The 69,325-nt window shown below is 54.8% G+C and overlaps 2 protein-coding genes across 2 annotated transcripts; both read left to right on the plus strand.

Annotated features, from left to right (window-relative positions):
• Positions 1 to 1,273: 1,273 nt before the first annotated feature.
• ACAP1 (ArfGAP with coiled-coil, ankyrin repeat and PH domains 1) lies at positions 1,274 to 27,537 on the plus strand. The gene is made up of 21 exons (XM_069882630.1): positions 1,274 to 1,328; positions 2,212 to 2,331; positions 2,757 to 2,810; positions 3,098 to 3,156; positions 4,731 to 4,914; positions 6,224 to 6,268; positions 8,162 to 8,257; positions 9,197 to 9,271; positions 9,952 to 10,070; positions 11,645 to 11,696; positions 13,124 to 13,224; positions 17,580 to 17,694; positions 18,637 to 18,818; positions 19,637 to 19,706; positions 19,789 to 19,883; positions 20,644 to 20,747; positions 21,872 to 22,056; positions 22,157 to 22,266; positions 25,598 to 25,708; positions 25,806 to 25,855; positions 27,340 to 27,537. Exons 2-21 carry the CDS (start codon positions 2,233 to 2,235, stop codon positions 27,438 to 27,440), a joined length of 2,007 nt encoding a protein of 668 aa, XP_069738731.1. The 5' UTR covers positions 1,274 to 1,328; positions 2,212 to 2,232; the 3' UTR covers positions 27,441 to 27,537.
• A 6,044-nt stretch (positions 27,538 to 33,581) lies between these two features.
• On the plus strand, positions 33,582 to 38,797 carry LOC138734813 (olfactory receptor 14J1-like). Its single transcript, XM_069882629.1, has 3 exons — positions 33,582 to 33,731; positions 36,188 to 36,344; positions 37,857 to 38,797. Exons 1-3 carry the CDS (start codon positions 33,582 to 33,584, stop codon positions 38,795 to 38,797), a joined length of 1,248 nt encoding a protein of 415 aa, XP_069738730.1.
• Positions 38,798 to 69,325: the final 30,528 nt, after the last annotated feature.

Below are 69,325 nucleotides of genomic sequence, written 5' to 3' on the forward strand. Positions count from 1 at the left end.
CTCTCAACCCCAAAACCCCCCTTAACCCCCCCCAAATCCTCTCTCTGAACCCCCAAAAAACACTTTAACCCCTTCAAATCCCCCCAGGACCCCCCCAAATCCCCCCTCGGAACCCCCAAACCCCCCTGTGAACCCCCGAGTCCCACCAGGACCCCCCCAAATCCCCCCATGAACCCCAAAACCCCCTCTTGACCCCCCCAAATCCCCCCCATAAACCCCCAAACGCCCCCAGGAACCCCAAAAACCCCCTTAACTCCCTCAAAATTCCACCAGGACCCCCCCAAATCCCCCCTCTGAACCCCAAAACCCCCCAGGAGCTCCCAAATCCCCCCTCTGAACCCCCAAATCCACCAGGACCCCCCAAAATCCCCCCTCCGAACCCCAAACCTCCCCTTGACCCCCCCAAATCCCCCCCTGTGAACCCCAAAATCCCCCTTAACACCCCCAAATCCCCCCAGGACCCCCCAAATCCCCCCCATGAACCCCAAATCCCCCCAGGACCCCCCAAATCCCCCCTTTGAACCCTCAAATCACCCCTTAACCCCCCCAAATCCCCTCCACGAACCCCAAACCCCTCCCTTGACCCCCCGAAACCCCCTCTTGACCCCCCAATCCCCCCCATGAACCCCAAAACCCTCCCTTGACCCCTTCAAATCCCTCCATGAACCCCCAAACCCCCCTCTGAACCCCAAAACCCCCTTAACCCCCTCAAATCCCCCCAGGACCCCCCCAAATCCCCCCTCTGAACCCCAAAATCCCCCTTAACCCCCCCCAATTCCCCCAGGACCCCCCCAAATCCCCCCTCTGAACCCCAAAATCCCCCTTAACCCCCCCAAATTCCCCCAGGACCCCCCCAAATCCCCGCTCTGAACCCCAAAACCCCCCTTAACCCCCCAAATCCCCCTCAATGAACCCCAACCCCCCCCGAGCCCCGCCAAATCCCCCTTTTGAACCCTCAAATCACCCCTTAACCCCCCCAAATCCCCTCAATGAACCCCAAAACCCTCCCTTGACCCCCTCAAATCCCTCCATGAACCCCCAAACCCCCCTTAACCGCCCCCCAGGACCCCCCCAGATCCCCTCAATGAACCCCAACCCCCCCCGAACCCCTCCAAATCAATGATTCAATGATTCAAATCCCCCCCCATGAACCCCAAAACCCCCCTGTGAACCCCCAAAACCCCCTTAACTCCCTCCAGGACCCCCTCAAATCCTTCCTGACCCCCCCAAATCCCCCTCTGAACCCCAAAACCCCACTTGACCCCCCCAGAGCGGCCGTGGAGGAGGCAGATGCCGACGTGGCTGAACTCGAGACCCACCTGGAAAAGGTTTTTTGGGGGGGTCCCCAACATCTGGGGAGGGTCCCCAACAGCTGGAGGGGGGGAACAAAGGGGCCTCAAGGGGGGTTGCAGGGATTTGGGGGGATCCTTGGGTTTTGGGGGGGGTTAAGGGGGGGTTTGGGGTTCATGGAGGGGATTTAGGGGGGTCAGGAAGGATTTTGGGGTGTTCTGGGGGGGATTTGGGGGAGGTTAAGGGGGGGTTTGGGGTTCAGAGGAGGGATTTGGGGGGTCCTGGGGGGATTTGGGGGGGGGTTAAGGTGGGTTTTGGGGTTCAGAGGGGGGATGATGGGAGGTTAAGGGGGGTTTTGGGGTTCAGAGGAGGGATTTGGGGGGTTAAGAGGGGGATTGGGGGGGTTCAGGGGTGTTTTGGGGTTCAGAGGGAGGATTTGAGGGGGTTCTGGGGGGGTTAAGGGGGGGTTTGGGGGTTCAGAGGGGGATTTTTGGGGGTTGGCAAGGGGATTTGGGGGGGTTAAGGGGGGTATTGGGGTTCAGGGGGGGATTTAGGGGGGTCAGGAAGGATTTTGGGGTGCCCTGGGGGGGATTTGGGGGAGGTTAAGGGGGGTTTTGGGGTTCAGAGGAGGGATTTGGGGGGTCCTGGGGGGATTTGGGGGGGGGTTAAGGCGGGTTTTGGGGTTCATGGGGGGATTTAGGGGGGTCAGGAAGGATTTTGGGGTATCCTGGGGGGGTCGAGGGGGGGATTTTGGGGTTCAGAGGGGGGATTCGGGAGGGATCCTTGGGTTTTTTTGGGGTTCAAGGGTGGATTTGAGGGGATTAAGGGGGGTTTGGGGGTTCATAGGGTGTCTCAGGGTTTTGGGGGGCCCTGGGGGGGGGTCAGGGGAGGTTTTGGGGTGCCCCTAAGAGCCCCCCCCAGGTGCTGAAGCTCTGCTCGGCGATGCTGGACGCGGGGAGGCAGCTGGAGGGGAGCAGCCGAGCCTTCGCCGAGGGGCTGCGGGAGCTCGCGGGGACCCCCAGGGGGGACCCCCTCGTTCGAGTGAGCCCCCCAAAACCCCGGGGGGGACACACACCTCAAAAAGGGGGGGTTTGGGGGGTCAGCACCCCGAAATTGGGGAGTTTGGGGGGTTCTGAGGGGGTAAAACTCCAGAATTGGGGAGTTTGGGGGGTTCTGAGGGGGTAAAACTCCAGAATTGGGGAGTTTGGGGGGTTCTGAAGGGGTTAAACCCCCAAATTGGGGAGTTTGGGGGGGTCTGAGGGGGTAAAACCCCCAAATTGGGGAGTTTGGGGGGTTCTGAGGGGGTAAAACCCCCAAATTGGGGAGTTTGGGGGGTTCTGAGAGGGTAAAACCCCCAAATTGGGGAGTTTGGGGGGGTAAAACCCCAAACTGAGGGAGGTTGGGGGGGTCCTGGGGGGGGGGAGGACCCCAAAATCCCCCCCTGACCCCCCCCCAATCCCGTGTAGGAGGCGCTGGAGAAGCTCAGCGACTCCTTGGAGGAGATGGTGGATGGCTACGAGGTGGGTTAGCCACGCCCCCTTGCCTATTAGCCACGCCCCCTCCCATAGCCACGCCCCCTCCCCTAGGCCACGCCCCCTCCCCTAGGCCACGCCCCCCGCTCCCATAGCCACGCCCCCTCCCCTCTTAGCCACGCCCCCTCCCACAACCCAGCCCTATTCCCCATACTGGCCCCCATTCCCCTAGCCACGCCCCCTCTGTCACGTGACCACGCCCCTCTGTCACGTGACCACGCCCCCTCCCAGTAGCCACGCCCCCCTCTGACCACGCCCCCTTTCGGTGTCCCCAGGAGCTGCAGGAGAGCACGGAGCTCGCCCTGCGCCGCCACCTCCAGACGCTGCTCAGAGAGTGAGTGGGGGGCACCCGAGGGGGCTGGGGGGGCCCCTGAACCCCCATGGGGTCCCCTGAGGCGATTTTTGGGGTCCCTCAGCCCCCACGGGTGCCCCTCAGGGCTATTTTTGGGGTCCCTCAGCACCCACGGGTACCCCTAAGGGCTATTTTTGGGGTCCCCCAGCACCCACGGGTGCCCCAAGGGCTACTTTTGGGGTCCCTCAGCACCCACGGGTGCCCCTCAGGGCTATTTTTGGGGTCCCCCAGCACCCACGTGTGCTCCTAAGTCTATTTTTGGGGTCCCTCAGCACCCACGGGTGCCCCTAAGGGCTCTTTTTGGGGTCCCCCAGCACCCACGGGTGCCCCTAAGTCTATTTTTGGGGTCCCTCAGCACCCACGGGTGCCCCTAAGGGCTATTTTTGGGGTCCCTCAGCACCCACGGGTGCCCCTAAGTCTATTTTGTGGGGTCCCCCAGCACCCACGTGTGCTCCTAAGTCTATTTTTGGGGTCCCCCAGCACCCCCGGGTGCCCCCAAGGGCTATTTTTGGGGTCCCCCAGCACCCACGGGTGCCCCTAAGTCTATTTTTGGGGTCCCCCAGCACCCACGGGTGCCCCTAAGGGCTATTTTTGGGGTCCCTCAGCACCCACGCGTGCCCCAAGGTCTATTTTTGGGGTCCCTCAGCCCCCACGGGTGCCCCTAAGGGCTATTTTTGAGGTCCCCCAGCACCCCCGGGTGCCCCCAAGGTCTATTTTTGGGGTCCCTCAGCACCCATGGGTACCCCTAAGGGCTATTTTTGGGGTCCCTCAGCCCCCACGGGTGCCCCTAAGGGCTACTTTTGGGGTCCCCCAGCACCCACGGGTGCCCCTAAGTGCTACTTTTGGGGTCCCTCAGCATCCACGGGTGCCCCAAGGGCTATTTTTGGGGTCCCTCAGCACCCACGGGTGCCCCTAAGGGCTCTTTTTGGGGTCCCCCAGCACCCACGGGTGCCCCTAAGTCTATTTTTGGGGTCCCTCAGCACCCACGGGTGCCCCTAAGGGCTCTTTTTGGGGTCCCCCAGCACCCACGGGTGCCCCTAAGTCTATTTTTGGGGTCCCCCAGCACCCACGGGTGCCCCTAAGTCTATTTTTGGGGTCCCCCAGCACCCACGGGTGCCCCTAAGTCTATTTTGTGGGGTCCCCCAGCACCCACGTGTGCTCCTAAGTCTACTTTTGGGGTCCCCCAGCACCCCCGGGTGCCCCCAAGGGCTATTTTTGGGGTCCCCCAGCACCCACGGGTGCCCCTAAGTCTATTTTTGGGGTCCCCCAGCACCCACGGGTGCCCCTAAGGGCTCTTTTTGGGGTCCCCCAGCACCCCCGGGTGCCCCTCAGGGCTATTTTTGGGGTCCCTCAGCACCCCCGGGTGCCCCTCAGGGCTATTTTTGGGGTCCCCCAGCACCCCCGGGTGCCCCTCAGGGCTATTTTTGGGGTCCCCCAGCACCCATGGGTGCCCCTAGAGCTATTTTCGTGGGGTTTTCCCCCCCATGGGTGCCCCCTCAGGCTGTTTTGGGGTCCCTGGGGCACCCACGGGTGCTGTGTCCCCGTCCCCCCCCCAGGGACGCGCGGGGCCTGCGCGAGGCCCGCCGGGAGCGGGTTCGTTCGGCCGAGACGCTAACGAGCGCCCAGCAGCGTCAGGCCGAGGTTTCCCGTCGCCGTCCGGCCGAGGCTCGAGAGGCCGACGCCGCCCTCCGAGGGGCCCGCGGGGCGGCCAGGGCCCGGGCGCTGCTCTACGTGCTGCGGGTGGGAAGGGGTTAACGGAGGGGGGAGGGGCTTGGAGGGGTGGGAGGGGCTTGGAGGGGTGGGAGGGGCTTGGAGGGGTGGGGCTGAGGTGGAGGGGAAGGGGTTAAACGGAGGGGAAGGGGTTAAAAGGGTGGGAGGGGCTTAGAGGGATGGGGCTTAGAGGGGTGGGAGGGGCTTAAAGGGGGTGGGAGGGGCTTAAAGGGGTGGGAGGGGCTTAGAGAGGTTGGGCTTAGAGGAGTGGGAGGGGTTAAATGGATAGGAAGGGGTTAAGTTGGTGGGAGGGGCTTATAATGAATGAGTTGAAAGGGGTGGGAGGGGCTAAAAGGGGAGGGAGGGGCTTAAATGGCTGGGAAGGGGTTAAATGGGAGGGAGGGGCTTAAAATGATGGAGCTTAAGGGGGTGGGAGGGGTTTAATGGGTGGGAAGGGGTTAAATGGGTGGGAGGGGCTTATAGTGATGGAGCTTAAAGGGGTGGGAGGGGTTTAAATGGCTGGGAAAGGGTTAAATGGCTGGGAAGGGGTTAAATGGGAGGGGCTTAGGGGGGTGGGAGGGGCTTAAATGGGTGGGGGGGCTTAAAATCGCGGGGCTCCAATGGATAGGAAGGGGTTAAATGGGTGGGAGGGGCTTAAATGGCTGGGAAGGGGTTAAATGGGAGGGGCTATGGGGGGTGGGAGGGATGGGAGGGGCTTAAATAGGTAGGAGGGGCTTAAAATCGTGGGGCTCCGATGGATAGGAAGGGGTTAAAGGGGTGGGAGGGGCTTAAAATGATGGAACTTAAGGGGGTGGGAGGGGCTTAAATGGCTGGGAAGGGGTTAAATGGGAGGGGCTTGTGGTGGGAGGGGCTTAAAGGGTGGGAGGGGCTTAAAATCATGGGGTCCAATGGATAGGAAGGGGTTAAATGGGTGGGAGGGGCTTAAATGGCTGGGAAGGGGTTAAATGGGAGGGGCTTGAAGGGGTGGGAGGGGCTGGGAGGGATGGGAGGGGCTTAAAATCATGGGGTCCAATGGATAGGAAGGGGTTAAATGGGTGGGAGGAGCTTAAAAGAGGGGGAGGGGCTTAAATTACTATGGGGTTAGATAGGTGGGAAGGGGTTAAATGGGTTAGAGGGGTGGGAGGGGCTCGAGGGGGCGTGGCCGAAGGGGCGGTGGGCGTGGCCTAAGGGGCGGTGGGCGGGGCCTAAGGGGCGATGGGCGTGGCCTAAGGGGCGGTGGGCGTGGCCTAAGGGGCGGTGGGCGTGGCCTAAGGGGCGGTGGGCGGGGCTAAAGGGGCTTTTGGGGGTGCCCTGACCCCCCCCTCCCCTCCCCCCCCAGATGAACGTCCTGCAGGACAAGAAGAAAACCGAGATCCTGCACTTTGTGAGTTTGGGGGGGCCCCAAATTATTGGGGGGGGGGTCCCTAAATTATTTGGGGGGTCCCAGTGGGTTTTGGGGGGGTCCCTAAATTATTTGAGGGGGTCCCAGTGGGTTTTGGGGGGTCCCTGAATTATTGGGGGGGTCCCTAAATTATTTGGGGGGGTCCTAGTGGGATTTTGGGGGGTCTCAGTGGATTTTGGGGTGTCAGGGGGGGTTTTGGGGGGGTCTCAGTGGATTTTGGGGTGTCAGGGGGGGTTTTGGGGGGGTCTCAGTGGATTTTGGGGTGTCAGGGGGGTTTTGGGGGGGTCTCAGTGGATTTGGGGTGTCAGGGGGAGGTTTTGGGGGGGTCTCAGTGGATTTTGGGGTGTCAGGGGGGGTTTTGGGGGGGTCTCAGTGGAATTTTGGGGTGTCAGGGGGGGTTTTGGGGGGTCTCAGTGGATTTTGGGGTGTCAGGGGGGGTTTTGGGGGGGTCTCTGTGGATTTTGGGGTGTCAGGGGGGGTTTTGGGGGGGTCTCAGTGGATTTTGGGGTGTCAGGGGGGGTTTTGGGGGGGTCTCAGTGGATTTTGGGGTGTTGGGGGGTTTTGGGGGGTCTCAGTGGATTTTGGGGTGTCGGGGGGGTTTTGGGGGGTCTCAGTGGATTTTGGGGTGTCAGGGGGGGTTTTGGGGGGGTCTCAGTGGATTTTGGGGTGTCAGGGGGGGTTTTGGGGGGGTCTCAGTGGATTTTGGGGTGTTGGGGGGTTTTGGGGGGTCTGAGTGGATTTTGGGGTGTCGGGGGGGTTTTGGGGGGTCTCAGTGGATTTTGGGGTGTCAGGGGGGGTTTTGGGGGGGTCTCAGTGGATTTTGGGGTGTCCGGGGGGGTTTTGGGGGGGTCTCAGTGGATTTTGGGGTGTCCGGGGGTGTTTTGGGGAGGTCTCAGTGGATTTTGGGGTGTCAGGGGGGGTCTCAGTGGATTTTTGGGGTGTCAGGGGGGGTTTTGGGGGGGTCTCAGTGGATTTTGGGGTGTCAGGGGGGTTCTCAGTGGATTTTGGGGTGTCAGGGGGGGTTTTGGGGGGGTCTGAGTGGATTTTGAGGTGTCGGGGGGGTTTGGGGGTTCTCAGTGGATTTTGGGGTGTCAGGGGGGGTCTCAGTGGATTTTTGGGGTGTCAGGGGGGGTTTTGGGGGGGTCTCAGTGGATTTGGGGTGTCAGGGGGAGGTTTTGGGGGGTCTCAGTGGATTTTGGGGTGTCGGGGGAGGTTTTGGGGGGTCTCAGTGGATTTTGGGGTGTTGGGGGGTTTTGGGGGGGTCTCAGTGGAATTTTGGGGTGTCAGGGGGGGTTTTGGGGGGTTCTCAGTGGATTTTGGGGTGTCAGGGGGGGTCTCAGTGGATTTTTGGGGTGTCAGGGGGGATTTTGGGGGGGTCTCAGTGGATTTTGGGGTGTCAGGGGGGTTCTCAGTGGATTTTGGGGTGTCAGGGGGGGTCTCAGTGGATTTTGGGGTGTCAGGGGGAGGTTTTGGGGGGGTCTCAGTGGATTTTGGGGTGTCAGGGGGGTTCTCAGTGGATTTTGGGGTGTCAGGGGGGGTTTTGGGGGGGTCTGAGTGGATTTTGAGGTGTCGGGGGGGTTTGGGGGTTCTCAGTGGATTTTGGGGTGTTGGGGGGTTTTGGGGGGGTCTCAGTGGAATTTTGGGGTGTCAGGGGGGGTTTTGGGGAGGTCTCAGTGGAATTTTGGGGTGTCAGGGGGGGTTTTGGGGGGTTCTCAGTGGATTTTGGGGTGTCAGGGGGGGTCTCAGTGGATTTTTGGGGTGTCAGGGGGGGTTTTGGGGGGGTCTCAGTGGATTTTGGGGTGTCAGGGGGGTTCTCAGTGGATTTTGGGGTGTCAGGGGGGGTCTCAGTGGATTTTGGGGTGTCCCCCCCCCCAGGTTCAGACCCTCCTGGAGGCTCAAGCCTCCTTCTTCGGCCGCGGCTCCCGAGGCGCCTCCAGTTCCCAGCAGTTTCGGGGGGCCCTGGGGGCAAAGGTGGGGACCCCCCCCAAAAAATTATGGGACCCCAAAATCGTAGGGGCGTCCCCCCAAAAAGAGGGCACCCCAAAAATATAGGGGGACCCCCCCCAGCCTCACACAGGGACCCAGAGATGCGGGGGGGGGGGGTCCTAGGGTTTAGGGGGGGCTCCTAGAGGTTTGGGGGGGACCCCGGGGTTTGGGGGGGACCCCAAGATATAGGGGGGGACCCAGAGGTTTGGGGGGACCCTGAGAAATGGGGGGGGACCCAAGAATTTGGGGGGACACAAGGATTTTGGGGGGGGGGTCCCAGAGATTCAGGGGTTTGGGGGGGACCCTGAGATCTAGGGGTGAACGAGGGGTTTGGGGGGACCCCAAGATATGAGGGGGGACCCCAAGATCTGGGGCGGGGGGGACCCCCAGGGGTTTGGGGTGGGACCCAGAGATCCAGCGGGGACCCCAAGATCCAAGGGGGGGGGATCCAGGAGTTTTGGGGGACCCCGAAATCTGGGGAGGCTCCTAAGATTTGGGGGGGCTCCTAAGATTTGGGGGGGCTCCTAGGGTTTGGGGGGGCTCCTAATATTTGGGGGGGGCTCCAGGGTTTGGGGGGGCTCTTAGGATTTGGGGGGACTCCTAAGATTTGGGGGGGCTCTTAGGATTTGGGGGGGCTCCTAAGATTTGGGGGGGGCTCCAGGGTTTGGGGGGGCTCCTAAGATTGGGGGGGGCTCCTAGAATTTGGGGGGGCTCCCAGGGTTTGGGGGGGGCTCCTAAGATTTGGGGGGGCTTTTAGGACTGGGGGGGTTCTTAGGATTTGGGGGGGCTCCTAGGGGTTTCGGGGGGCTCCTAGGGGTTTCGGGGGTCCCTTAGGGGTTTCGGGGTTCCCAGGGGGTTTTGGGGCCCCCCCCCCATGATTTTGGGGCCCCCCCCCCCATGATTTTGGGGTCCCCCCTCCCCCAGCTGGACCAGCTGGTGCTGGAGGCGGCGCGGAGGCAGCGGGAGCTCGAGCAGCGGCACGAGGGGCTCCTGCGGCAGGTGGGCGGGGCTAAAGGGAGGGGGCGGGGCTAAAGGGAGGGGGCGGGGCTAAAGGGAGGGGGCGTGGCCATAGAGCCAATGGGAGCAGCCAAGGGGCTGGGAGCTGTGGTTAAGGGGCAGGGGGCGTGGCCGAGGGGGCGTGGCTAAGGGGAGGGGGCGTGGCTAAGGGGCAGGGGGCGTGGCCATAGAGCCAATGGAAGCTACCAGGGGGCTGGGATGTGCGGTCAACAGGAAGGGGCGTGGCTAATGGAGGGGGGCGTGGCCATAGAACCGGGGGCGGGGCCAATTGGGCGGTGGGCGTGGCCATAGGGCGGTGGGCGTGGCCAAGGGGCTGGGGGCGTGGTCATTGGGCTGTGGGCGTGGCTATTGGGCTGGGGGCGTGGCTATTGGGCTGTGGGCGTGGCTATTGGGCTGGGGGCGTGGCTATTGGGTTGGGGGCGTGGCCAAGGGGCTGGGGGCGTGGTCATTGGGCTGGGGGCGTGGTCATTGGGCTGGGGGCGTGGCCATTGGGCTGGGGGCGTGGCCAAGGGGCTGGGGGCGTGGCCTGAGGGGCTCTGAGGGGGCGTGGCTAACCGAGGGGGCGTGGCTAATAGAGAACAAGTCTATGGAGGGGGGCGTGGCCAATAGGAAGGGGGCGTGGCCTGAGGGGCGTGGCTAACGGAGGGGGCGTGGCCTCCTAGGACCTATCGGAGGAGGCGGTGGGCGGGGCCTCCGCGGGGGCGGGGCCGGGCGCCCCTCCCCCCCCCATGGCCGGTTACCTGTACAAGAGGGGCAGCAACGCCTTCCGCACCTGGAGCAGGTAACGCGCCCCCCCCCCCCGAACCCCGAATCCTGAGCCCCGCGCCCCAAAACCCCCCTGGACACCCCGAAATCCTCCTCTGCCCCCCGAATCCTGAGCCCTGCGCCCCAAAACCCCCCCAGACACCCCGAAATCCTCCTCTGCCCCCCGAATCCTGACCCCTGCACCCCAAAACCACCCTGACACCCCAAAACACCAGCCCCCTGCACCCCAAAAGCCCCCAGACCCTGACCCCCTGCACCCCAAAACCTCCCTGAACCCCCAAACCCTCAACCCCCTGCACCACTAAACACCCCAAACCCCAACCCTCTGCACCCCAAAACCTCCCTGCACCCCCAAACCCTGAGCCCTGCACCCCAAAACCCCCCCGGACACCCCCACACCCCCCTTTGCCCCCCAAATCCTGAGCCCTGTACCCCAAAATCCCGACACCTGCACCCCAAAACCTCCCTGCACCTCCAAACCCTCAACCGCCTGCACCCCCAAACACCCCAAACCCCAACTCTCTGCACCCCAAAACCTCCCTGCAACCCTAAACACCCCCAAACCCTGAGCCCTGCACCCCAAAATCCCAACCCCCTGCACCCCCAAACCTCCCTGTACCCCAAAATCCTGCCCCCTGTACCCCAAAACCTGCCTGAACCCCCAAATCCTCAACCCCCTGCACCCCCAAACACCCCCACACCCCAACCCTCTGCACCCCAAAACCTCCCTGTACCCCAAAATCCCAACCCCCTGCACCCCAAACAGCCCTGCACCCCAACCCTCTGCACCCCAAGACCTCCCTGCACCCCAAAATCCCAACCCTCTGCACCCCAAAACCTCCCTGCAGCCCCAAACTCCAACCCCCTACACCCCAAACACCCCCAAACCCTGAGCCCTGCACCCCAAAACCCCCAGACCCCAACCTACTGCACCCCCAAACCTCCCTGTACCCCAAAATCTCGACCCCCTGCACCCCAAAACCTCCCTGCGCCCCCAAATCCCGACCCCTGCACCCCAAAACCATCCAGACACCCCAAAACACCAGCCCCTTGCACCCCAAAAACACCCAAACCCTGACCCCCTGCACCCCAAAACCTCCCTGCACCCCCAAACACCCCAAACCCTGAGCCCTGCACCCCAAAACCCCCAGACCCCAACCCACTGCACCCCCAAACCCCTCTGTACCCCAAAATCCCGACCCCCTGCACCCCAAAACCTCCCTGCACCCCCAAACTCCAACCCCCTGCACCCCAAACACCCCCAAACCCTGAGCCCTGCACCCCCAAAACCCCCAGACCCCTGCACCCCCAAAACCTCCATGCACCCCAAACCCCCCCTCTGCCCCCCAACCCCTCCCAGGCCCCCCCAAACCCCCCTGCACCCCAAAACTTCTCCCTGTACCCCCAAACCTCCTTCATCCCCCAAATCCTCCATCCTCACCCCCCCCATCCCAACTCTGAGGGGTTTTCGGGGTCCCCCCTTTGTCCTGGGAGGGTTTTGGGGTCCCCCCTTTCTCCTGGGAGGGTTTTGGGGTCCCCCCCTTTGCCCTGGAGGGTTTTGGGGTCCCCCCTGACCCCCCTTTTCTCCAGGCGCTGGTTTTCCATCCAGAGCAACCAACTGGTTTACGTGAAGCGAGCGAGGGTGAGTTTTGGGGTGCGGGGGGGGGGGCAGATTTGGGGGGACCCCTTGGGGGGGGTATTTGGGGGGCAGGTTTTGGGGTTCAGATTTTGAGGGTCAGGTTTGGGGTTCAGGTTTTGGGGTTCAAGTTTGAGGGGGTCACATTTGGGGGTCAAATTTTGGGGTTCAGGTTTAGGGGTTTCAAGTTTTGGGGGGTCAGATTTGAGGGGTCAGGTTTGGGGTTCAGGTTTTGGGGGGTCAGATTTGGGGTTCAAGTTTTGGGGGCTCAGATTTTGGGGTTCAGGTTTTGGGGTTCAAGTTTTGGGGGGTCAGATTTGGGGGCTCAAATTTGGGGCTCAAATTTTGGGGGTCACTTTTGGGGTTCAAATTTTGGGGTTCAGATTTTGGGGGCTCAGATTTTGGGGGGTCAGGTTTTGGGGGGTCAGGTTTTGGGGTTCAAGTTTGAGGGGGTCACATTTGGGGGTCAAATTTTGGGGTTCAGGTTTAGGGGTTTCAATTTTTGGGGGGTCAGATTTGAGGGGTCAGGTTTGGGGTTCAGGTTTTGGGGGGTCAGATTTTGGGGTTCAGTTTTTGGGGGTCAGATTTGGGGGTTCAAGTTTTGGGGGGTCAAGTTTGAGGGTCAAATTTTGGGGTTCAGGTTTTGGGGGTCAGATTTGGGGGCTCAGGTTTTGGGGTTCGAATTTTGGGGTTCAAGTTTGGGGGGCTCAGGTTTGGGGGGTCAGATTTGGGGGGTCAGGTTTGGGGTTCAGATTTTGGGGTTCAGGTTTTGGGGGGTGAGATTTTGGGGTTCACTTTGGGGGGCTCAGAATTTGGGGGGTCAAATTTTGGGGGTCACTTTTGGGGTTCAGGTTTTGGGGTTCAGGTTTTGGGGTTCAGATTTTGGGGTGTTAGAATTTGGGGGTCAGATTTGGGGAGTCAAATTTTGGGGGGTCAAGTTTGAGGGTCAAATTTTGGGGTTCAGGTTTTGGGGGGTCAGATTTGGGGGCTCAGGTTTTGGGGTTCGAATTTTGGGGTTCAAGTTTGAGGGTCAAATTTTGGGGTTCAAGTTTTGGGGGGTGAGATTTGGGGGTTCACTTTGGGGGGGTCACTTTTGGGGGTCAAATTTTGGGGGTCACTTTTGGGGTTCAGGTTTTGGGGGTCAAGTTTGAGGGGGTCACATTTTGGGGTTCAAATTTTGGGGTTCAGGTTTAGGGGTTTCAAGTTTTGGGGGGTCAGAGTTGGGGGGTCAGGTTTGGGCTTCGAATTTTGGGGTTCAAGTTTGGGGGGTCAGATTTGGGGGTTCAGGTTTTGGGGTTCAGGATTTGGGGTTCAGGTTTTGGGGGCTCAGATTTCGGGGTTCACTTTGTGGGGTTCAGATTTCGAGGCTCAGATTTCGGGGTTCACCTTGGGGGGCTCCGATTGGGGGGCTCAGATTTTGGGGTCCCCCCCAGGACCCCCCAAAAATCGTGATGGAGGATTTGAGACTTTGCACCGTGAGGCTCCTCCCCGAGCTCGAGCGTCGCTTCTGCTTCCAGGTCGTCTCCCCCTCCAAGTGAGTGAACCCCAACATTTTTTGGGGTGGGGGGACCCCAAAATCGAAAAGGGGGACCCCAAAAATTTGAGGGGGCCCTAAAATCTAAGGGGGGGACCCCAAAAAAGTCGCATTTTGAAGTGGGGGGGGTTCAAAATCCTCCTTGAAATGTGGAATCTGAAGAGATTCGATGAATGCGGGGGGGACCCTAAAAATTTGGGGGGACCCTAAAAATTGGGGGGACCCCAAGAAGTCGGGGGGACCCCGAGATCTTACAGGGGACCCCAAAACCCCTTGGGAGCCCCAAAAAATAGGGGGGGACCCCAAAATCTCCTGATTTTTTACGCCCCAATTTTTTTTACCCCCAAATTTTTTAACTTTCCCAATTTTTTACCCCCCAAATTTTTTAACCCCAAATTTTTTCACTCCAAATTTTTCACCCCCAATTTTTAACCCCCCAAAATTTTTCACCCCCAATTTTTTTTACCCCCATTTTTTCCCCCCCAATTTTTAATCCCCCAATTTTTTTCGCCCCCCAATTTTTTTACCCCCCAAAATTTTTACCCCAGAATTTTCTAATCCCCTAATTTTTCCCAAATTTTACACCCCAAATTTTTTACCCCTGAATTTTTTCACTCCAATTTTTTCCCCCCAATTTTTTTACCCCTCAATTTTTTACCCCCCAAATTTTTCCCCCCAATTTTTTTACCCCCCAAATTTTTTACCCCCCAATTTTTTTACCCCCAATTTTTTTAACTTCCCCAATTTTTTACCCCCCAAATTTTTTAACCCCCTAATTTTTCCCCCGATTTTTTTTACCCCAAATTTTTTAACCCCCAGATTTTTTACCCCTAAATATTTTCACTCCATTTTTTTCCCCCCAATTTTTTAACCCCCCAATTTTTTACCCCCCAAATTTTTTACCCCCTAATTTTTCCCAATTTCTTTTACCCCCAAATTTTTTACTTCCCAAATTTTTCAAACCCCTAATTTTTCCCCCCCAATTTTTCCCCCCCCAATTTTTTCCCCCCAATTTTCCCCCCAAATTTTTTACCCTCATTTTTTTATCCCCCAAATTTTTTAATCCCCTAATTTTTCCCCCATTTTTTTACCCCCCGAATTTTTTACCCCCATTTTTTACCCCCAATTTTTTTCACTCCAATATTTTTCCCCCAACTTTTTACCCCCCAATTTTTTTACCTCCCAATTTTTTAACTTCTCCAATTTTTTTACTCCTCAAGTTTTTTACACCTCAAATTTTTTAACCTCCTAATTTTTCACCCTAATTTTTTACCCCCCAAATTTTTTATCCCTGAATTTTTCCCCCAAATTTTTTAACTTCCCCCAATTTTTTACCCCCCCAATTTTTTACCCATCAATTTTTTATCCTCCTAATTTTTCACCCCAATTTTTTACCCTCCCCAATTTTTTTGCTCCCCAAATTTTTCCCCCCAAATTTTTTCACTCCAATTTTTTAACCCCCCAAATTTTTTAACTTCCCCAAGTTTTTTAACTTCCCCAAATTTTTTTACCCCCCAAATTTTTTACCCCCCAATTTTTTCACTCCAGTTTTTTCCCCCCAATTTTTTTACTCCCCAAATTTTTTAACTTCCCCAATTTTTTCACCCCCCAAATTTTTTACCCCCAAATTTTTTTACCCCCAAACTTTTTACCCCCCAAATTTTTTAACCCCCTAATTTTTCCCCCAATTTTTTACCCCCCAAATTTTTTACCCCCGAATTTTTTTACCACCCAATTTTTTCACCTCCAATTTTTTTACCCCCAATTTTTTTACCCCCAAAATTTTCTACCCCCAAATTTTTTTGCCCCCAGATTTTTTAACTTCCTCAAGTTTTTTAACCCCCCAAATTTTTTCACTCCAATTTTTCCCCCCAATTTTTTAACCACCAAATTTTTTTCCCCCAAATTTTTTAACGTCCCCAAATTTTTTATCCCCCAAATTTTTTACCCTCGAATTTTTCCCCCAATTTTTTGACCCCCAATTTTTTTACCCCCCAAATTTTTTAACCCCCAAATTTTTTAATCCCCTAATTTTTCCCCCCAGTTTTTTCCCCCCAATTTTTTCACCCTCAATTTTTTTACCCCCTAATTTTTTGACCCCCAATTTTTAACTTCCCCAATTTTTTTACTCCCCAATTTTTTTACCCCCCAATTTTTTACCCCAGAATTTTTTAACCCCCTAATTTTTCCCCCAATTTTTTACCCCCATATTTTTTCCCCAAATTTTTTCCCCCCAAATTTTTTCCCCCCAATTTTTTCCCCCCAATTTTTTTAACCCCCTATTTTTCCCCCAATTTTTTTCACCCCCAATTTTTTACCCCCCAAATTTTTTACCCCCCAAATTTTTCCCCCCAATTTTTTTAATCCCCAAATTTTTCACCCCCAAATCTTTTAACCCCCTAATTTTTCCCCCAATTTTTTACCCACAAATTTTTTCACTCCAATTTTTTTCCCCCCAATTTTTTACCCCCCAGTTTTTTTACCCTCAAATTTTTTAACTTCCCCAAATTTTTTACCCCCCCAAAATTTTTACCCCCAAATTTTTTCACTCCAATTTTTTCCCCCAATTTTTTAACCCCACAATTTTTTTACCCCCCAATTTTTTTACCCCCCAATTTTTTACCCTTCATATTTTTTAACCTCCTAATTTTTCACCCCAATTTTTTACCCCCAATTTTTTTACCCTCCCCAATTTTTTTGCTCCCCAAATTTTTTACCCCCAAATTTTTTCACTCCAATTTTTTCCAATTTTTTAACCCCCCAAATTTTTACCCCCAATTTTTTCACCCCATTTTTTTACCTCCAAATTTTTTACCCCCAATTTTTTAACCCCCCAATTTTTTTGCCCCCAATTTTTTTACCCCCCAAATTTTTTACCCCCCAATTTTTTTACCCCCCCATTTTTTTCACCCCAATATTTTTACCCCCCAATTTTACCCCCTAATATTTACCCCCCAATTTTTTTACTCCCCAAATTTTTTAACCCCCAAATTTTTTAACCCCCTAATTTTTCCCCCGATTTTTTACCCTCCAAATGTTTTTTCACTCCAATTTTTTTCCCCCAATTTTTTTCACCCCCAAATTTTTTAACTTCCCCAATTTTTTTACCCCCCAAATTTTTTACCCCCGATTTTTTTCACTCTGATCTTTTCCCCCCAATTTTTTTACCCCCAATTTTTTCACCCCAATATTTTTACCCCCAATTTTACCCCCTAATTTTTTACCCCCAATTTCTTACTCTTCAATTTTTTTAACCTCCTAATTTTTCACCCCAATATTTTACCCCCAATTTTTTTACCCCCCAATTTTTTACCCCCAAATTTTTTAACTTCCCCAATTTTTTTACTCCCCAAATTTTTTACCCCCAAATTTTTTAACCCCCTAATTTTTCCAATTTTTACCCCCAATTTTTTACCCCCAAATTTTTTAACTTCCTCAATTTTTTTACCCCCAAATTTTTTAATTTCCTCAATTTTTTTACCCCCCAAATTTTTTAACCCCCCAATTTTTTACCCCCAATTTTTTTACCCCAATTTTTTTAACTTTCTCAATTTTTTTACTCCCCAAATTTTTTAACCCCCAAATTTTTTACTCCCAATTTTTTAACCCCCGAATTTTTCCCAATTTTTTACCCCCCAATTTCTTTTACCCCCAAATTTTTTACTTCCCAAATTTTTCAAACCCCTAATTTTTCCCCCAATTTTTCCCCCCCAATATTTTTACCCCGCAAGTTTTTACCCCCAATTTTACCCCCAAATTTTTTAACCCCCTAATTTTCCCCCCATTTTTTTACCCCCCGAATTTTTTACCCCCATTTTTTACCCCCAAATTTTTTCACTCCAATATTTTTCCCCCAATTTTTTTACCCCCAAATTTTTACCCCAAATTTTTTAACTTCCTCAATTTTTTTACTCCCCAGATTTTTTAACCCCCAATATTTTTCCCCCAATTTTTTAACCCCCAATTTTTTTACCCCAAATTTTTTTAACTTCCCCAATTTTTTTACTCCCCAAATTTTTTAACCCCCTAATTTTTCCCCTAATTTTTTACCCCCAAATTTTTTCACTGCAAATTTTTTACCCCAATTTTTTAACCCCCCATTTTTTTCACCCCCAATATTTTTACCCCCCAATTTTTTCACCCCCCAAATTTTTTACCCCAAATTTTTTACCCCTATTTTTTTGACCCCCCAATTTTTTAACCCTTCGATATTTCCCCCCCAAATTTTTTCCCCCCCAATTTTTTCACCCCCCGGTTTTTTTACCCCCAAATTTTTTGACCCCAAATATTTTTGACCCCCCTCATTTTTTGACCCCCCCCTCACCCCAAATTTTTTGAAACCCCCCCCCCCCCAGATCCTGCGTCCTCCAGGCGGATTCCTCGGGGCAGCAACGCGCCTGGCTCCTCGCCGTCCAGAGCAGCATCACCTGCGCCTTCACCCAGACCCCCCCCCAGCGCTCACCTGGGCAGGTGAGCACCCCAAAAATCCCTCTGGGACCCCCCCCGAACACACCTGGGCAGGTGAAGACCCCAAAAAAACCCCACCTGGAGACCCCAAAATCCCCCCAACCCCCCCCCAGGACACACCTGGGCAGGTGAGAACCCCAAAAACCCCCTCTGGGACCCCCCCAAAACACACCTGGGCAGGTGACAACCCCAAAAACCCCACCTGGAAGCCCCAAAAATCCACCAGGACACCCCAAAACCCCCCCAGGACACACCTGGACAGGTGAGAACCCCAAAAAACCCCCCAAGGGACCCCCCAAAACACACCTGAGCAGGTGAGAACCCCAAAAACTCCACCTGGAGACCCCAAAACCCCCCTAGGACACCCCCAAAACACACCTGGACAGGTGAGAACCCCAAAAAACCACACCCAGACACCCCCAAAACACACCTGGGCAGGTGAGAACCCCCAAACCCCCACCTGGAGACCCCAAAACCCACCCAGGACACCCCAAAAACCACCCCAGGACACACCTGGGCAGGTGAGAACCCCCAAACCCCCACCTGGAGACCCCAAAACCCACTCAGGACACCCCAAAATCGTCATAGTAGGAACTGGGGACCCCAAAACTTTCATGGATGGAACTGGGGACCCCAAAATCTTTATGAGAGGAAGTGGGGACCCCAAAATCTTCTTGGATGGAACTGGGGACCCCAAAACCTTCTAGATGGAACTGGGGACCCCAAAATCTTTATGAGGGGAAGTGGGGACCCCAAAATCCTTATGGTGGGAACTGGGGACCCCAAAATCCTCATGGAGGGAACTGGGAACCCCAAGATCTTTATGGGGGAGAAGCGGGGACCCCAAAACCATCTTCTAGAAGGAACTGGGAGCCCCAAAACTCTGCTGGGAGGATGAAGGGGACCCCAATTTCTCCCTGACCCCCTTCTCTGTCCCTCCCTCAGGTCCCCGATGGCCCCCCTGGGGTTTTGGGGTGCAGGGGGGGTCCCCCCGAGGCCTCGGTGCTGGCGACGGTGCTGGGGGTGGAGGGGAACGGGAGCTGCTGCGACTGCCGGGACCCCGAACCCTCCTGGGCCAGCGTCAACCTGGGCATCACCCTCTGCATCGAGTGCTCGGGGATCCACAGGTGGGGACACCCCAAAAAACCCTCCTCGGGGCACCCCAAAATCCATAGGAGCTCCCCAAATCCCACCCCGAGCTCCCCTGCTTCCAAGGGACCTCGAGGTTCCTCAATGTTCCTCAAGGTTCCTCAAGATCCAGCATCGTCCTCGACTCCGAGGGCTTCAGGATCCCCCAGGACACCCCAAAATTAGATAAGGGGACCCCAAAACCCCCTCAGAGAACCCCAAAACCCTTCAGAGAACCCCCAAAACCCACCTAGAGCTCCACATAACTCGAGGTTCCTCAACGTTCCTCAAGTTTCCTCAAGATCCAGAACCATCCGCTCCTCCGAGGGCTTCAGGATCCACCAGGGGACCCCAAAATTAGATAAGGGGACCCCAAAACCCTCCTCAGGGCACCCCAAAATCCATAGGAGCTCCCCAAATCCCACCCCGAGCTCCCCTGCTTCCAAAGTTCCTCGAGGTTCCTCAAGGTTCCTCGAGGTTCCTCAAGATCCAGCATCGTTCTCGGCTCTTAGGGCTTCAGGATCCACCAGGACACCCCAAAATTAGATAAGGGGACCCCAAAATTAGATAAGGAGACCCCAAAAACCCTTCAGAGAACCCTAAAACCCTTCAGGGGGCCCCCAAAAACCAACCCAGAGCTCATCATGAATCAAGGTTCCTCAAGGTTCTCCAGATCCACCCCATCCTCTTCACTCCAAGGACCCCAAAACCCCTCAACCCCCCCCCCCAGGACCCCAAAATTCCTCCTCAACCCCCCCTCAGGACCCTCCTCCCCCCCCTGAACCCCCAAATTTGTTGGGGTCCCCCCCTATCTCAGGAGCTTGGGGGTCCACGTCTCCAAGGTGCGTTCGCTGACGCTGGATTCCTGGGAGCCCGAACTGGTGAAGGTAACTGGGACAACTGGGAAGTGGGAGGTGGAGGGGTTAAAAGGTGGGTGACCCCCCCCTAAATTTTTGGGGTGCCCCCTAGATGATGTGTGAGTTGGGGAACAGGACCTTGAACCACATCTACGAGGCCCGAGTGGAGGAGATGGGGGTGAGGAGACCCCCCCCGGGATGCTCCAGGTGAGACCCAACCCCAACCTGAACCCCAAAAATGGAGGGGACCCCCCCAAAACCCCTCAGAGATCCACAGGGACCCCCCCCAAAATCCATCCCGTCCCACCAAAACCCCCTTGAGATGCATCAGAAGGACCTTTGGGAGCCCCCCAAGACCCTCAAACCCCCTCGAGATGCTTCAGGAGGACCCCAAGACCCCCCCAAGACCCTCAAACTCCCCCGAGATGCTTCAGGAGGACCCCAAGACCCCCCCAAGCCCCCCAAGATGCAGCAGGAGGACCCCTAGGAGCCCCCCAAGACCCTCAAAGCCCCCCGAGATGCTTCAGGAGGACCCCAAGACCCCCCCTAAGACCCTCAAACCCCCCTGAGATCCACCAGGAGGACCCCAAGACCCCCCCAAGACCCTCAAACTCCCCCGAGATGCTTCAGGAGGACCCCAAGACCCCCCCAAGCCCCCCAAGATGCAGCAGGAGGACCCCTAGGAGCCCCCCAAGACCCTCAAACCCCCTCGAGATGCAGCAGGAGAACCCCAAGACCCCCCCAAGACCCTCAAACCCCCCCGAGATGCAGCAGGAGGACCCCAAGACCCCCCCAAGACCCTCAAACCCCCTCGAGATGCAGCAGGAGGACTCCAAGACCCCCTCAAGACCTCCAAACCCCCCTGAGATCCACCAGGAGGACCCCAAGACCCCCCCAAGACCCTCAACCCCCCCTGAGATCCACCAGGAGGACCCCAAGACCCCTCAAGACCCCCAAACCCCCTCAGGGCTCAACGTGAGGATTGGATCCGAGCTAAATACGTCCAGAAGAAATTCGTGACGGGGCTTCCGGGGATCCCCCTGAGGCCCCGACCCCCCCGGGGCTGCACAGGTAAGAGGTCCCCTGAGTCCACCCCAGAGCCATCAAAACCCACCTGAGAGCCTCAAAACCCACCTGAGATCCTCAGAACCCAACCCAGGTCCCTCAGAACCCAACCCAGATCCCTCAAAACCCACCTGAGATCCTCAAAATCCACCTGAGATCCATCAAAACCCACCTGAGATCCTTCAAAACCCACCTGAGATCCTCAGAACCCACCCCAGGCCCCTCAAAACCCACCTGAGATCCTCAGAACCCACCAGAGATTCTCAAAACCCAACCCAGGTCCCTCAAAATTCACCTGAGACCCTCAAAACCCACCTGAGATCCATCAAAACCCACCTGAGATCCTCAGAACCCAACTGAGATCCTCAAAATCCAACCCAGGTCCCTCAGAAACCAACCGAGATCCTCAAAACCCACCTGAGATCCACCAAAACCCACCCCAGATCCATCAAAACCCACCTGAGATCCATCAAAACCCAACTGAGATCCTCAGAACCCACCTGAGATCCACCAAAACCCACCTTAGATCCCTCAAAACCCACCTGAGATCCTCAAAACCCACCTGAGATCCACCAACACCCAACCCAGATCCCTCAGAACCCACCTGAGATCCCTCAAAACCCACCTTAGATCCCTCAAAACCCAACTGAGATCCTCAAAATCCAACCCAGATCCATCCAAACCCACCTGAGATCCCTCAGAACCCACCTTAGATCCCTCAAAACCCACCTGAGATCCCTCAGAACCCACCTTAGATCCCTCAAAACCCACCTGAGATCCCTCAAAACCCACCTGAGATCCCTCAAAACCCACCTGAGATCCTCAAAACCCACCTTAGATCCCTCAGAACCCACCTGAGACCCCTCCAAATCCACAGGGAGGGGGCGTGGCCTATTGGAGGGGGCGTGGCCTATTGGAAGGGGGCGTGGCCTTGGCAAAGGGGGCGTGGCCTATTGGAAGGGGGCGTGGCCTAGTGGAAAGGCTCATCGCCTAGTCCAGCAAGCTAAGCAGGAACCACCCCGTCTGGTCCCTGGATGGGAGACCCGAACCCCCCCTACACCCTATTGGAAAGGGGGTGCCTGGGTGGGGGTGGGTGGGCGTGGCCTGTGGCTGATTGACACCCCTTGCAGCCCCGCCCCCCGGCCCCGGGGACCCCGAGGGGCCCCCCAACCTGCACCCCGGGGCGCTGCTGGCCTGGGCCGCCCAGCACCAGCGGCTACCGGCCATGGCGGACGCGCTGGCCCACGGCGCCGACCCCGGCTGGGTCAACACGGCCCACGACCACCTCACCCCCCTTCTTCGAGCCGTTGCCACGGTAACCACATTGTTATTTATGGTTTTTTTGGGGGGGTACCCACAAAAAAGGGGGTTTTGGGGACCCCCCCCCCCCTTTAATTTGATGGGTGTCCCCCAAGAATTCCCTGCTGGCCTGCGAGTTCTTGCTGCAGAACGGAGCCAGCGTCAACCAGAGCGACCGGCGGGGCCGGGGGCCGCTGCATCACGCCACCGTACTGGGCCATACGGGGTGCGTACTGGGAGATACTGGGAGGGGGGGACCCCAAAATCCACCCCCCCCACCCCCTATTCCAGCAATGGTGGCAGCGGCCACCCCTGCGGCGGCCGGAGGGGGAAGCTAAGCGGGACCCACCCCGTCCGCGGCCTGGAGGGGAGACCCCGGGCTCTATTCCCTTTGGGGGTCCCTGGTCCCTTCTGGGGGGTCTCTATTGCCTTTTGGGGGTTCCCTATTCCCTTTAGGGGTGTCCCTATTCCCTTTAGGGGTCCCTTGTCCCTTCTGGGTGGGGTGTCCCTCTTCCCTTTGGGGGTCCCTGGTCCCTTCTGGGGGGTCTCTATTCCCTTTTGGGGGGTCCCTATTCCCTTTAGGGGTCCCTATTCTCTTGGGGGCAGTCCCTATTCCCTTTAGGGGTCTCTATTCCCTTTGGGGGGTCCCTATTCCCTTTAGGGGTCTCTATTCCCTTTGGGGGGTCCCTATTCCATTTAGGGGTCTCTATTCCCTTTAGGGGTGTCCCTATTCCCTTTAGGGGTCTCTATTCTCTTGTGGGGGGGTCTCTATTCCCTTTAGGGGGTCCCTATTCCCTTTAGGGGGGTCTCTATTCCCTTTGGGGGGTCCCTATTCTCTTGTGGGGGGGGTCCCTATTCCCTTTAGGGGGTCCCTATTCCCTTTAGGGGTCCCTGGTCCCTTCTAGGGGGGGTCCCTATTCTGTTTAGGGGTCCCTATTCCCTTTAGGGGTCTCTATTCCCTTTAGTGGGGTCTCTATTCTCTTGGGGGGGGTCCCTATTCCCTTTGGGGGGTCTCTATTCTCTTGTGGGGGGGTCCCTATTCCCTTTTGGGGGGTCCCTATTGCCTTTAGAGGTCTCTATTCTCTTGGGGCGGGTCCCTATTCCCTTTAGGGGGGTCCCTATTCCCTTTAGGGGTCTCTATTCCCTTTAGTGGGGTCCCTATTCCATTTAGGGGTGTCCCTATTCCCTTTAGGGGTCTCTATTCTCTTGGGGGGGTCCCTATTCCCTTTAGGGGTCCCTGGTCCCTTCTATGGGGGGTCCCTATTCTGTTTAGGGGTGTCTCTATTCCCTTTAGGGGTCTCTATTCTCTTGGGGGGGTCTCTATTCCCTTTGGGGGGTCTCTATTCTCTTGGGGGGGGTCCCTATTCCCTTTAGGGGGGTCCCTATTCCCTTTAGGGGTCTCTATTCCCTTTGGGGAGTCTCTATTCTCTTGTGGGGGGGTCTCTATTCCCTTTAGGGGGTCCCTATTCCCTTTAGGGGTCCCTATTCCCTTTAGGGGTCTCTATTCCCTTTAGGGGTCCCTGGTCCCTTCTGGGGGGGTCCCTATTCCCTTTAGGGGTCTCTATTCCCTTTAGGGGGTCCCTATTCCCTTTAGGGGTCCCTGGTCCCTTCTGGGGGGGTTCCTATTCCCTTTGGGGGTCCCTGGTCCCTTCTAGGGGGGGTCCCTATTCTCTTGTGGGGGGGTCCCTATTCCCTTTAGGGGCCTCTATTCCTTTTGGGGGGGTCCCTATTCCCTTTAGGGGTCCCTGGTCCCTTCTAGGGGGGGTCCCTATTCTGTTTAGGGGTGTCTCTATTCCCTTTAGGGGTCTCTATTCTTTTGGGGAGGTCCCTATTCTCTTTGGGGGGTCCCTATTCTCTTGTGGGGGGGTCCCTATTCCCTTTAGGGGTCTCTATTCCCTTTAGGGGGGTCCCTATTCCCTTTAGGGGTCTCTGGTCCCTTCTGGGGGGGTCCCTATTCCATTTAGGGGTGTTCCTATTCCCTTTAGGGGTCTCTATTCTCTTGGGGGGTCTCTATTCCCTTTAGGGGTCTCTATTCCCTTTGGGGGGTCCCTATTCTCTTGTGGGGGGGTCCCTATTCCCTTTAGGGGGGTCCCTATTCCCTTTAGGGGTCCCTGGTCCCTTTTGGAGGGGTCCCTATTCCCTTTAGAGGTCCCTGTTCTCTTGGGGGGGGTTCCTATTCCCTTTAGGGGTCCCTGGTCCCCCATATTTCCCCCCAGACCCCCATATTCCCCCACAAACCCCCATATTTTCCCCTCAACCCCCATATTTCCCCCCAAACCTCCATATTTCCTCCCAAACCCCAATTTTCTTCCCCCCAAACCCCCATATTTTCCCCCCCAAACCCCCATATTTTCCCCCCAAACCCCCATATTTGCCCCCCAAACCCCCTTATTTCCCCCCAAATCCCCAATATTTGCCCCCCAACCCCCACATTTCCCCCCCAAACCTCCATATTTCCCCTCCAAACCCCAATTTTCTCCACCTGAACCCCCATATCTGCCCCCCAAACCCCCTTATTTCCCCCCCAACCCCCCATATTTCCCCCCCAAACCCCCTTATTTCCCCCCAACTCCCCTTATTTCCCCCCCAAACCCCCATATTCCCCCTCAAACCCCCATATTTCCCCCCCAAACCCCCTCATTTCCCCCCAACCCCCCATATTTGCCCCCCAAACCCCATATTTGCCCCCCAAAACCTCATATTTCCCCCCAAACCCCCATATTCCCCCCCAAACCTCCATATTTCCCCTCCAAACCCCAATTTTCTCCTCCTGAACCCCAATATTTGCCCCCCAAACCCCCTTATTTACCCCCAAACCCCCTTATTTCCCCCCCAAACCCCCATATTCCCCCTCAAACCCCCATATTTCCCCCCCAAACCCCCTCATTTCCCCCCAACCCCCCATATTTGCCCCCCAAACCCCATATTTGCCCCCCAAAACCTCATATTTCCCCCCAAACCCCCATATTCCCCCCCAAACCTCCATATTTCCCCTCCAAACCCCAATTTTCTCCTCCTGAACCCCAATATTTGCCCCCCAAACCCCCTTATTTACCCCCAAACCCCCTTATTTCCCCCCCAAACCCCCATATTCCCCCTCAAACCCCCATATTTCCCCCCCAAACCCCCTCATTTCCCCCCAACCCCCCATATTTGCCCCCCAAACCCCATATTTGCCCCCCAAAACCTCATATTTCCCCCCAAACCCCCATATTCCCCCCCAAACCTCCATATTTCCCCTCCAAACCCCAATTTTCTCCTCCTGAACCCCCATATCTGCCCCCCAAACCCCCATATTTCCCCCCCAAACCCCCTTATTTCCCCCCCAAACCCCCATATTTGCCCCCCAACCCCCCCTTATTTCCCCCCAAACCCCCATATTCCCCCCCAAACCCCCATATTCCCCCCCAAACGCCCATATTTTCCCCCCAAACCCCCATATTTTCCCCCCAAACCCCCATAATTCCCCCCAACCCCCATATTTCCCCCCCGAACCCCCCTATTTCCCCCCCAACCCCCCCTTTTTCCCCCCCGAACCCCACTCTTTGCCCCCCCAGCCTCGCCTGCCTCTTCCTGAAGCGGGGGGCCGACCTCAACGCGGTGGACGCCGAGGGCCGGGACCCCCTCTCCATCGCCACCGACCAGGCCAACGCCGACATCGTCACCCTGTGAGACCCCCCCCCCTTTTTTTTTTTTTTGGGGTGCAGGGGGCACCCCCTTTTTTTTTTTCCCACCCCCCTCACCCCCTTTTTGATCCCCCCCCAGGCTCCGTTTAGCGAAGATGCGGGAGCTGGAGGCGGCGCAGGGGCAGCCAGGTGGGGGGGACAGGGATGTTTTGGGGGGGTCTCTGGGGTTTTGGGGGGGTCTCTGGGGTTTTGGGGGGTCCCCAGGGTTGGGGGGCACCCGATGTGGGGGGTTCGTGGGTTTGGGGGGGTCCCAGTGTGGGTTTAGGGGCGATTTTGGGGGTGAAATCCAAGGGTTTGGGGAGGAATTCTAAAATTTTGGGGTGAATCCGAAGATTTTGGGGTGAAATCCTAGGATTTTGGGGTGGGATCCTGGGATTTTGGGGTGAAATCCTAAGATTTTGGGGTTAATCCTTCAATTTTGGGTGGGACCTTAGGATTTTGGGGTGGAATCATAGGATTTAGGGGTGGAATCCTGGGATTTTGGGGTGGGATCCTAGGATTTTGGGGTGAATCCTAGAATTTTGGGGTGGAATCCTAAAATTTTGGGGTGGAATCCTAGGATTTTGGGGTGGAATCCTTCAATTTTGGGTGGAATCCTTGGATTTTGGGGTGGGATCCTTGGATTCTGGGGTGGGATCCTAAAATTTTGGGGTGGAATCCTTGGATTTTGCATGGGATCCTTGAATTTTGGGGTGAAATCCTTGGATTCTGGGGTGGAATCCTAAAATTTTGGGGTGGAATCCTTGGATTTTGGGGTGGATCCTAGGATTTTGGGGTGGAATCGTAGAATTTTGGAATGGAATCCAAGGATTTTGCGTGGGATCCTTGAATTTTGGGGTGAAATTGTAGGATTTTGGGGTGGAGTCCTAGAATTTTGGGGTGAATCCTAAGATTTTGGGGTGGAATCCTAGAATTTTGGGTAGGATCCTTGCATTTTGGGGTGGAATCATAGGATTTAGGGGTGGAATCCTGGGATTTTGGGGTGGGATCCTAGGATTTTGGGGTGAAATCCTAAGATTTTGGGGTGGAATCCTTCAATTTTGGGTGGAATCCTTGGATTCTGGGGTGGCATCCTAAAATTTTGGGGTGGAATCCTTGGATTTTGGGTGGATTCTTAGGATTTTGGGGTGGAATCGTAGAATTGTGGAATGGAATCCAAGGATTTTGCGTGGGATCCTTGAATTTTGGGGTGAAATTGTAGGATTTTGGGGTGGAATCCTAGAATTTTGGGGTGAATCCTAAGATTTTGGGGTGGAATCATAGAATTTTGGGGTGGGATCCTTGGATTTTGGGGTGGAATCCTTGGATTCTGGGGTTAATCCTAAGATTTTTGGTTGAATCGTTGTAGTTTGGGGTGGAATCCTTGGATTTTGGGTGGAATCTAAGGGTTTTGGGGTGAATCCTAAGATTTTGGGGTGGAATCCTTGGATTTTGGGGTGAAATCCTAGGATTTTTGGGTGGAATCCTAGAATTTTGGGTAGGATCCTTGCATTTTGGGGTGGAATCCTTGGATTCTGGGGTGGAATCCTAGGATTTTGGGTTGAATTCTTGGATTTTGGGTTGAATTCTCGGATTTTGGGGCGGGATCCTTGGATTTCTGGTCCCTTTTTCAGGAGACGACACCTACCTGGACATCTTCCGCGACATCTCCCTGATGGCCTCCGACCACCCCGAGAAGCTCCACAGGCCCCACCAGAAGCTCAACACCCTCTAGCCCCGCCCCCCGGCTTTAGCCACGCCCCCTCATCCCACGGAATAAAAGGATTGGCTGGATCGGGCACCTGGAACCTCATCTAGAACCTTCTGGGCCACCAACCCCATGTTCTGGGCCACCAGTGCTCCCAGTGCCCCTTACTGGTGGGATTCGAGGCAGCCCAGTGCCCTCCCAGTGCTTCCGGGAGAAAATGGAAGAATTTGAATGTGAAATGCAGAAATTTGTGGAGGAAAATCTATATTTTGCGGGAAAAATCTTGAATTTAGGGAAAAAGGGGGAAATTTTAGGGAAAATGGGAAAAATCCAGGGGGAAAATGGGGAAATTTTGGGGAGAATGGGGAAATTCTAGGGAGAAATGGGAAATTTTGGGGAAAAGGGGATAATTTTAGGGAAAAATGGGGAAATTTTAGGGAAAATGGGGAAAATTCAGGGGAAAACTGGAAAATTTTGGGGAAAATGGGGAAATTCTAGGGAGAAATTGGAAATTTTGGGGAAAAGGGGATAATTTTAGGGAAAAGTGGGGAAATTTTAGGGAAAAATGGGGAAAATTCAGGGGAAAACCGGAAAATTTTGGGGAAAATGGGGAAATTTTAGGGAGAAATTGGAAATTTTGGGGGAAAGGGGATAATTTTAGGGAAAATTCAGGGGAAAACTGGAAAATTTTGGGGAGAATGGGCAAATTTTAGGGAGAAATTGGAAATTTTGGGGAGAAGGGGATAATTTTAGGGAAAAATGGGGATTTTGGGGGAAAAATAGGGAAATTTTAGGAAAAGTTGAGAAAATTTAGGGAAATGAGGAATTTAGGGGAAACTGGGGATTTGGGGGGAGATATAGAAATTGTGGGGAAGTTAGGAATTTGGGGTGAAACAGGAAATTCAGAGGGAAAAATGAGGAATTGTGGGAGGAAGTTGGGAATTTTGCGGGAAAACTAAAGACTTTTAGGGATAAATGGGAATTTTGAGGGAAAACTAAGGAATTTTGTGGGAAATAGGGAACTATTTGAGGAATTTTGGGGAAATGGGGACTTTTGAGAGGAAATTTGAGGACTTTGCGCGGAAATGTGGAATTTTGAGGGGGAAATGTGGAATTTTGAGGGGAAATGTGGAATTTTGAGGGAAAAATGTGGAATTTTGAGGGGGAAATGTGGAATTTTGAGGGAAAAATGAGGAATATGGGGGAAATTGGTCATTTTTAAGGAAAAAAAAGAGGAATTTTGAGATTAAAAAGTGGATTTTGAGGGAAAAGGGGGATTTATTTGGGGGAATGGGGAACATGGAGGGGGATCCATTGTCAGGATCAAGGTTTAATAGGGGAGGGGAGACTGGTGAGGCCGCTCCTCGAATCCTGGGGTCAGTTGTGGGCCCCTCACCACAAGAAGGATGTTGAGGCTCTGGAGCGAGTCCAGAGAAGAGCAACGAAGCTGGTGAGGGGGCTGGAGAACAGGCCTGATGAGGAGCGGCTGAGAGAGCTGAGGAAAAATTCTTCACAGAAAGGGTCACTGGGCAGTGCCTGAGGCTGCGCAGGGAGGGGGTTGAGTCCCCAACCCTGGAGGGGTTTAAGGGGCGGGTGGACGAGGCGCTGAGGGACACGGGTCAGTGATTGATGGGATGGTTGGACTCGATGATCCGGTGGGTCTCTTCCAACCTGGTGATTCTACGATTTGGGGGTGGGGGGTTTAGGGGGATCGTGAGGGTCCTGGGCGTGTTTGGGGGGTCAGGGGGTTTTAGGGCGTCTTGTGGAGGGTTTATGGGGTCTTGAGGGGGCTTAGGGGAACCGACATATTTCAAGCATCCAGCTGGGTGGGTAGAACTGAATTAAAATTCCACAGCGCTCACAGAGAACCCACAGAGATGCGAACCTGAAGGAAATCGACCTACAAAGATTTAGCTGGATTTTCTTCCTATGAAAAAAAAAACATTGAAGGGCTTAGGAACACCCTGGAGGACAAAAAGAAGGGCTCGCAAACACAATTTATTTTACAATCTGTATTGCAGGGAATACCTGAAAATGCCTCAAGTCAAGTGGAGGGAGAAACGCCACCTGTTTTTAAGTGAAAATGGTGTATTTCTAGAAAAAAAATAAATTCCCATATAAGCATTGTAGGTTGGATTTTGGGGGTTGAGGGGTAGGGGTTGGTTTGGGGTTTTCTTGAAAGTTTCTTATTATTTTTAACAGAGAAAAGAAGGGAAAATGCCTTGGTTTTAAATCACTATTTTCAGTTTTTAAAAGAAACAACTCACATTTTTAAATGAAAGAAATATTATTAACAAAAATAAACCATCACGAGAACAAATTTTTACACTTGAATTCTTTATTTTTGTATAAAAAAGAGCCTGAAACTTTGAAAAGAATGAAAATTTTCCACCAAAATCCTCTCTTTATTTTCACTCTCTAAAGCCCATTTTGACTCAAAATATAAATTCAGCAATAAAAATTCTACAAGTTCTCCACAAATATTTAAAAATTGGAAACACTCTTTCATCTTTCCCACACTGAGAAGAAACAGCTTCAACTTTAAATTAAAGCAGGGACTATCGCACGGGTCTCCGTGTGAGGAAATCATTGAAGGGAAGTCTAAGAGAAGAGAATTAATTGCATTTTAATTTTGAAAGTAATTTGTTTGGGGGTATTTTTGCCTTTTCCAGGAGAAGGGCTATAATCCATTGCACCCTCATCAGGAATTTACCCATTAAGTGTACCTCCCAGCTGGCCACGCTTCCCACTGCTTCAGTTTTCAAAGAAACTCTTCGGATGGAAGAAGGAAAGCCAGAAAGATTTTGCTGATCCATTTTTCCCGACAAAATTATTTAATCCAAGAATGCTGCTTCGAGCACGTGGAGGTTTCAACCCCCTGGGGCAGCAGCGTTGCTGAGCAGGAGCCACACAGAGGTTTGAAGAGGTTTCATTTGAGAACGTTGCTCAGTTCAGCTCGACCTCCTTGACTGTCAGCCAAGTCTCAGGCCGTTCCTGGTGACGCCAAGGAGAGTTCTCGGTACCGGGAACAGAGATGGTGAACGAGACACTTCAAGAGCAGGAAGCGTGTAGGTTGAGTGAGGCACAAAAGTAATGTGCACTGGACAAGTTATCGAACCCTAAGCCGAACCCTAACCCTAACCATAACCTAATGATCCTAACCCAAATTCCCCCAACCCAACCCCCCAACCCCAACCCAACCCCATAACCCCCCCCCACCCCCCCAACCCCAACCCAACCCCCTAACCCTAAACCTAACCCTAATCCCCCAACCCCCTTACCCTAACCCTAATCCCCCAACCCCCTAATCCCCCAACCCCCTAATCCTGAACCCCCAACCCCCTAACCCTAACCCTAACCCTAATCCCCAACCCCCCAACCCTCTAAACCTAACTCTAACCCCCAACCCTAAACCTAACCCCTAACCCTAATCCTAGCCCCAACCCCCTAAACCTAATCCTAACCCACTAAACCTAACCCTAAACCCCTAACCCCCAAACCCTAAACATAAACCCTAACCTTAACCCTAACCCTAACCCTAAACCTAATCCTAATCCCTTACCCTGACCCTAATCCTAGCCCTAACACGAATACTAATCCCAAACCCTAACCCGAATACTAAACCTAACCCTAACTCTAACTCCTAATCCTACATCTAACCCGTACCCTAACCCCTAACCCTAAATCGTAACCCAAAATCTAACCCTAACCCTAATTACCATAAGCCTAAACTTAAACCAAACCCTAACTCTGACTCCTAATCATAAATCTAACCCTAACCCCTAACCTTAACCCCTAACACTAAACCTAACCCTAACACTAACCCAAACCCTAACCCCTAACCCTAACACTCACCTTAACCCTAAACCTAACCATAACCCAAACCCTAACACTAACCCTGAAACTAACCCCAAATGCTTACCCTAACCCCTAACCCTAAATCTAAACTTATATTCTAACCCTAATACTAAACCTTAGCCTAATGACCCTAACCCTAAAACTCCTAACCTTAACGCTAACCAGAACCCTTAACCCTACACCTAAACCTACTCTAATCCTTAACCACAACCCTAACCCCTAAGCCTAACCCTAATGTCCACAAGCCTAAAGCAAACCCTGACCCCTAACCCTAATCCCCTAACAATAACCCTGACCCCAAACCCTAACCTTACAACCTAACCCTAATGACCCTAATACTAACTCTGACCCTAACTCTAATCTTAAGCCCTAACACTAACCCTAACAGCCCTAACATCTAACCCTAACCCCTAACCATCACCCTGACCTCTAACCCAAAGCCTAAGCCTAACCCTGAACCTAACCCTACACTAACCCTAACCCCTAACCCAACCCTAACGCTGACCCTAACGCTGACCCTAATCCTAACCCCTAACCCTAATGACCCTAAACCTAACCCTAATCCTATCCCTGACCCTAACACTAACCCTGACCCCTAACCCTAACCCCTAACCCTGACCCTAACACTAACCCTGACCCCTAACCCCTAACCCTGACCCTAACACTAACCCTAACCCCTAACCCTAATCCTAACCCTACCTACCCCCCCTTCCCCCCCCTTAACCCCTAACCATTAACCCCTAACGCTAACCATTAACCCCTAACCATAACCCTAGGGTTAGGATACCATTCGGGTTAGGGTTATGGTTAGTGTTAGGGTCAGTGTTTTGTTAGGACGCCGTTAGCGTAAGGCTTAGGGTTAGGTTTAGGGCGCCACTAGGTTTATTTTCTGGGTTAGGGGTTGAGTAAAGGCACCATTAGATTCAGGGTTAGGGTTATGGTTAGTGTTAGGGCACCATTTGTCTCAGGGTTAGGGGTACGGTGCCGTTTTTGTAAGGTTAGGGTTCGGCTTAGGGGTAGGTTTAGGCTTAGCCTCCAAGCCCACCCAGTGCCACCCCTGCCCTGGGCAGGGACACCTCCCACTGGACCAGGGGCTCCAAGCCCCATCCAGCCTGGCCTTGACCCCTCCAGGGACGGGGCAGCCACCCCTGCTCTGGGCACCCTGGGCCAGGGCCTCACTGTCCTCATCGTGAGGAATCTGGATTGGACATTAGGACAAAAATCCTCCCCCTTCCAATTTAAAGCCACCCCCCCTTGCCCTATCACTCCATGCCCTTGGGAAGCCCCTCCCCAGCTTTCCCGGAGCCCAACTCAGGGAAACAGCCGCTCAACCCTCTGCTTTGTCACACACCAGGACTTGTGCTCCCAACAAGAATAATCATCCCAAATTCCAAACCCGTTTCCACAGCCTGTGTTCTCCAACAAGAGCTAAATGGATTAAGTTTGTCTTGGGAAGTGGGGGCAAAGTCAAATTCACCCGAACACGGCAGACTGATTCAAAAAAACGAAGCCTGCAGCCAGCAAGGAGAAGTCATGCTGAAAGATTTCATCCCAGCATGGTTAAGACCAGGTTGGATGGTGCTTTGAGTAAGCTGGTGGGGAAGGTGTCCCTGCCCCTGGCAGGGGCTGGAACTGGATGGGACCCAAACCACTCTGCGATTCCATGGTTTCCTGGGTCAGCTGCGGCCTAAGGTGGCACCGAAAGAACATGAGGTGCTTACGGCTCTTTTCTAAAAGCTTGGACTTAGAGAGTGTCAAGACCTCTAAAGAGAAGGAGTTGAGAGTTCACATTTCGCATCCCAGTAGTGCTCACGTACACGCGTCCTCATGCTGTGAAGTGTCCGCTCTGATCAATCCAGCTCCAGTTGCTTTTTTTCCTGGCTTTTTTCTTGCGGGTATTTGCTGTTGAAAACAAAGCAAAATCACTCTTTGCCTCAAGAACGTAGGTCAACAAAATTTCTCATGTCGGTGACGTGTGATTACAAGGGGACTGTCAGACAAAGCACAAACTTCTGCTGCACACACACCAAAATCAACACGGTTTTTCTCACCAGTTTCCTCTCCCCATCCAATTCCAAAGGAAAAGCCAGTTTGACTCACCACCAGAGTCCAAAGGTTTGTCAGGTGGACAGGGACAAAGACAACATCCCGCTTGGAGAGATCCTCACTGCTGCGTAACCCCAAGAACTTAGTATTTGATAGAAGAAAGCAGGAAAAGCACGAACTGCTGGATATCCTTCCTTCTTCCTTCTTTCCATCACAAGTTTCATGTAGAAATTCACGATCTATAACATAAAGAGTAAGCTTGAGATGGAAACCAAGACGCTCGCTTACCAGAAGAATGAAGCAGCAACAAGGGCCACGAGGCTTCTCGCCGAACGAGGATATCGTCACGCTGCGGCCAGTTTTACCTCAGAATTGAGCCAGCAACATTTCTGCAGCGCGCGGGCGTCACCACGAGTGACGTTCATTTGGAAGGCACCGCTAACAATGTCATTTGGCTCCCCGTGGCTAAACGCAGCCTTGATCTCTCTCTCCATGGCCTAAAACACACAATTAAATGGGGAAGGACTCATGAAATGGAGCAATGAGCACGCTAACAAGCTTTCAGCTGCAAGAACGCCTGCAATGAAGCTCAGGTACCAGCTTTTTGCTAAGTTGGTAACAGCACTTCATTGCTGGTTCAGCACCCCAACTTTCAACTTCACAGCCCAGCTTTGCCCCGGTTTGTTTTCACAAAAGGAAGCCGATAGCCGACATGTGGACAGCAAACACACTAAAGCAGCTGAAAAATTAACAGAAGTGGAGCAAACCCCTTTCCCATGGGACGCTGCAGCCCTTGCCACACTGAGGGTTAAGGAAGGGAAACTGGTTCCATGAGGCATTTTACCTACAAGAGAAGCGTATAAGCTCTCAGTAACTATAAAAGAAATCCGTCTCCTGTCAGAAGCTTCACAAGAGGTAAGTTATTTTTTGTTACTTTTATCATATTAGCACTTCTGGCAACAGAGCGCTGCTCCCTTCCAAGACTTGGTGCACGTGAGGGCAAATAAAGCGCTAGACACTGATTTCCCAGCAGCGTTGCTGCAGCTTCTTTAACTACATCCACGGGGCTGTTACCAGTGGCCACCTGGGCGTTTACACACCACCGGTTGTCTCAGTTCAAAAGGCACCTTCACCTCTTCAGCAGCACAGAAGAACCTCCCCATCCCCCTGGCTCGCGACGCTGCAGGCGCTGGAGTCAAGATGCCTGCAGAGCAGGCTTGACGTGGGTTGTGCCGTTCCCGTCCGCACTGAAAACAGCGACAGCAAAAGACGCCACATCAGAGGAAACTCAAACACGCACCTTTGCCTCAAGCTCCACCAGCAGCTGTTTTGAAAAACACACGCACTGGTGATGGAGTCGGACACGAGGGGTTTGGGGCCCTCAAGTAAAGACCTGCTGTCTCCAAGTGGCCAACGGGAAAACAGAGAGGAGTAAAAGTGCAAGTTGGAGCGACTGCCTGGAGGATGAACTGGTGTTCGACCTGCACACGTTCTGTCCGTGGAGGCCAAGGCCCGAGTCACAGAGAAGCCTAAAGAACCGTGCAGGTACGTTCTTCCCACCAGCAGGGGCTTTGAATCCCCCGGGGCAGCGTGAGGTGTCCCTGCCCGGGGCAGCGGGTGGGACTCGATGGGCTTGGAGGCTCCTTTGAACCCAAACCGCTCTGCGATTCTGCGATCCCCTCCCTTCAGCTGTTCATACGCATCAAGGAGACCCCCTGAGCCTTCTCTTCTCCAGGCTGAACACAAGAAGAGGTTGGTGAGGTTTTTGATCTTATAAAACATCAACTTATTTTTGTTCTTTCAAATTAACTATTTAGGACCTTTATACAAGCATTTCTGGTCTCAGCCTCTTCTCAAGTTCAACAGTTCATCCCACCGCACACCTTTAATGTCTATTTAATCTCTCGCATCTAGGAAGCGTCTGGATTTAAAGGCAAAGCTGGACACGGGCTGGGGGGAAGCAGCTGCAGGTCTCCCCTCGTACAGCTGCCGGGAGGAGCCCCAGAAGAGCCTGGAGAAACCCCTCCCCGTGGACACAGACACAGACGGGGGCAACGCCGAGGGAGCTGGAGGAGAGAGTGACAGTTACACATTTCAGAGGAGAAGTCAAAGCAAACAGAAGGGTTTTTGCCTCAGTCGGGCAACGGGCTCGTGATAAAGGGTCCGTGTTTCCTTGTTCCAGCAAGTGCTGGTTCCAGGAGGCCTTTTCCCTACAGGAGAAGGGGATGAGGCCCCGGAGACCCCGCCCCCTGTAGTCCCATATATAGCCCCACACCCTTAGCCACGCCCCCTCCCCAGAGGCCACGCCCCCTCTATCCCCATATATGGCCACACACCCTTAGCCACGCCCCCTCCCCGCAGCCCGACGAGCGCCCGACCGGCCGCTGGAGCCGCTGGAACTGCCCGACGGGGCAACGGCTCCAACCGCCCCCCCCGTAGTAGACACTGTAGTTGTGTCTTTTATACTAGTTCTCTGCAGTCCCTCTCGCCTGTACGACATCAGGGTAAATTATCTTTTATTTCATATTAGAAGAAAGCTGTTCAGACTGATTATTTGCTTTTCCAGAAGCATTCCCGTGATGCATGGTATACGCTTGGAATTATGAAACACACTTCATATTTGTTTATTTTTCCATGATAAAGTACAAGTGTTTCATTTAATTTAAAGAAGAAGTTATCTTTTTTTTTTTAAATTCATTTTGATTAAAAAACCCAAACCCAAACAAACAGAAAAACCCATAGAGGACTCTTTTGGAGAAACTATTGGCCATGCAGAGCCGACTTTGGAAGTGTTGTGTAAGGATAAACTCATATTTTTCAGATATTTAGATAAGATGTCCAGTTCAATGCTGTTATTTGTTTTCCACCAGGTGTATGATGGAAAAGACAGTTCTGCGCACTCTCTGGGAGCCTTCACCAAAAATGACTTGATGGGAGTTACCCTGAATAGCACCTCTAACCATTTGTGGATGGAGTTTAACACCAGCAGATCTGATACTGCCCAAGGATCTCAGCTCACTCACACAAGTAAGTAGCTCCCAAAAATGTTCTGATCGACTGTTAAGTGGGGAAACGTGTATTTCCAGCCGCAGTGATTCCTCATGGAATGGTAAAGATAATATCCTAGAACGTAACGAAGTTCAGAGTCTGAATTTTACTAGTCTACACGTGTGGATAAGTTTCAGTAATTAGAGAGCATTGCTAAAAGAAAAATTGTAACCTTTCAAATATAGAAAGCGTTGTTATTTTGAGGATTTAGCAGTGGGGTTTGAATAAGAGTGAACTGTGACATCTGTGGGTTGAATATATTCGTGTTGGACTGTAGCAGATGCAGAGCCAGGTATTAAAAATATAATTCCTGCAGACAATTTTAAAAATTTTTCAGTGCAAAGCAAGACTTGTAGAACTTTCAGTCTCAGCTTGTGTTCTGTAACATCACCATGGCTATTAAAGCCTCACTTCGAAATTTCACATCGTTCAGCACAAGGACCACAGGGAAGCTGCTACGATCAAATTCTGGCTCTCGTTAGAGTCTTCTCTGGAAGCGCTTTCACTGCAAGCTGCAAAGCACGACTAACAGAAGGTTTTAATGTAGGGTACTGAATTTTTACTTAACTGTGTCTATTAAGGCAAGTCTACAAGTCTTGCTTTGCAGTGGAAGCGCTCTGAGAGAAGACATTCAGAAGCAGCAGCATTCCATGCCAGCATCTTCCCTGTGGGAGATTCTCCCTTTTCCTAAAGCGCAGTAACAGGCACAGTTAAGTCACAATTCAGTACCCGATACTAAAATGTTCTGTTCGTCGTGCTTACGCAGCTTGCAGTGAAAGCGCTTCCAGAGAAGGCTAACGAGAGCCAGCATTGATGGCAGCAGCTTCCCTGCGGTACTTCATAGAATCATAGAATATCCAAGTTGGAAGAGACCCACCGGATCATTGAGTCCAACCATTCCCATCAATCACTAACCCATGTCCCTCAGCACCTCGTCCACCCGTGCCTTAAACACCTCCAGGGAAGGGGACTCAACCCCCTCCCTGGGCAGCCTCTGCCAGTGCCCAATGACCCTTTCTGTAAAGAATTTTTTCCTAATGTCCAGCCTAAACCTCCCCTGGTGGAGCCTGAGGCCATTCCCTCTTGTCCTGTCCCCTGTCACTTGGGAGAAGAGCCCAGCTCCCTCCTCTCCACAACCTCCTTTCAGGTAGTTGTAGAGAGCAATGAGGTCTCCCCTCAGCCTCCTCTTCTCCAGCCTAAACACCCCCAGCTCTCTCAGCCGTTCCTCATCAGGCCTGTTCTCCAGCCCCTTCACCAGCTTTGTTGCTCTTCTCTGGACTCGCTCCAGAGCCTCAACATCCTTCTTGTGGTGAGGGGCCCAGAAGTGACCCCAGGATTCGAGGAGCGGTCTCCCCAGTGCCATCTCCAGGCATGGAGATGGAAGATGATCTCCTGGGAAAGGAGAAGCAGTGAAGAGTGTGCATTGTGAGAAATGACTTTAATGTTCCTCAGAGACATCTCAGTTTTCACTGACATTTTTTTCACATTCAGTGTTTCACACCCAGAGGCAGCAGATGTCCAACAGCAGCTCCACCACCCAGTTCCTCCTCCTGGCATTCGCAGACTCACGGGAGCTGCAGCTCTTGCACTTCTGGCTCTTCCTGGGCATCTACCTGGCTGCCCTCGTGGGCAACGGCCTCATCACCACCACCATCGCCTGGGACCACCACCTCCACACCCCCAGGTACTTCTTCCTCCTCAGCCTCTCCCTCCTCGACCTGGGATCCATCTCCACCACTATCCCAAAAGCCACATTCAATTTGCTTTGGAATGTCCACATCATCTCTTATTCAGGATATATTTTCCAGGTCTTCTTTCTATTCTGCTTCCTTGGAGCAGAGTATTTAATTCTTATGATCATGTCCTATGACCGCTACGTTGCCGTCTGCAACCCCCTGCACTACGGGACCCTCCTGGGCCGCAGAGCTTGTGTCCACACGGCAGCAGCTGCCTGGGGCGCTGGGTTTCTCCACGCTCTGCTGCACTCGGCCAATACATTTTCCCTGCCCCTCTGCCAGGACAATGCTATGGAGCAGTTCTTCTGTGAAAGCCCACAGATCCTCAAGCTCTCCTGCTCAAACTCTTGCCTCCAGGAAGCTTGGCTTCTTAGTTTTAGTTTTTTTCTATTACTAGGCTGTTTTGTTCTCATTGTGGTGTCCTATGTGCAGATCTTCAGGGCTGTGCTGAGGTTCCCCTCGGAGCAGGGACGGCACAAAGCCTTCTCCACGTGCCTCCCTCACCTGGCCGTGGTCTCCCTGTTGGTCAGCACTGCAGGGTTTGCCTACCTGAAGCCTCCGTCCACCTCCTCTCCATCCCTGGATCTGGTGGTGGCAGTTCTGCACTCAGTGGTGCCTCCAGCATTGAACCCCCTCATCTACAGCTTGAGGAACCGGCAGCTCAAGGATGCAATGAGGAACCTGGTACCTGGATAGTTCTTTGAAGCAATGAGCTGCTCATCACCTTCTGCAGGCCCTCCAGGCCCAGACTGGCTTCTCTATTTGGTGTTGGTGTTGCTGGTTTTTCTGTTTGGGAAAATCTTGTCCTCCTGTTTTTAATTCCCTGTCTTCTCTTCTTGCTGACTGTCTGTGGAAATGAGGAGCTGCACTCTCTTTTTGTGTTGAAACAAAACAAAGGGCTCTTCGTTGACTTTTGTTTCCTGATATCTTTCCTCCAAGGCCTTTTTGGGGCTGCAGGGACAGTTCCTGTGGGAATGAGTGGGGGGGAAAGCAATCCTGGCGCGGCAGCACTGCCAGGCACCAGCGATGGCATTTGAATTGGTTTTGGTTTTGGTTTCTGTTCGATTTTATCTTTCTTCTTTCACCTAGCTTGGCCCACAAGTGAAAAAATATCTCCATGGAGCACCACGAGCAGAAACCTGGCTGAGGACTTCCCTGAAGAGATGGACCTGGCCACCAGGGTGCTTGCTTGTCCTCACTCACAAGAGACCCCCCCCAGCCCCGTTCTCTTTCCTCAGCCTGGAGAAGAGAAGGCGTCGGGGACACCATGTACCAACCGCCACCAAGGGGGGTCACCAAGAAGGCTGGGGAGGGACTTCTTCTAGGGGCATGGAGTGATACGCTGACAGGGTGCGTCTTTATGGTTTAGGGAAGATTTAGATTAGACATTAGGAAGAAATTGTTCACAAAGAAGGTGGTGAGGCAGTGGCCAAGGTTGCCCAGTGAAGCTGTGGCTGCCCCCTCCCTGGAGGGGTTCAAGGCCAGCTGGATGGGGCCTTGAGCAGCCTGGTCCTGTGGGGGTGTCCCTGTCCATGGCAGGGGGGTTGGAACTGGATGGGCTTTAAGGTCCTTCTAACCCAAACCTGAAATTTATGGAAATATAAATTTTAATCGAAAACATATTCTTCTTAGATTCACTTTGAAATCTTCCTCTTTAATCACACTGGGAAATGACTCCAAGGAGCTGTGCAAAGCTTGAAGACCAGAAGAAATCTCCAGGCAGACAAAGAGCTTGTGAAGGCTTTCTGTATTTTAATTAGACCCACAGTGGATTTGCTGATGAGTTCTTGGACCTTCATCTGCTGAGAGGAGACTGAGGAAAGCTCACAAGAAGTCAGAAGTAGAACTTGGAGTACCTTGAAGCCTTAATTGGTCTCAGTGAGGACAGATAATGACAAAGGCTCCTCAGGCGTTCATTAGGGCTGATAATTGGAGGACATAATTGCAGGAAGGCAAAGGCGCTGTGTAGGCAGGTGTGATGTGGAGAAAAGCCTGGGCTTGCTCGGTGAAGCAGAAAGGCCAAGCCCTGACCCCCAGGCCCTGGGCAGGCAGATCTGGCTTTGGCTACAACGACACTGGTGCCATGGACATTCCCACATTGCCAAATCAATCCAGGAGCAGTCATTCCGTGTAATTCCAAACCAAGGCTGTAGCGCTACATGAGATGCCAAGGCTCTCAGACAGCTCCATGGAGTGGTAGAAGAGGTGGGTCATAGAAGGGTAGGGTCATAAAAGGGTTGGATCAGAGAAGAGCAACAGAAAATTTCTCTTTGAGAAGAGTCAGGTGATGTAGGAGTTGGATCAGAGAGGAGTGATAGAGGAGTCCAGTCACAGAAGGTTTATCGATGTGTCAGGCCTTAGAGGAATGACAAAAGTGTTCAGTCGTAGGAGGTTCATTGAAGTCTCAGGTCAGAGAATTATCCCATAACGGAAGAGTCAAGTCACAGAAACAGGAGAATTTATTTGCATAATAGAAAAGCTTGGTCACAGAAGGGTCATCAATGAGTCAGGTCATAGAAGTGTCAGGTCCTAAAATAGTTGGGTCATAGATTCTCCTGGTCATAGAGGAGTCAGGTCATAGAAAACCGTAGAAGGATGATAGAATTGGGTCATAGAAGGCTTGACTTATAGAAAGCTTAGAGTCTAGATGAGTTGGATCATAGAAGAATCGTAGAAGAGTGGGGTTGTTGAAGGGGTGTATCTCTGAAGTATCAGGTCATAGAAGCACTAGGTCATAGAAGGGTCATAGAAGTCATAAAAATGCAGCTTGTGACTCATGTAAGAGTCAAGTCATACAGGAGTGAGATCACAGAAGGGTCAGTTAATTTTAGGTTTGGTTCACAGAACAGTTGGGTGATAGAGGGGTTGGGTTTTAGAAGAGTCGGGTCATATAAGTGTCAGGGCATAGATGACTTGTGTCACAAAAGACTCACAGAAGACTTGGGTCATAGAAAGTCGTGTCATAGGAGAGTCCGAGAAGGCCACAGAAGGTTCAAGTCACAGAAGTGTCAGGTCATATAAGGGATGGGTCAAAGAAGAGTCATGATATAGATGAGACGGATCATAGAAGAGTAATTGAATAATTCAGTCATAAAAGGTTCATAGAGGTGTTATATCACAGAGGCCTCAGGCCATAAAAGATCTGGGTAATAGAAGGGTCATAAAATATTGGGCAGTGGAAGAGTTGAGTCGTAGAAGTATGAGGGTTTAGTCAGGAAAAGGAAGGATCGGGTCATAGAGAGGTCTTAGAAGAGTCAGGTCATGGAAGTGATGCTCATAAAAGAGTTGGGTCAAAACTAATTCAGGTCATAGAGGGGTTTGGTAATAGAAGGATTATGAGACACAATCTGCCCAAGGGAAGTCCAGTCCCCTGCTCTTTCAGCTATCCAGAAATATAAGCCGAGTCGATGTCGTCTGGGCAACGACCTTTGGCTCTCCTGTTCATCGATCGGGCATTTCTAAAAACAAATGCAATGTGGGAGTGGTGCCAGCGGTCAGGGAGTGTCCTCAGCCTCCATGACCTTTAGAAAAGATGGAGAGTGGCCTCATTGTGACACCGTCCTGCTCACTCAGCTCCCTGGGATGCTCCCCCTCCCGTCCAGTAGGCTGGGAAGGATTGTGTTTGCTCGATTGATCCCTGATTTGATTGCCGGTCACCCCTGGTTATCTCCTGCAGAGTCCTGCCCTGAGTCACAGAGGCCTGGCAGACCTTGTTGGGGAAGACAGGGACAAAGAGGACACAGGCAACCTCAGATCTGTCTATACCTCCTCTCCCTAAATCCAGCAGTGCCCACGCAGGATCTTTGTTTCTTCTTTAACTGTTTCTGGAGCAGCAAACACTCATCATGAGGCCGTTGAATGGCTTTCAAAGTTGAGAGTGAGTTTGCCTGGATCCTTGTGAGCTTGGAGGATGATGTCCTTGAAGACCACCCGTCTTGAGCTCTGTGACCACGTTGCCCATGTCTCCCACAGGAACGGCTCCAGCTGCTCGCGCCTTTGCCCCCGGCTGAGGGACTTGCTGCTCCTGGGGCTGAAGTTCTGCAGCTGTGGCACCAGGCAACCTCATCCCTGCCATGAGGAAGCATGGGACCAAGCGTCCAAGACTCCATGTGTGCAAAGGCTTTGCTTGGAGCAGAGACACGTCAAGGACAGAAGAGAGCCGAGTGTCTTTTTAATCCCAGGTCTAAAGTTCCAGGATGAAATGCCTGAACTCACTCAATGGAACACATCCTTCAGCTTGGAGATATGACATCATTCCCTGTCACCTGTGCTCCATCACATCATGCAGGATGGTAATAGAGACATGTGACAGTGCTGGCCCAAGCGCTGGTCACTGGGGGTGCCTCAAGTCACTGGCAGCAAGGAGGACTTTGTACCACTAACGACATTTGGGCTTGGTCCTTCAGCCAACTTCCCCCCCAGGGTCACTTCTTCAGCCCAGACAGCCCCACTCTGGTTATGAGGACACCACAGGAGACCATGTCTAAGGCCTTGCAGAAGTCCATGGACACCACATGCCCTTCTTTCCCTTCTCATTTTGGTTCAGAAACTCCTTTCTTGTTATTTGAGGGCCTGGAAATGCCTGCAGGACGTGTGCCACCCCCTTCCTTGGGTTGGGGGTAGCCTGACCTGCCTACAACGTCCCAATTCTCATTCCTGCTTTTCCTGAAGGTGGGTGTGACATCTGCCTTTTCCAAGGGCCCCAGAACTGCTCTTATTGCACTAACCCCTTTGAGAGCACAATCCAGAATCGTGGACCAAGGTGACGCAGCAGCCAGGACCGCGTGCCCTGGGCCTGTCTAAGGCAGCTGAGATGGATCCTCCTGGGCCGGCGCACCCCAACGCACCCAGGGACGCTCCCGGACAAAGTTGTTCCTTTTCACACACTTGAGAAGTCACAGTGTCTCTCTGGCTTCTGTCACTCCCAGAGGATGGGAGGCACCTCAGCCCTGCCGTGTGTCCCCCCGATCTGCATTTCTCGGAGACGCCCCAAGCCGTGAGGACTGGGCACAGGGGTCACCGTTCAGGGAAGCAGATCCCAGTGCCACATTCCGGCTGTTTCCCGTTGGATTTTACGTTCAACGTGAAGTGACCTCGAGGAAATATGATTCCCACAGGCCCTCCTGGAACCCAAGGAGCATTTGGTCTCAAGTCTGGTCTCCCGTGGGTTCATCTCACCTCCCGCAAGCTGGGGTGAGAGACCAGAGCTGGCAATGATGGTTGTGAGGGGCGACTCCAGGACGATTGCCCCGAGGCAGATTCCGCAGGGTGTCCAACGCCCACGGGCGCAGAGCAGACCCTGCCCGGCTGCTCCTTCAGGTCCCTCACGGGAAGCCTGGTTGTAGAAGCCCGTCCCACCCCTGCACAGCCACACGGTTTGTCTGCACACTGGGGCTTCCATCCGGGGAGATGTCTTGGCAATTCTCTAGAGAGAATATTTGGGAAAAGGGCCTGAGCCTTCAGACTCTGCCCTAGGAGATCCCCTCTCTTCATGGAAAGGCTGGTGTGTCCCCAAGTGCCCCTGCCTGTCCCTGCCTGCGGGCACAGCCCGTCTGGGCCTGCCATGACATCCATGATAACTGCTGTGCAGAAGGTGATGAGCAGCTCATTGCTTCAAAGAACTATCCAGGTACCAGGTTCCTCATTGCATCCTTGAGCTGTTGGTTCCTCAAGCTGTAGATGAGGGGGTTCAATGCTGGAGGCACCACTGAGTGCAGAACTGCCACCACACTGTCCAGGGTTGGAGAGGAGGTGGACGGAGGCTTCAGGTAGGCAAACCCTGCAGTGCTGACCAACAGGGAGACCACGGCCAGGTGAGGGGGGCACGTGGAGAAGGCTTTGTGCCGTCCCTGCTCCGAGGGGAACCTCAGCACGGCCCTGAAGATCTGCACATAGGACACCACAATGAAAACAAAACAGCCTAGTAATAGAAAAAAACTAAAACTAAGAAGCCAAGCTTCCTGGAGGCAAGAGTTTGAGCAGGAGAGCTTGAGGATCTGGGGGATTTCACAGGAGAACTGCTCCACAGCATTGCCCTGGCAGAAGGGCAGGGAAAATGTACTGGCCGTGTGCAGCAGAGCGTGGAGAAACCCAGCGCCCCAGGCAGCTGCTGCCGTGTGGACACAAGCTCTGCGGCCCAGGAGGGTCCCGTAGTGCAGGGGTTTGCAGGTGGCAACGTAGCGGTCGTAGGACATGATGGTGAGAAGAGAAAACTCTGCACCAAACCAGAAGAATACAAAGAAGATCTGGGCAGCACATCCTACATAAGAAATGGCCCTGGTGTTCCACGGGGAACTGGCCATGGATTTGGGAACAGTGGCGGAGATAGATCCTATGTTGAGGACGGCGAGGTTGAGGAGGAAGAAGTACCTGGGGGTGTGGAGGTGGTGGTCCCAGGCGATGGTGGTGATGATGAGGCCGTTGCCCACGAGGGCAGCCAGGTAGATGCCCAGGAAGAGCCAGAAGTGCAAGAGCTGCAGCTCCCGTGAGTCTGCGAATGCCAGGAGGAGGAACTGGGTGGTGGAGCTGCTGTTGGACATCTGCTGCCTCTGGGTGTGAAACACTGAATAAGAAGAGAAAGGCAGTGATGAGTTAGGGGAGACATCTCTGAGCAAAATTGAAGCCATTTTCATGCTGCACACTCCCTGTTACTCCTTCATGTCTATGAGATTGTCATTCATCTCCGTGCCTGGAGCCCTGCTCGGTGCCGGCTGAATGTGCCGGGAGGAGCAGGGTCTCTGCCCGCTGGCTGCGAGGAGTCAGCCCTGCTCTGCAGCAGGGGGACATGGGGATGGTGGGGACAGGGGACACGGCTGGAATTCAGCTTGTCCTGTGGAGCTGCTCCTGGTGCAGAAGGGTCTGTCAGCGTCTGCTCTGCCAGTGACAAGGAGCTCAGATGGGAGGAAGCAGGCTGAGAGGTTTGGGGTTTTACAGTTCCTTCTGCCAGCCCTTGCAGTGTTCTTGGGTGTCAGAAACCCTCAGCATTCCTGCTGCACTGAGGGAGATCAGAGGGAGTCCTGTGAGGCGAGAGCATTGCCTGTGGCTCAGTGCAGAATGAGCGGAGCTGCTCTCTCCCTCGCTCTTGTGCCCAGCTGCCCTGGGCTTACACCTTTCTGAGATGGAGGGGGATCACACCCGTGTTACCCCGAACAGCCACCAGAGCCTGCTGAGAGCCCAGGGATCCACCTCACACGACCCAATGTCACATCATTCTCAAAGTTTCAGCACCCCACGTTCAGCCCAGGACACGGCTCAGTTCACACACCCAATAGCATTTTCCACGGAGCAACCTCTGGACAGGTGAAGGACCCTCTCCCGGCAGAAGGTGCTTCTTGCACCCATGGCTTCTCCCTGCAGCACAACAGGGATCTCCCTGGACAGGCTGAGCGCTGGCTCCGCGAGGTGGCCGAGTCTCCTTCCAGCACACAGATGCTGACGGTGCAGGGACCCTGCTCTGAACGACAGCCCGAGGCAGCCCTGGCTGCACCCCAGGCTCCACAGCCCTTCCAAACTGCCTCACAAGAGCCCCCTCCGAACAGACCCCATGAGCTGGAGCTTGGCCGGCTTTGGGAGAGCCCGCCAGGAACCGCACCTACAGTGCCCTGCACCGAGACGTTCCGTGTCCAGGACTGCAGGGATTTCTGCCCCCTATCAGCTCTCAGTAATCCTCCTGACCACCTTTGAGCTCTCTCTGCCTTGCTCATTACGCTGAGAAACCCTGGGAGTTCCCTTCTCCCTGCTGTCTTTGCAGAGGAGCTGCTCCTGGCCAGAGCTCGCTCTTTGTAGCTCTGTCCACTCGCCACGAGCTCCCCGAGTCCCAGGAGCCCAGCCCAGCCCAGCAGCAGAGGAGCAGCCCAGGGCATTTTAATGACCCCTCTGGTGGGTTGGATGCCGAGTCCATGAACTTAAGCCCTTTAGAGGAAGATGAACAAACTTCTCAAGAAGTAAAACTTAAATTAAAGCTCCAGAGTTTTCTGGCAGAACTGGCAGAACAAGGGACAATGGCTTTAAGCTGGAAGAGGGGAGATTTAGATTGGGTCCAAGGGAAAAATAGGTTAAGATGGGGATGGCAAGACACTGGCACAGGTTGCCCAGAGAAGTTGTGGATGCAGCAACTCTGGAAGGGTCCAAGATCAGGAACTCTGAGCAACCTGGAAGATGTCCCCATCCATAGCAGAGGTGTTGGAACTGGGTCGTGTTTTAGGTCCCTTCCCACCCAAACCATCCTATGATTCCTTGATTCTGATCTCCCCAACCCCTTCTCCTCAGGGCTGCAAAGTCCTGTAGAAACCATGTAGGTGTTTTAATCTGACCTGGCTCCCCACAGTCATTGCTATTTCTAGGACATGAATTGCTAAGTTTTCAGAGAAAGAATTCCAAGCCCAGAAGGTAAAATATTAATTCAAACAATGTTCCAATGTCTCTGTGTGAGAGATTCACCGAGTGGGTTATCGGGAGCCTCCCAGGACGTTGTTGCCAACTGAGGACGGGGTTTCTGCCTCTGGGTCTGGGACTCATGATGGCAAACCAGGAAGAGCATTTGGGGAATGTGCAAGAGCTGCCAGGGGATGTCCAGGAAAGGGCCAAAGGCAGGGAAAGGGTGGGATCAAGGCGGTTGGTGGAGGAACAAGCACGGGGAAAGAGAGAGAAAAGGGAATAAAAGATGCTGGCCATCAGTAAACAGGGGGCTGGTCAGGAGACCTGGAACCTGAGTGCATGAATCCCACGTTAAGAGGAGTGCAGAGAGCAGTTTGAAAGTCAGAGAGAGCCTCTTCCAGCTCGTCATGGTCCAGCTTGATTGGCAGCTGAACACAAGCAGTTGTGGATCCCAATTCCCTTCCTGCCTGGGGAAAGGGAAATGAGAGAAGAAGACTTATGAGTTAGAAACTAAAACTAAAACATCTTGAATGAAACAACAATAATAGTAAGGAGTATCTTTTAAATAAGGAAATGGTCAATATATACAAATACGTAATTGTCCCACCTTGGTGACGCCGTCACCACTGATGCTTCAGAGCAGGCATGGAGGGAAGGTCCCGGGCTGGACTCAGCAGCAGGAGAGAGCTGGATTCAGGAACAGGGTTCAGGAGTACACGGATCCGGGATCAGGGCATGTGGGGCATGTGTCTGTCTGGGCCCTGTGGATGGGAGGGTGGCAAGAGGGAGCGGCCAGCACCGACTGCTGGTGAAGAGCATGGATTGGGTGGTGGTCGAATACTCAGAGCAGCTGAGTGAGCCCTGGGGTGGGACGGAGCCTCACAGCCTGGTGCCACTTCAGTTCAGAGCAGAGATCACGGGCTGAGCTCCTTGCCTCGCAGGTGTGGGGAACGGCCAAGTTTCACGGTTTGGTCCGTGAACCGCAAGTACTAACCCTGTGTGAACCAGCCTCTAGGGAGGCTCTCACAGGACACTGAGTGATGGCAAACCACGTCTCTCTCAGCCCCCTGTCAGGATCTCGCCTGCTGGGGGTGACCCCCACCTGTGCCGTTGGAGGGATGCTGCTCACAAGAGCCCTGGGAAGAACCTGTTTCCCTGCGCCTCCCAAAAACCGGGTGCCCCAGGGCTGTCACCGCCCACCCCGACCACTCCCCCTGTCTGGGGGGACACTCCAGTTTGCCCCCGGCTGCCCATGTCTGGGGCACAGGGTGTCAGGAAGGGGAGCTCCTTTACAGAGACCCCCCAGGCACCTGGACTCTTCCAGCCGCTGCTCCTCGTGGGGCGCGGCCGGGGTGCACCCAGGTGTCTGGCACTGGCAGGGGAGAGCACGGACACGCACACGCACACGCACGCAGGGGGTGGCTTTGCTGAGGGGTTTATTGATCATTAGAGGGAAAGGGCCCAGGGCTCCCAGGGATCAGGTGGGGTCTCCAGGGATGATCATCTCCTCATGCCGCTGGAGGGGGACAGGGCAGAGTTGTCATCACCGGTTCCAGGCAGGGCAGAGTCGTCACCATCAGTTCCAGTCCTGAAAGACAGAGTGCAAAGTGAGAGCCCCGGTGTCTGCTGGGACAGGAGAGGGACCTTGTCCCCTCTGTCTCTCTCTGCAGAGACCTGGGGAAGGAGAAGGAACTGGAGCCCTGACAACACCCAGGCCAGGAGGTGTCTCTCCTGAGACCAAAAGGACACCAAGAGCCCCTTACCCTGGGATGCTCCTAAGTCTCCCAGAGCCCTGCCCATCCCTCATGGTGACCCTGGGGCCTCTGTGGCACCACAGCCCCTGCCTGGCCTGCACAGTCCCCTCCGTGTCGCTAGAGCCACACTGAGGGCCAGGAAAGGCATGGGGGCAGCTCTGTCCAGCTCCTCCTGGAACACAGAACATGGACAGTCCCCTCTCTTCCCCTCTCCCACAGCCAATATCTGCCCAGCCCAGAGGGTCAGGGGTCCCCCAGGGGCCGGGATCCTTTGTGGGGCTGGAGATCCCCTGGTGCTGCTCACCTAGAGGCTTAAAAGCTCTTTCAGTTTTCTGCTATCCAGAATCGGTTCCTCTAATTCCTGGTGAGAAAGAGAGGGTTAGGGACACTGGTGCACTGGGATGTGCTGTGAGGCACTGGAAAGCAAAAGGGAATGTAGGGAAGGTGCTTCTGGGAAAAAATGAGATACACAAGTTTGCATGGTGAGGCATGGAAAGCAGTGGGAGGTGGGGGCTGTGTACTGGGGCATCCTGGTGTGTACTGGGCTGTAATGGGATGGACCTGAATGCAATGGGGCCCTGGGGAGGGGGGTTCCCCTGGAAAACACTGGGATGCAAAGGTGATCTCTGGGGTTCCACTGGGGTGTATTGGGTGACACTGGGGATCAGTGGGACACGCTGGGATGCTCTGGAGTGTCATCCCATGGAGAGGACAGTCTGACGCCAGCAGAACTTGTGGTACTCACCTCATCACTATTCAGTACCCCAGCTATGTCTGACTCCACCTGTAGAGAGAACAGAGACCTCAGTGGGACACCCCTAGTCCCAGGAAGGGATCAGAGGAACAAAGTGCCCTCCAGTTTCTGAGACTGGATGCTCCCAAAGTCCACCCCATGACCCAACCTCCAAGACACCCCTTCCACTTCCTTCAAGCAGTCCCTGTGAGAACAGAGCAAAGCGTTTCATGGGGCTCTGGGTGGGGATCAGGTGCCCCCAGTCCCCGTCCCCGTGCTCCCCCCACCCCCTATCAGGTCCATGGGTTTCCCCTTGTCTGAGGGAAAAAATCCCTTCTGTTCCCCCCAGCCCCATTCCTGCAGGCTTCCCCTGGGACCTCCAAGCTCATGCAGGGTCAGGGGTGAGGATGGAGACAAGGACAGCTTGGAGAATTCAGCGACTCCAAAGAGGATGAGGGTAGGGGACCTCTCATGGTGACCCTGGGGCCCCTATGGCAGCACAGCCCCTGCCTGGCCATTCTTGTCCCCTCTGCGTCCCTAGGGCCACACCGAGTGCCAGGAAAGGCATGGGGGCAGCTCTCTCCAGCTCCCCCTGGGACGTGGATCATGGACAAGCCCCTCTCTTTCCCTCTCCCGCAGCCAATATCTGCCCAGCCCAGAGGGTCAGGGGTCCCCAGGTCCCAGGATCCTTTGTGGGGCTGGAGATCCCCTGGTGCTGCTCACAACTTATATAAGTGGGTCTAGCAGCAAATTCGAGAACACCTCCTCCAGAGTCTGTGCCACACATTCACACGGAGAGGCGTGGGGGAAAAAGGAGGGTTAGAGACATACTGGGATGCACTGGAGCACACTGGGATGCCCTGGACTGTTGTGGCCATGGAGGGGAGGGTCTGAGATCAGCAGATCTTGTAGTACTCACCTCAGCCCTCTTCAGTCGCCTAAGACTGTCTGACGCCGCCTGCAGAGAGAACAGAGACCTTACTGGTCACTGGGACATCCCTGGTCCAGGCACGGGATCAGAGGAACAAAGTGTCCTCCAGTTCCCCAGACTGGATGCCCTCCAAGCCCACCCTGTGGCTTAGCTCCAGGGTACTCCCTCTGTTTCCTTCAATCACTCCCTAAAGGGGAAGAGTAAATAGGAGCTTGGTGGAGCTGTGGGTAGAGCACAGGTTCCCCCAGTCCCCACAGGTCCATGATTTTCCCCTGCTCTGAGGGAGAATATCCCTTCTGCTTCTCCTCAGCCCCATTCCTCCAAACTTCATCAGGGACCTCCACGCTCATGTAGGGACAGGGGTGAGGATGGAGACAAGGACAGCTTGGAGAATTCAGTGACTCCAAAGAGGATGAGGGTAGGGGACCTCTCATGGCGACCCTGGGGCCCCTATGGCACCACAGCCCCTGCCTGGCCATTCTTGTCCCCTCTGCGTCCCTAGGGCCACACCGAGTGCCAGGAAAGGCATGGGGACAGCTCTCTCCAGCTCCCCCTGGGACGTGGATCATGGACAAGCCCCTCTCTTTCCCTCCCCCACAGCCAAGATCTGCCCAGCCCAGAGGGTCAGGGGTCCCCAGGTCCCAGGATCCTTTGTGGGGCTGGAGATCCCCTGGTGCTGCTCACATCACGTATAGGTGGGTCTAGCGGGGAATCTGAGAGTCTCTCGTCCAGAATCCGTGCCACACGTTCACCCACAGAGGCCTGGGGGAAAAGGGAGGGTTAGGGACATACTGGGATGCACTGGGGCACACTGGGATGCCCTGGACTGTTGTGGCCATGGAGGGGAGGGTCTGAGATCAGCAGATCTTGTAGTACTCACCTCATCCCTCTTCAGTCGCCTAAGACTGACTGACGCCGCCTGCAGAGAGAACAGAGACCTTACTGGTCACTGGGACGTCCCTGGTCCAGGCACGGGATCAGAGGAACAAAGAGCCCTCCAGTTCTTTAATCAATCTCTCCAGGAGCAGGGCAAGGAGGAGCTCAGTTGAGCTGTGGGTAGGGCACAGGTGCCCCAGTCCCTCTAGGTCCATGGTTTCCTCTGTTCTGAGGGAGAAGATCCCTTTTGCTCCCCCCAGCCCCACCCCTCCAAGCTTCCCTGGGACCCCTAAGTTCGTGCAGAGGGACCAGGAGTCGGGATGGAGACAAGGACAGCTTGGAGAATTCAGGGACCCCAAAGAGAATGGGATCAGAATATAAAATGATGGGTCCCTGGAGTGAACGAGCAGAGCCCGGGGCACTGGGATGGGGCTGTGGAAGGGACAGGGCTGCATGGGATGCAAGGGAGGGTGTAAGGAATTCAAGTGGAGGTGATATGGGTTCATCAAGAGAGGTGGTTGTTGGAGGCAGAAGGAAGAGGAGTGCAGAGGAGAGAACACCGAGGGGATGGGGAGAAGTCTGGGAGTGGGTGTTCAAGGAAGGAGATGTGCAGACACAGCTGCAGTGGGCAGGGTGAAAGGCAAAGGGGAAAGACTTAAAGAAAGGCACTGGAAACAATCAGTGGGAGAGCACAGGGAACCTTAGACAGGACATGGAGGAGATTCTGGGGAGGAAATGCCTGAGGGGACTGAAAGGGTGGGCTGGGAAGGCCCAAAAGGTGGGGGCACCTAGACAGGAAACCAGTGGGGCCATCCCAAGAGTTGGTGTTGAACCCTCCCAGGGAGTGGTCAGGTCCAACATTTCGCTGGGGACTCAGATTTTGGCACCAGAAGTTCAGTTGTGAGGGAAGTGGAGAGAAGAAATGGAATTGTAGCAGGGAGAAAGCTGCATTTCCCAGGGATGGAGGTGCAGGGGAGCCAGGAAGAGCTGCTAGCTTGCACGGCCAAGCCAAGGGGGTTTGTACTCACCACCACCATTCCTTTCTGCAGGAGAGCTGATGTCCTGCAGCCAAGCCGCAGCCCCAGCCTTGAACCCCTCCGGGTGGCATTGAGGACTCACCTGAGCATCTGCTGGGGTGCACAGCAGGGTGGTGAGGAGCAGGGCCACGCAGAGAACCACCACCTTCATCTTCCTCTGCAGTGTGGTGAGTCCCGGGTGAAGCTGGAGAAGGCGAGGGGCAGTTTTATCCCTCCTGGGGCTCCTCCTTGCCCTTCCCTGAGAGCCCCCGGGGCAAAGCCAGGCTTGGCAGAGACACCAGCCCTGGCTGCAAGCCCAGCCCCAGCCTTGGATCCTGTTCCTTTCCTCGGCATCCGTCCAGCGTCCTGCGTGGGGCAGCTGTATGAGGAAGGGACGGGGCATCTGGGGGTGCAGGGGGCACGGGCAGCATACCCCTAAGAGCAAGAGACCCTACGGTGATGATGCTCCAACATGAAACCACGATCCAACAGCCTCCGGAGCCAGATTCCCCATCTCCCAGTCCCCCTCCTATCCCAGGCCAGGCTTTGCCTCTGGGACGCCCCGGAGAGGACGGCAGCCTCAAACCAGGGCTCTCTGAGAGTCGTCTCCGACCCCTCCCCAGCTCCTTGGGCCAATGGGGGCTGGGAATGACCCCACGTCCTGGGGCAGCAGGGACCCCAGGGGGAGGGAACACTAGGAGATGGGAGGGAATGGGGACACAGGCAATGGGGACGGCTCGGTGGCTGGGATCTTCAGCCAGTGGAAGCAATGGGGAGCACTGGTGAGTGCTGGGCATTGGGAGATGAGGGCTGGGCCTGAGGAAGCACTGGGGCAGTTACTGTGCCCAGCTCCAACCCACCCCGTTCCCTTGCACTGCCAGCCCCAAACTGGTCCCCGTTCCCAGCCACAGCCTCCCCCGAGCAGAGACCCGAGGGGAACATCCCCTGCCCTGCCCTCCCGCTGCCACTGCCTGGGCCCACTGCACCCTCCCAGATGGCCTGGGTCACAGAATCAGAGAATCACAGAATCATAGAAACGCCACGTTGGAAGAGACCCACTGGATCATCGAGTCCAACCATTCCCACCAATCTCTAAACCATGCCCCTCAGTACCGCATCCACCTGAATTTAAACCCCTCCAGGGAAGGCGAGTCAACCACCTCCCTGCGCAGACCATTCCAGTGCCCAATGACCCTTTCAGTGAAGAATTTTTCCCTTATATTGAGCCTGAACCTCCCCTGGCAGAGCTTGAGGCCATTCCCTCTTGTCCTGTCCCCTGTCACTTGGGAGAAGAGACCAGCACCCTCCTCTCTACAACCTCCTTTCAGGTAGTTGTAGAGAGCAATGAGGTCTCCCCTCAGCCTCCTCTTCTCCAGGATAAACCCCCGCAAGCTCTCTCAGCCGCTCCTCATAAGGCCTGTTCTCCAGCCCCCTCACCAGCTTTGTTGCTCTTCTCTGGACTCGCTCCAGAGCCTCAACATCCTTCTTGTGGTGAGGGGCCCAGAACTGAACACAGGATTCGAGGAGCGGTCTCCCCAGTGCCGAGTACAGAGGGAGGATAACCTCCCTGGACCTGCTGGTCACGCCGTTTCTGATCCAAGCCAAGATGCCATTGGCCTTCTTGGCCACCTGGGCACACTGCTGGCTCATGTTCAGTTGCTGTCAACCAACACCCCCAGGTCCCTCTCCTCCAGGCAGCTTTCTAGACAGACTTCTCCTAGTCTGTAGCACTGCACAGGGTTGTTGTACCCCAAGTGCAGGACCCGGCATTTGGCCTTGTTAAACCTCATGCCATTGGACTCAGCCCAGCGGTCCAGCCTGTTCAGATCCCTTTGGAGCCTCCCGACCCTCCAGCAGATCGACACTTCCACCCAGCTTAGTGTCGTCCGCAAACTTGCTAAGGGGGCACTCGATGCCTTCATCCAGATCATTGATAAAGACATTGAACAGGGCTGGACCCAGCACGGAGCCCTGGGGAACCCCACTTGTCACTGGCCTCCAGCTGGAGTTAACTCCATTTCCCACCACTCTCTGGGCCCTCCAGCCAACCAGTTTTCCACCCAGGAGAGTGTGCGCCTGTCCAGGCCAGAGGTGACAGTTTCTCAAGCAGAATGCTGTGAGAAACTGTGTCAAAGGCTTTGCTGAAGTCCAGGAAGATCCATCCACAGCCTTTCCCTCATCCAGCAGCCGAGTCAATTTGTCATAGAAGGCGATCAGGTTAGTCTGGCAAGACCTGCCTTTTGTGACCCCGTGTTGACTGTACCTGATCCCCCGGTTCTCTTGCATGTGCTTCATGATAGCACTCAAGATCACCTGCTCCATGACTTTCCCTGGCCCTGAGGTCAGACTGATAGGCCTGGAGTTCCCCAGATCTGCCTTGTGCCCCTTCTTATAGATGGGCACGACATCAGCCTCCAGTCCAGTGGAACCTCCCCAGTCTTCCAGGACCACTGGAAGATGATGGAAAGGGGTTTGGCCAGCACATCCGCCAGTTCCCTCAAAACTCTCGGGGGGACTCCATCCGGCCCCATAGACTTGTAGACGTCTCGCTGGGCAAGCAAGTCTCTAACCACCTCTTCTTGGATCGTGGGAACCTCGTTCTGTTCCTCCAAGCCCTGGGGTTGTGCGCAGAGGGAACAACTTTCCTTACTATTAAAGACTGAAGCAAAGTAGGCATTGAGTACTTCAGCCTTGTCTTCATCCCCTGTTCCTGTTGTTCCCTCTGCGTCTAGCAGGGACTGGAGATTCTCCCTAGTTCTCCTTTTACTGTTGATATATTTGTAGAAAGATTTTTTATTGTGTCTCACAGACTTGGCCAATCTGATTTCGAGTTGGGCCTTAGCCCTCCTGATTTTTTCCCTGCACGTTCTCGCTTGCTCCCTTCAGTCCACCCAGGACGCCTGCCCCTTCCTCCAAAGCTCATGGACCTTCCTCTTCTTATTGATGCCTCTCTGGACCTCCCTACTCAACCACGCTGGTTTCTTACCCCGCTGGTTACTTTTCCGGAACATAGGGATTGGTTTCTCCTGAGCTGCTAGGATTTCCTTCTTGAAGAGCTCCCAGCCCTCGTGGGCTCCCTTGCCTCCTCTGATTTTTACCCACAGGCACTCAGTCCCTTCCTGACCGTAACCCATCTCAAGGGTATCAAAGCCCTCTCTAACGCAGAGGGCTACCCCACCTCCTCTTCTGCCCTTCCTGTCCTCCCTGGAGAGTTTATACCCCACCATGGGTACACTCCAGTTACACGAGTCATCCCACCACGTCTCCGCAGTGGCAACAACATCGTAGTCTCCTTGTCCTACCACAGCTTGCAGCTCCCGCTCTCCTGCCTGCAGACAGGGGTCCCGGTGACCCCGTCCCCACCGAGGCTCTGGCTCAGCCCTGTCCCTGGCTGGGACTCGCCCTCCGCTCAGCCAGGGCCCTCGGCCCCACAAAGCGTCCCTGCAAAGCCCTTGTCCTCAGCCCAGCCCGCCCTGTCCCTGGCCAGGGGGTGGCCGTGCAGAGGGACAGGGTGAAGCGGGGGCTTGTCCCCAGGCAGCATCTGGAGCTCACGGAGGGCTCTGGCGAGAGGAGGGGGGTTTGTCCTCCCAGCGTTTCTGGCAGCGGTGTTTGCCCAGGGCCTGTGCCACCAGGGTCCCCTGCAGCGAGCGTGACGCCTCATGGGAGCACAGGCTCAGGGGGCTCTGGGGGAGGTAACGCAGCCTGGACAGCGGGGCTGCCTCTGGCTCTGTCAGCGCAGAGACCGCAGAGAAGGCGCGAGCTGCGGGGAGCAAGGAGGAGCAGGTCCTGGGGCGCCCTGCCCACCTGAGGCTCCCTGGCTCCGTGGGCACCGGCTGGAGCCCTGAGGTCGGGGCAGCCCCACGGGAGCAGCCGCACACCCGGGGGTCGCTCTCCTTCGGGAAAGCCTGGTGGCAGAGGAGCCCTGCAGGAGCGGGGCTTGGAGCAGCCTGGGGCATGGAGCTGTGTCCCCAGGGCCACCGCGTCCCTTTCCCTCTCCCCTCCTCTTGCCCCGCTGCTCTCCCTGCTCTTTCCAGGGGGTCCTGCCCAGCAGCCCCATCGCAGATATTTGCCATCGTGAGGCCCTGGGCAGCTCGCTCTTGGCAGGGTGGGGAGGGCCTGGGGGGACTGGACACTGGGGCTCAGCTCTCCATGCCCAGCGGGGACAGCCTCTGCGCGGAGCTGCTGGCCTGGCCGGCACGAGCCAAGCAACAACGTCCCCAGAAAGCCGGCATCGAGGCTCCTGTTCTTCGCAGTCATGACACGGGCACTTTGAGCCGTCCCTGCTCTCCTCGAGGACGCCAGCGCCCCAGACAGCAGAGGGAAAGGCTGCTCCCTCTGTCAGCAGAGACATACTCCTAAGGAAGAGAGGCGTAGTTTGGATCCACAGGCTCAGCGCCCCGGCTTTGCCTCCCTGTGGATGCCCACAACTCTCAGAAGGGACAGAGAACAGGGCAGAGATTTCATTATTTCTGCTTAACCAGCAGACCCTCATTATTACTGGAGATGTGAGCTGTCACTGGGAGAAAAGAGTGCAGGGAAGTCTCGCTCAGGAGGTGCAGCACCCATTTCCTTCTCTTTTATCAGCAGCTGATGAAATCACTTGCCGTCACCAGCAATCCCCCAGCTGCACTGAGCAACAGCAGCACTGAATGCAGTGGGTTCACAGCCAGTCCTGACTCCAGGGGACATCGGAAGGATGAGAGCAGAGCCGTGGATAAACTGAAGGCTGGAGTGCTTCTCTAGAAACTCATCCTCTGTGTGTTCAGTGTTATAGGAGCTTAATCTCCCTCACTGTGCTCCCCAGTTCCATTCACCCCCAGAGCTCTGCGGCTGACAGTAAAGCAGTGCTTGGTTTCAGTCCTCTGCCCGTGGGGCCGTTAGGATCGTTTATTCTTATGAGACACAAGCTGGGGATCAAAGGCTGGGGGTTAAAAATCTGGTTTAGCATTTGAAGTCAGTGGGATTTTTGCCTGAGTGTCAGTGAATCCAGGGGTCACTGGCTTGGTGCCCATGATGACACAGACTGCGGTGGCGGCTTCAAAGAACAAAAACTCTGATAAGTGGTTCCTGAGAACTGTAAACAGCTCAGATTCTTCATTGGCATCGTCTGTCGTTTGTTAAGGGTCATGGTTCTGTCTTCACGGGGCACTGACCGTGAATAGGAGATCAGTTGTGGATCAGCTGTGGAAAGATTAGGGGCAACTGGCTGGAATATTTGCTCTGAAAATCCCTGTCAGGATCTCATGTCTATCTCATCTCTTTCAGCTGAAAACCATTCCCCCTCTCCTAACCCTGCAATCCCTCATCAAGACCCCTCCCTAGCTTTTCCTAGAGACCCTTTCCATACTGGGGAGTTGTGATCTAAGGAATAAATGCTTTCCTCTGAGAGTGGTGAGGCCCTGGCCCACATGGCCCTCAAACGTGGTGGCTGCCCCATCCCTGGAGGTTTTTAGGGGCAGGATGGATGGGGCTTTGATCCAGTGGGAGGTGTCCCTGCTTCATGGCAGGGGGATTGGAACTGGATGGGCTTTAAAGTCCCTTCCAACCAAACCATTCTATGACCTTGCAGACAAAACACCACAAGTGCTACAGAGCACAGCAAAGTGCAAAGCCAAATCCAGCACATACATTTTCTTTCCCTGTTTTCCTTCTGGAACACCATGAAACCTCTCCCCGCAGGGAGAAGTCTGAAGAAAATGGCTGGGTTAAGACTTGATTGAGAAAATAAATGAAGCAAAACCTCCACTTCCTCATGGAGTTGACAGCAGAAAAACCAGAGAAACTTCTGGAAGTGCTCTCATCCCTGTTCAGGGCAGGTGCAGGGAGAGACCATGAGGATCAGCTGCACTTTAGACCAATTTTTAAAGTTTCTTCTCCGTCTCTTTGTCAAACTGGCAACCTCATGGCATTTTATTTTTCAACACGTCACTGTTACAAAACCATGATTGTGCCTTATCAGATGCCATCAAACCAGCGGATGGGATCTTCCTGATCAATACCTTCCATGTTAAGTGGCAATCAAACACCCTAACCTGTTTGCGTTGGTCTCAAAGGCAGCTGTGACCTCTCCTCAGTCAATATTCCTGGTATCACAGTGCACACAATTCATCAGTTCTATTCAAAACAACTTCACAGCGTAAAAGATGCCACAGCTTCCTCAAATACAATCAATAACTCACCCCCGTGACTCCTCGCTCTCTAATGAGCCACACACGGACCATAACCAACCACAATGAAAATCTTCCAGGTGACCGCCTGCTCACTGGGCAATTTCCAGAGCAAATATTCCAGCCAGTTGCCCCTAATCTTTCCACAGCTGATCCACAACTGATCTCCTATTCACGGTCAGTGCCCCGTAAAGACAGAACCATGACCCTTAACAAACGACAGACGATGCCAATGAAGAACCTGAGCTGTTTACAGTTCTCAGGAACCACTTATCAGAGTTTTTGTTCTTTGAAGCCGCCACCGCAGTCTGTGTCATCATGGGCACCAAGCCAGTGACCCCTGGATTCACTGACACTCAGGCAAAAATCCCACTGACTTCAAATGCTAAACCAGATTTTTAACCCCCAGCCTTTGATCCCCAGCTTGTGTCTCATAAGAATAAAGGATCCTAACAGCCCCATGGGGAGAGGACTGAAACCAAGCACTGCTTTACTGCCAGCCGCAGAGCTCTGGGGGTGAATGGAACTGGGGAGCACAGTGTGGGAGATTAAGCTCCTATAAAACTGAACACACAGAGGATGAGTTTCTAGAGAAGCACTCCAGCCTTAAGTTTATCCATGACTCTGCTCTCATCCTTCCGATGTCCCCTGGAGTCAGGACTGGCTGTGAACCCACTGCATTCAGTGCTGCTGTTGCTCAGTGCAGCTGGGGGATTGCTGGTGACGGCAAGTGATTTCATCAGCTGCTGATAAAAGAGAAGGAAATGGGTGCTGCACCTCCTGAGCGAGACTTCCCTGCACTCTTTTCTCCCAGTGACAGCTCACATCTCCAGTAATAATGTGGGTCTGCTGGTTGAGCAGAAATAATGAAATCTCTGCCCTGTTCTCTGTCCCTTCTGAGAGTTGTGGGCATCCACAGGGAGGCAAAGCCGGGGCGCTGAGCCTGTGGATCCAAACTACGCCTCTCTTCCTTAGGAGTATGTCTCTGCTGACAGAGGGAGCAGCCTTTCCCTCTGCTGTCTGGGGCGCTGGCGTCCTCGAGGAGAGCAGGGACGGCTCAAAGTGCCCGTGTCATGACTGCGAAGAACAGGAGCCTCGATGCCGGCTTTCTGGGGACGTTGTTGCTTGGCTCGTGCCGGCCAGGCCAGCAGCTCCGCGCAGAGGCTGTCCCCGCTGGGCATGGAGAGCTGAGCCCCAGTGTCCAGTCCCCCCAGGCCCTCCCCACCCTGCCAAGAGCGAGCTGCCCAGGGCCTCACGATGGCAAATATCTGCGATGGGGCTGCTGGGCAGGACCCCCTGGAAAGAGCAGGGAGAGCAGCGGGGCAAGAGGAGGGGAGAGGGAAAGGGACGCGGTGGCCCTGGGGACACAGCTCCATGCCCCAGGCTGCTCCAAGCCCCGCTCCTGCAGGGCTCCTCTGCCACCAGGCTTTCCCGAAGGAGAGCGACCCCCGGGTGTGCGGCTGCTCCCGTGGGGCTGCCCCGACCTCAGGGCTCCAGCCGGTGCCCACGGAGCCAGGGAGCCTCAGGTGTGCAGGGCGCCCCAGGACCTGCTCCTCCTTGCTCCCCGCAGCTCTCGCCTTCTCTGCGGTCTCTGCGCTGACAGAGCCAGAGGCAGCCCCGCTGTCCAGGCTGCGTTACCTCCCCCAGAGCCCCCTGAGCCTGTGCTCCCATGAGGCGTCACGCTCGCTGCAGGGGACCCTGGTGGCACAGGCCCTGGGCAAACACCGCTGCCAGAAACGCTGGGAGGACAAACCCCCCTCCTCTCGCCAGAGCTCTCCATGAGCTCCAGATGCTGCCTGGGGACAAGCCCCCGCTTCACCCTGTCCCTCTGCACGGCCACCCCCTGGCCAGGGACAGGGCGGGCTGGGCTGGGGACAAGGGCTTTGCAGGGACGCTTTGTGGGGCCGAGGGCCCTGGCTGAGCGGAGGGCGAGTCCCAGCCAGGGACAGGGCTGAGCCAGAGCCTCGGTGGGGACGGGGTCACCGGGACCCCTGTCTGCAGGCAGGACAGCGGGAGCTGGAAGCTGTGGTAGGACAAGGAGCCTACGATGTTGTTGCCACTGCGGAGACGTGGTGGGATGACTCGTGTAACTGGAGTGTACCCACGGTGGGGTATAAACTCTCCAGGGAGGACAGGAAGGGCAGAAGAGGAGGCGGGGTAGCCCTCTGCGTTAGAGAGGGCTTTGATACCCTTGAGATGGGTTACGGTCAGGAAGGGACTGAGTGCCTGTGGGTAAAAATCAGAGGAGGCAAGGGAGTCCGTGAGTGTGGGCACTCTTCAAGAAGGAAATCCTAGCAGCTCAGGAGAAACCAATCCCTATGTTCCGGAAAAGTAACCAGCGGGGTAAGAAACCAGCGTGGTTGAGTAGGGAGGTCCGGAGAGGCATCAATAAGAAGAGGAAGGTCCATGAGCTTTGGAGGAAGGGGCAGGCGTCCTGGGTGGACTGAAGGGAGCAAGCGAGAACGTGCAGGGAAAAAATCAGGAGGGCTAAGGCCCAACTAGAAATCAGGTTGGCCAAGTCTGTGAGACACAATAAAAAATCTTTCTACAAATATATCAACACTAAAAGGAGAACTAGGGAGAATCTCCAGTCCCTACTAGATGCAGAGGGAAGAACAGTAACAGGGGATGAAGACAAGGCTGAAGTACTCAATGCCTACTTTGCTTCAGTCTTTAATAGTAAGGAAAGTTGTTCCCTCTGCGCACAACCCCAGGGCTTGGAGGAGCAGAACGAGGTTCCCACGATCCAAGAAGAGGTGGTTAGAGACTTGCTTGCCCAGCGAGACGTCTACAAGTCTATGGGGCCGGATGGAGTCCCCCCGAGAGTTTTGAGGGAACTGGCGGATGTGCTGGCCAAACCCCTTTCCATCATCTTCCAGTGGTCCTGGAAGACTGGGGAGGTTCCACTGGACTGGAGGCTGATGTCGTGCCCATCTATAAGAAGGGGCACAAGGCAGATCTGGGGAACTCCAGGCCTGTCATTCTGACCTCAGGGCCAGGGAAAGTCATGGAGCAGGTGATCTTGAGTGCTATCATGAAGCACATGCAAGAGAACCGGGGGATCAGGCCCAGTCAACACGGGTTCACAAAAGGCAGGTCTTGCCAGACTAACCTGATCGCCTTCTATGACAAAGTGACTCGGCTGCTGGATGAGGGAAAGGCTTTGGATGGATCTTCCTGGACTTCAGCAAAGCCTTTGACACAGTTTCTCACAGCATTCTGCTTGAGAAACTGTCACCTCTGGCCTGGACAGGCGCACACTCTCCTGGGTGGAAAGCTGGTTGGCTGGAGGGCCCAGAGAGTGGTGGGAGATGGAGTGAACTCCAGCTGGAGGCCAGTGACAAGTGGGGTTCCCCAGGGCTCCGTGCTGGGTCCAGTCCTGTTCAATGTGTTCATCAATGACCTGGATGAAGGCATCGAGTGCACCCTGAGCAAGTTTGTGGACGACACTAAGCTGGGTGGAAGTGTCGATCTGCTGGAGGGTCGGGAGGCTCCAAAGGGATCTGAACAGGCTGGACCGCTGGGCAGAGTCCAATGGCAGGAGGTTTAACGAGGCCAAATGCCGGGTCCTGCACTTGGGGTACAACCCTGGGCAGCTACAGACTGGGAGAAGTCTGTCTAGAAAGCTGCCTGGAGGAGAGGGACCTGGGGGTGTTGGTTGACAGCAACTGAACATGAGCCAGCAGTGGCCCAGGTGGCCAAGAAGGCCAATGGCATCTTGGCTTGTATCAGAAACGGCGTGACCAGCAGGTCCAGGGAGGTTCTTCTCCCTCTGGACTCGGCACTGGTGAGACCGCTCCTCGAATCCTGTGTTCTGTTCTGGGCCCCTCACCACAAGAAGGATGTTGAGGCTCTGGAGAGAGTCCAGAGAAGAGCAACAAAGCTGGTGAGGGGGCTGGAGAACAGGCCTGATGAGGAGCGGCTGAGAGAGCTGGGGGTGTTTAGCCTGGAGAAGAGGAGGCTGAGGGGAGACCTCATTGCTCTCTACAACTACCTGAGGGGATGTTGTGGAGAGGAGGGAGCTGGACTCTTCTCCCAAGTGACAGGGGACAGGACAAGAGGGAATGGCCTCAAGCTCCACCAGGGGAGATTTAGGCTGGACATTAGGAAAAACTTCTTCACTGAAAGGGTCATTGGGCACTGGAATGGTCTGCGCAGGGAGGTGGTTGACTCGCCTTCCCTGGAGGGGTTTAAATTCGGGTGGATGCGGTACTGAGGGGCATGATTTAGAGATTGGTGGGAATGGTTGGGCTCGATGATCCAGTGGGTCTCTTCCAACGTGGTGTTTCTATGATTCTATGATTCTGTGATTCTGTGACCCAGGCCATCTGGGAGGGTGCAGTGGGCCCAGGCAGTGGCAGCGGGAGGGCAGGGCAGGGGATGTTCCCCTCGGGTCTCTGCTCGGGGGACGCTGTGGCTGGGAACTGGGACCAGTTTGGGGCTGGCAGTGCAAGGGAACGGGGTGGGTTGGAGCTGGGCACAGTAACTGCCCCAGTGCTTCCTCAGGCCCAGCCCTCATCTCCCAATGCCCAGCACTCACCAGTGCTCCCCATTGCTTCCACTGGCTGAAGATCCCAGCCACCGAGCCGTCCCCATTGCCTGTGTCCCCATTCCCTCCCATCTCCTAGTGTTCCCTCCCCCTGGGGTCCCTGCTGCCCCAGGACGTGGGGTCATTCCCAGCCCCCATTGGCCCAAGGAGCTGGGGAGGGGTCGGAGACGACTCTCAGAGAGCCCTGGTTTGAGGCTGCCGTCCTCTCCGGGGCGTCCCAGAGGCAAAGCCTGGCCTGGGATAGGAGGGGGACTGGGAGATGGGGAATCTGGCTCCGGAGGCTGTTGGATCGTGGTTTCATGTTGGAGCATCATCACCGTAGGGTCTCTTGCTCTTAGGGGTGTGCTGCCCGTGCCCCCTGCACCCCCAGATGCCCCGTCCCTTCCTCATACAGCTGCCCCACGCAGGACGCTGGACGGATGCCGAGGAAAGGAACAGGATCCAAGGCTGGGGCTGGGCTTGCAGCCAGGGCTGGTGTCTCTGCCAAGCCTGGCTTTGCCCTGGGGGCTCTCAGGGAAGGGCAAGGAGGAGCCCCAGGAGGGATAAAACTGCCCCTCGCCTTCTCCAGCTTCACCCGGGACTCACCACACTGCAGAGGAAGATGAAGGTGGTGGTTCTCTGCGTGGCCCTGCTCCTCACCACCCTGCTGTGCACCCCAGCAGATGCTCAGGTGAGTCCTCAATGCCACCCGGAGGGGTTCAAGGCTGGGGCTGCGGCTTGGCTGCAGGACATCAGCTCTCCTGCAGAAAGGAATGGTGGTGGTGAGTACAAACCCCCTTGGCTTGGCCGTGCAAGCTAGCAGCTCTTCCTGGCTCCCCTGCACCTCCATCCCTGGGAAATGCAGCTTTCTCCCTGCTACAATTCCATTTCTTCTCTCCACTTCCCTCACAACTGAACTTCTGGTGCCAAAATCTGAGTCCCCAGCGAAATGTTGGACCTGACCACTCCCTGGGAGGGTTCAACACCAACTCTTGGGATGGCCCCACTGGTTTCCTGTCTAGGTGCCCCCACCTTTTGGGCCTTCCCAGCCCACCCTTTCAGTCCCCTCAGGCATTTCCTCCCCAGAATCTCCTCCATGTCCTGTCTAAGGTTCCCTGTGCTCTCCCACTGATTGTTTCCAGTGCCTTTCTTTAAGTCTTTCCCCTTTGCCTTTCACCCTGCCCACTGCAGCTGTGTCTGCACATCTCCTTCCTTGAACACCCACTCCCAGACTTCTCCCCATCCCCTCGGTGTTCTCTCCTCTGCACTCCTCTTCCTTCTGCCTCCAACAACCACCTCTCTTGATGAACCCATATCACCTCCACTTGAATTCCTTACACCCTCCCTTGCATCCCATGCAGCCCTGTCCCTTCCACAGCCCCATCCCAGTGCCCCGGGCTCTGCTCGTTCGCTCCAGGGACCCATCATTTTATATTCTGATCCCATTCTCTTTGGGGTCCCTGAATTCTCCAAGCTGTCCTTGTCTCCATCCCGACTCCTGGTCCCTCTGCATGAACTTAGGGGTCCCAGGGAAGCTTGGAGGGGTGGGGCTGGGGGGAGCAAAAGGGATCTTCTCCCTCAGAACAGAGGAAACCATGGACCTAGAGGGACTGGGGCACCTGTGCCCTACCCACAGCTCAACTGAGCTCCTCCTTGCCCTGCTCCTGGAGAGATTGATTAAAGAACTGGAGGGCTCTTTGTTCCTCTGATCCCGTGCCTGGACCAGGGACGTCCCAGTGACCAGTAAGGTCTCTGTTCTCTCTGCAGGCGGCGTCAGTCAGTCTTAGGAGACTGAAGAGGGATGAGGTGAGTACTACAAGATCTGCTGATCTCAGACCCTCCCCTCCATGGCCACAACAGTCCAGGGCATCCCAGTGTGCCCCAGTGCATCCCAGTATGTCCCTAACCCTCCTTTTTCCCCCACGCCTCTCCGTGTGAATGTGTGGCACAGACTCTGGAGGAGGTATTCTCGAATTTGCTGCTAGACCCACTTATATAAGTTGTGAGAGGCACCAGGGGATCTCCAGCCCCACAAAGGATCCTGGGACCTGGGGACCCCTGACCCTCTGGGCTGGGCAGATCTTGGCTGTGGGGGAGGGAAAGAGAGGGGCTTGTCCATGATCCACGTCCCAGGGGGAGCTGGAGAGAGCTGTCCCCATGCCTTTCCTGGCACTCGGTGTGGCCCTAGGGACGCAGAGGGGACAAGAATGGCCAGGCAGGGGCTGTGGTGCCATAGGGGCCCCAGGGTCACCATGAGAGGTCCCCTACCCTCATCCTCTTTGGAGTCGCTGAATTCTCCAAGCTGTCCTTGTCTCCATCCTCACCCCTGACCCTGCATGAGCTTGGAGGTCCCAGGGGAAGCCTGCAGGAATGGGGCTGGGGGGAACAGAAGGGATTTTTTCCCTCAGACAAGGGGAAACCCATGGACCTGATAGGGGGTGGGGGGAGCACGGGGACGGGGACTGGGGGCACCTGATCCCCACCCAGAGCCCCATGAAACGCTTTGCTCTGTTCTCACAGGGACTGCTTGAAGGAAGTGGAAGGGGTGTCTTGGAGGTTGGGTCATGGGGTGGACTTTGGGAGCATCCAGTCTCAGAAACTGGAGGGCACTTTGTTCCTCTGATCCCTTCCTGGGACTAGGGGTGTCCCACTGAGGTCTCTGTTCTCTCTACAGGTGGAGTCAGACATAGCTGGGGTACTGAATAGTGATGAGGTGAGTACCACAAGTTCTGCTGGCGTCAGACTGTCCTCTCCATGGGATGACACTCCAGAGCATCCCAGCGTGTCCCACTGATCCCCAGTGTCACCCAATACACCCCAGTGGAACCCCAGAGATCACCTTTGCATCCCAGTGTTTTCCAGGGGAACCCCCCTCCCCAGGGCCCCATTGCATTCAGGTCCATCCCATTACAGCCCAGTACACACCAGGATGCCCCAGTACACAGCCCCCACCTCCCACTGCTTTCCATGCCTCACCATGCAAACTTGTGTATCTCATTTTTTCCCAGAAGCACCTTCCCTACATTCCCTTTTGCTTTCCAGTGCCTCACAGCACATCCCAGTGCACCAGTGTCCCTAACCCTCTCTTTCTCACCAGGAATTAGAGGAACCGATTCTGGATAGCAGAAAACTGAAAGAGCTTTTAAGCCTCTAGGTGAGCAGCACCAGGGGATCTCCAGCCCCACAAAGGATCCCGGCCCCTGGGGGACCCCTGACCCTCTGGGCTGGGCAGATATTGGCTGTGGGAGAGGGGAAGAGAGGGGACTGTCCATGTTCTGTGTTCCAGGAGGAGCTGGACAGAGCTGCCCCCATGCCTTTCCTGGCCCTCAGTGTGGCTCTAGCGACACGGAGGGGACTGTGCAGGCCAGGCAGGGGCTGTGGTGCCACAGAGGCCCCAGGGTCACCATGAGGGATGGGCAGGGCTCTGGGAGACTTAGGGGCATCCCAGGGTAAGGGGCTCTTGGTGTCCTTTTGGTCTCAGGAGAGACACCTCCTGGCCTGGGTGTTTTCAGGGCTCCAGTTCCTTCTCCTTCCCCAGGTCTCTGCAGAGAGAGACAGAGGGGACAAGGTCCCTCTCCTGTCCCAGCAGACACCGGGGCTCTCACTTTGCACTCTGTCTTTCAGGACTGGAACTGATGGTGACGACTCTGCCCTGCCTGGAACCGGTGATGACAACTCTGCCCTGTCCCCCTCCAGCGGCATGAGGAGATGATCATCCCTGGAGACCCCACCTGATCCCTGGGAGCCCTGGGCCCTTTCCCTCTAATGATCAATAAACCCCTCAGCAAAGCCACCCCCTGCGTGCGTGTGCATGTGCGTGTCCGTGCTCTCCCCTGCCAGTGCCAGACACCTGGGTGCACCCCAGCCGCACCCCACGAGGAGCAGCGGCTGAAAGAGTCCAGGTGCCTGGGGGGTCTCTGTAAAGGAGCTCCCCTTCCTGACACCCTGTGCCCCAGACACGGGCAGGTGGGGGCAAACTGGAGTGTCCCCCCAGACAGGGGGAGTGGTCGGGGTGGGCGGTGACAGCCCTGGGGCACCCGGTTTTTGGGAGGCGCAGGGAAACAGGTTCTTCCCAGGGCTCTTGTGAGCAGCATCCCTCCAACGGCACAGGTGGGGGTCACCCCCAGCAGGCGAGATCCTGACAGGGGGCTGAGAGAGACGTGGTTTGCCATCACTCAGTGTCCTGTGAGAGCCTCCCTAGAGGCTGGTTCACACAGGGTTAGTACTTGCGGTTCACGGACCAAACCGTGAAACTTGGCCGTTCCCCACACCTGCGAGGCAAGGAGCTCAGCCCGTGATCTCTGCTCTGAACTGAAGTGGCACCAGGCTGTGAGGCTCCGTCCCACCCCAGGGCTCACTCAGCTGCTCTGAGTATTCGACCACCACCCAATCCATGCTCTTCACCAGCAGTCGGTGCTGGCCGCTCCCTCTTGCCACCCTCCCATCCACAGGGCCCAGACAGACACATGCCCCACATGCCCTGATCCCGGATCCGTGTACTCCTGAACCCTGTTCCTGAATCCAGCTCTCTCCTGCTGCTGAGTCCAGCCCGGGACCTTCCCTCCATGCCTGCTCTGAAGCATCAGTGGTGACGGCGTCACCAAGGTGGGACAATTACATATTTGTATATATTGACCATTTCCTTATTAAAAAGATACTCCTTACTATTATTGTTGTTTCATTCAAGATGTTTTAGTTTTAGTTTCTAACTCATAAGTCTTCTTCTCTCATTTCCCTTTCCCCAGGCAGGAAGGGAATTGGGATCCACAACTGCTTGTGTTCAGCTGCCAATCAAGCTGGACCATGACGAGCTGGAAGAGGCTCTCTTCGACTTTCAAACTGCTCTCTGCACTCCTCTTAACGTGGGATTCATGCAATCAGGTTCCAGGTCTCCTGACCAGCCCCCTGTTTACTGATGGCCAGCATCTTCTATTCCCTTTTCTCTCTCTTTCCCCGTGCTTGTTCCTCCACCAACCGCCTTGATCCCACCCTTTCCCTGCCTTTGGCCCTTTCCTGGACATCCCCTGGCAGCTCTTGCACATTCCCCAAATGCTCTTCCTGGTTTGCCATCATGAGTCCCAGACCCAGAGGCAGAAACCCCGTCCTCAGTTGGCAACAACGTCCTGGGAGGCTCCCGATGACCCACTCGGTGAATCTCTCACACAGAGACATTGGAACATTGTTTGAATTAATATTTCACCTTCTGGGCTTGGAATTCTTTCCCTGAAAACTTAGCAATTCATGTCCTAGAAATAGCAATGACTGTGGGGAGCCAGGTCAGATTAAAACACCTACATGGTTTCTACAGGACTTTGCAGCCCTGAGGAGAAGGGGTTGGGGAGATCAGAATCAAGGAATCATAGGATGGTTTGGGTGGGAAGGGACCTAAAACACGACCCAGTTCCAACACCTCTGCTATGGATGGGGACATCTTCCAGGTTGCTCAGAGTTCCTGATCTTGGACCCTTCCAGAGTTGTTGCATCCACAACTTCTCTAGGCAACCTGTGCCAGTGTCTTGCCATCCCCATCTTAACCTATTTTTTCCTTCGATCCAATCTAAATCTCCCCTCTTCCAGCTTAAAGCCGTTGTCCCTTGTTCTGCCAGTTCTGCCAAAAAACTCTGGAGCTTTCATTTAAGTTTTACTTCTTGAGAAGTTTGTTCATCTTCCTCTAAGGGGCTTAAGTTCATGGACTCGGCATCCAACCCACCAGAGGGGTCATTAAAATGCCCTGGGCTGCTCCTCTGCTGCTGGGCTGGGCTGGGCTCCTGGGACTCGGGGAGCTCGTGGCGAGAGGACAGAGCTACAAAGAGCGAGCTCTGGCCAGGAGCAGCTCCTCTGCAAAGACAGCAGGGAGAAGGGAACTCCCAGGGTTTCTCAGCGTAATGAGCAAGGCAGAGAGAGCTCAAAGGTGGTCAGGAGGATTACTGAGAGCTGATAGGGGGCAGAAATCCCTGCAGTCCTGGACACGGAACGTCTCGGTGCAGGGCACTGTAGGTGCGGTTCCTGGCGGGCTCTCCCAAAGCCGGCCAAGCTCCAGCTCATGGGGTCTGTTCGGAGGGGGCTCTTGTGAGGCAGTTTGGAAGGGCTGTGGAGCCTGGGGTGCAGCCAGGGCTGCCTCGGGCTGTCGTTCAGAGCAGGGTCCCTGCACCGTCAGCATCTGTGTGCTGGAAGGAGACTCGGCCACCTCGCGGAGCCAGCGCTCAGCCTGTCCAGGGAGATCCCTGTTGTGCTGCAGGGAGAAGCCATGGGTGCAAGAAGCACCTTCTGCCGGGAGAGGGTCCTTCACCTGTCCAGAGGTTGCTCCGTGGAAAATGCTATTGGGTGTGTGAACTGAGCCGTGTCCTGGGCTGAACGTGGGGTGCTGAAACTTTGAGAATGATGTGACATTGGGTCGTGTGAGGTGGATCCCTCGGCTCTCAGCAGGCTCTGGTGGCTCTTCGGGGTAACACGGGTGTGTGATCCCCCTCCATCTCAGAAAGGTGTAAGCCCAGGGCAGCTGGGCACAAGAGCGAGGGAGAGGGCAGCTCCGCTCATTCTGCACTGAGCCACAGGCAATGCTCTCGCCTCACAGGACTCCCTCTGATCTCCCTCAGTGCAGCAGGAATGCTGAGGGTTTCTGACATCCAAGAACACTGCAAGGGCTGGCAGAAGGAACTGTAAAACCCCAAACCTCTCAGCCTGCTTCCTCCCATCTGAGCTCCTTGTCACTGGCAGAGCAGACGCTGACAGACCCGTCTGCACCAGGAGCAGCTCCACAGGACAAGCTGAATTCCAGCCGTGTCCCCTGTCCCCACCATCCCCATGTCCCCCTGCTGCAGAGCAGGGCTGACTCCTCGCAGC

This window comes from Phaenicophaeus curvirostris, unplaced genomic scaffold (assembly GCF_032191515.1).
Source record: "Phaenicophaeus curvirostris isolate KB17595 unplaced genomic scaffold, BPBGC_Pcur_1.0 scaffold_256, whole genome shotgun sequence".
Lineage (NCBI taxonomy): Eukaryota > Metazoa > Chordata > Aves > Cuculiformes > Cuculidae > Phaenicophaeus > Phaenicophaeus curvirostris.

Coding starts and splice junctions, on each gene's coding strand:
- ACAP1 (XM_069882630.1), top strand. CDS start 2,233: ATGCTGGACGCGGGGAGGCAGCTGGAGGGGAGCAGCCGAGCCTTCGCC. Junction 10,071..11,644: donor GCCTTCCGCACCTGGAGCAG/GTAACGCGCCCC, acceptor CCTTTTCTCCAG/GCGCTGGTTTTCCATCCAGA. Junction 18,819..19,636: donor GAGTGCTCGGGGATCCACAG/GTGGGGACACCC, acceptor CCCCTATCTCAG/GAGCTTGGGGGTCCACGTCT.
- LOC138734813 (XM_069882629.1), top strand. CDS start 33,582: ATGGAAACCAAGACGCTCGCTTACCAGAAGAATGAAGCAGCAACAAGG. Junction 33,732..36,187: donor GCGCGCGGGCGTCACCACGA/GTGACGTTCATT, acceptor GTTTTCCACCAG/GTGTATGATGGAAAAGACAG. Junction 36,345..37,856: donor ATCTCAGCTCACTCACACAA/GTAAGTAGCTCC, acceptor TTTCACATTCAG/TGTTTCACACCCAGAGGCAG.